This window comes from Capra hircus, chromosome 15 (assembly GCF_001704415.2).
Source record: "Capra hircus breed San Clemente chromosome 15, ASM170441v1, whole genome shotgun sequence".
Lineage (NCBI taxonomy): Eukaryota > Metazoa > Chordata > Mammalia > Artiodactyla > Bovidae > Capra > Capra hircus.
Genome location: NC_030822.1, coordinates 76630768 through 76702856, shown reverse-complemented (window position 1 = coordinate 76702856; position 72089 = coordinate 76630768). Strand labels below are relative to the sequence as shown.

Here is a 72089-nt window from a genome sequence, read left to right as displayed (position 1 = left end):
AGCTGGAATCAAGATTGCTGGGAGAAATATCAACAACCTCAGATATGCAGATGACACCACCCTTATGGCAGAAAGTGAAGAGGAACTAAAGAGCCTCTTGATGAAGGTGAAAGAGGAGAGTGAAAAGGCTGGCTTAAAACTCAACATTCAAAAAATGAAGATCATGCGATCCAGTTCCATCCCTTCATGGGAAATAGATGGGGAAACAATGGAAACAGTGACAGACTTTTTTTTCTTGTGCTCCAAAATCACTGCAGATGCTGACTGCAGCCATGAAATTAAAAGATGCTTGTCCCTTGGAAGAAAAGCTATGGCAAACCTAGACAGCATATTAAAAAGCAGAGACAAAATTTTGCCAACAAAGGTCCATTTAGTCAAAGCTATGGTTTTTCCAGTAGTCATGTATGGATGTGAAAGTTGGACCATAAAGAAGACTGAGCACTGAAGAATTGATGCTTTTGAACTGTGATGCTGGAGAAGACTCTTGAGAGTCCCTTGGACTGCGAGGAGGTCCAACCAGTCCATCCCAAAGGAAGTCAGTCCTGAATATTCATTGGAAGGACTGATGCTGAAGTTGAAGCTCCAATACTTTGGCCACCTGATGCAAATAACTCACTCATTGGAAAGGACCCTGATGATGGAAAAGATTGAGGGCAGGAGAAGAAGGAGATGACAGAGGATGAGATGGTTGGATGGCATCACTGAGTTGATGGACATGAGTTTGAGCAAGCTCTGGGAGTTGATGATGGACAGAAAAGCCTGGTGTGCTGCAGTCTATGGAGTCCCAAAGATTTGGATATGACTGAGTGACTAAACTAACTGATGGACTTTAGATAAGGGAAAAAACAAGAGGAAATATTTTCCTGAGGCAAGCTAGTAAAACAAGTGGTCCAGAGACTTTTGGCACTGTTAATGAGGCCTAGTCCAGTAATAGTAGCGTATTGAGTGGTCTATCAGAGAAATCTTTGTGATATCTAGGAATGAACCTTCCTAGCACCGTGGGATGAAATGGTCATGAAATGCCCCCAAGCCACGGTCAAATTTATTACCCTGAAGGGGCCCTGCCAACTAAAAATTGACACTTGCCATCTGCCTCTGCAAGGATTAAGTCAATGGCCACCTTGTTGAAGGTCAAGGGCTGACCTTCAACACCCCTGAAAGAATTCAGGGTGGAGATCAAGAATGAGACACCCTATGCTCTGAGAAAAACTGGCCAGATAGGCATATAGATAGATATCTTCAGAAGATTTTATGAACCCAAATTTACGCATTTTCCCATATCTAGAAAAGCAGTAAAACCATTAACAGTGACACTGGCTTTAACATAGAGGAGGAAAATGCACTGGATGGTCGAAATGGACTAAGTATGGTAGAACCAGGTGACCACTGTGGATGTGATTTCAGACACATTTACTCCTGTACTGTTACCAGCTTGAATGTTCTGAGTTATGGCAGATCTACAAGGATTAATTCCCCTACTCCCTTCCATGAGTGTTTAGCTAAAGTTTTGAGAGTGCTGAACCTGAATCAAGGTTAAATAGAGGCCTTTCTAACCAAAATGCAAAAAGCATTGGAAGTGACAACCCTTCTTAAGGACATTATTAAGAAACTCTTGTCAAGCTATGCTGGAAAACTCATCTAAAATGGGACAAGGTTTTGCAAATTGCTCTCTGTATACTGGCGACCATTAGAAACAGGCTAGGATTGAGCCCTTATGAAATTATATACAAGAGGTCACTCTTAGCTCCTTCAACTGACTAGACTGTTAACTGTTAACAACTAGCTGACTGTTAACTGCTGTTCTAAGGTCTCCGCCTAGCCTGGAAGCTCCCTCACATCCCTTCACAGCAGGAGACTGGGAGCTGATGAAAGTGTGAAAAAGAATGTCCTGAGCAGCAGCTTAAAGAAAAATGGAAGGGATTCTATGCTCCTCAAGACTGAGGAACATCAAAGGGGGCATTGATGCTGAGCAGGACCCTGTGGGGCTCCTGGGCACAGAGGCTTTTTGTCCCCCATTCCAGCCTCCATGACCTTCTCTGAGTTCCAAAGAGCAGAATAGTTGTTAATCAAAGAAGCAGCAATGAAACCACCTGAGGCAGAGGCTCACCAAGATTAGGAGATGGGCCACCAAGGACCGTGCACACTTGTCAGCAGCCCCACACTTTGGAAACTGCAGAAGAAAGAGTACAAGACTGTTATTGCCCTGATCCTATGAGACACTCCTGTCTGACTATATAATGTTTCCCTACTCACCAGCAAGTTGGGCCACAGTTCTTGAGGCACTAGCCTGCTATGTTCACCCTTTGCTGGAAAAATAATAAAGCCACTCTTTCTTTCTCCTCCATAATTGTCTCTGTGTTTCTGTTTGGCATTGGTGTACAGAGAGCCAAGATTTTGGCAACATAAAGTTTAATACCTCTCTTCAAGATCTCTCAGGGACCCTCTGAAAATTCCAGTGTTAATCAAAGCTCAAAAGGACTTCATTAACTTGATCGGGGAAGTTTACTGAAGATATCAAAATGGCTTTAAAGATTTGATCAAATAGGATCATAGGTCACTGTGAAACAATACTTATTTATTTAACCAAAATCACAATAAAAGATTTCAAAGGCAAATATAGAAAGTCACAACAGACTATTTAAAAGGCAAAGAAACTTGTAATCTGTTATCAAAAGTAGATCAATATTTCCAGAAAACTTTGTCCTCTTAACAGAAAGAAAATCAAATTCTAGTTCTGCATAATTTACATTTGATATTAAAATTAAATTAAAATTAATTTATTAATTTAAATTTAATTAATTTATTAATTTAAATTTATTAAATTAAAATTTATTCACTCAATTAAATTAATTCCAAGTGTAGCCTGTCTTAACTACACACAAAAGTCTTTTCTCAGGGCTCCTTTTCCACAAACTTTCTATAACATCCTTTTTTTAATATTCAGATTTTTGTCCTATGTTCTCTCTTTCTATCTCAACTTCCTTAGGACAAAATTGCTTTCTTTCCCCTTAACAAAATGCATTTCTATTCTTTATACCTTTGTCAACTACAAGTTGACACTTACCAAGCGTATTTGCCAGAGACTAAACAACAGCATGTATGGATGTGAGAGTTGGACTGTGAAGAAAGCTGAGCACCAAAGAACTGATGCTTTTGAACTGTGATGTTGGAGAAGACTCTTGAGAGTCCCTTGGACTGCGAGGAGGTCCAACCAGTCCATCCTAAAGGAGATCGGTCCTGGGTGTTCATTGGAAGGACTGATGCTGAAGCTGAAACTCCAATACTTTGGTCACCTCATGTGAAGAGTTGACTTACTGGAAAAGACCCTGATGCTGAGAGGGATTGGGGGCAGGAGGAGAAGGGGACGATAGAGGATGAGATGGCTGGATGGCGTCACCGACTCGATGGACATGAGTCTGTAAACTCTGGGAGTTGGTGATGGACAGGGAGGCCTGGCGTGCTGCGATTCATGGGGTCACCAAGAGTCAGACAAGACTGAGTGACTGAACTGACTGACTGAAGCAACAGCAACATCAGCCTGTGCTTCTGCAGCTGCTTACCTTTGACACTCCCTAAAGGCAACTCAGGGTGGAGACTGAGTGTGCTCCAGGGAAACTGGTGGAACAGGTCTTTAGCTAGACATTTTTAGGAACTGATATCATGATCCACATCCTTTCATCTTCCTCATATACCTAGAAATGCACTAATCCTTTCATGATGACCTCAGCTGCAGAAAACCTTTGTAAAACCTTTGTAAAATGAGTACTCGATTGCTTTGAATTCCCCCTTCACCAGAGTCTCATGTGTTGGCCTTCCCCCACTGCCTCTTTGAAGCAGTCTTTCAGAGTTACCTGAGGTGTCTCCTGGGCTACAGTCCACATGAGCACATGCTCAGTCGTTTCAATTGCGCCCTCCTCTTTGCAATCCTATGGACTGTTGACCACAAGGCTCCTCTGTCCATGGGATTTTCCAGGCAAGAATACTGGAGTGGGTTGCCATGACCTCCTCCAGGGGATCTTCCGAACCTAGGGATGGGACCTGTATCCCCTGAATTACAGGCAGATTCTTTTCTACTGAGTCCCCATTTTGCCCCTAATAACTCACATCTCTCACATTGTGCATCTTTTTAATCAACACTTTAAAAACATTTCCTTGTATATGAAATGTTTTCCTCATTAATTTTAGTAGTTTTAATTACATTAATTAGAATTCTTAACCCTTAGAAACCTTAATTTTCAGTGAAAGCAAAGACAATTGTAAACTGTTTGCTCTACCAGTATATTTTATTAGCAAATTTAGGATTATATTTCATAATTTCTAGGAACATACAGTTCCTCAGTACAAAAATGTGGTTTAAAACATATTTACTATAAGACCTAAACATCTTCAGATTTTCTGTAATAAGACAAAAATAGATAAATAAACTTTGTTTAGCAATTAATGTTCCATTTGCAAATGATCTAGCCATTCAATGAATTCCCATCATTTAACTTACCTTACTCAGCAAAACTCTAAAGTCCTATTCCATTGAGGCCTGCATAAATCCTTTGTCCCCAACAAGTATGTTTAGATCACTCATGAAACTTTCATGAGATATTAGACAAAGCCAGTCACCATCCCAAGCTATTTATCTTGCTGACAAATTTTGTAACAGAGATAATATGAGCTTATTTAATTTTAGGTAAAATAAAAATTTGAAATTTAATCTTTATAAATTTAAAGACCTGCTTATTTTAATTAAACCAAGTGTTTATTTATTAAAGATTAATCCTAGATCATGTGAACTTGCAAATTTTGGGGATTAGTTTACATTTTTGAGAATTTTATTTTATCTTGGTTGTTTTAGCCAGTTAAAGTTTTTTTAAAAAGTTAATTTTGGCATTGCCATTCAGAGGCATAAAATTATCATATCTATAACAGATGCACACATTCAGACAGAAACAGGCTTTTAGCTCTTACTTAAAAACTTCTCCCAAACATGAATGTACACCAGTGGTGGATTCATGTCAATGTATGGCAAAACCAATACAGTATTGTAAAGTAAAATAAAGTAAAAATAAAAATTAAAAAACAATTTTTTTAAATTGTCTAGTGAAAAAAAAAAAAAGCAAACTTCTCCCATGAATCAGGTGCAATACAAAAATTACTAGTGTGAGTAATAATTGGAATAAATTAAGTTTATTCACTCAGATTGCTTAAGTCTTATTATTTATAGAGAATACCTTTAAGGTTTATATTTCTCCTTGACAAACAATCTTAAGGAAACTTTGATTTAGAATTTGGACAAGAGAATATTTTCAGCATTTGTATTTTAAAAGCCCCTTTTTCCTCTTTATTAGTGTTTTCTTTTTCCTTTTGGGAGAGATGTTGAGGTTCTGTTGATCAAACTAACCAAACTCAGTCTCAGGCAGTGTTTACATTTCTGATTTTGTAGAGCTCTGCAAGGTAAAGATGGTTGCTTGTATTTAACATTAGCTTCTGGCTTCCACCTCACACTGTGGGCTCAAGCAACACTGATAGTTTCCTTTAGCATGTTCAATTAATACTGCCCAAGAGGAAGATTACATGCCCTGCTTTACAATATCAGGCCAGGGAAAGTTCCCCGGTGAGACACAGTATCCATCCCCACCATACAATCAGGCAAAAGAGATGTAAGCTCTTTCTATAATGCCCATTCAAATTCACCAATTTTCCTACAGTCATGATCAATTCCATCAACTCTTATATGTTTAACCATAGCCTCTAATAGGGCCCTATCAGCAAATCCCAGTCTTGCAGTTCTGAGTAGAAGTGCTCCCAGCTAGACATAATATTCATTCCCACAAGACAATCAGGCAACACTGACTTACCTCTTCCCATAAAATCTGCTCACACATTTCTGCCTTTATAATTCTATAAACCTTGCATTTTTACTTTTTCTTAATTGTAGTTTAAGTCAGAGTTCCACCAATGGATTTTGGTACCACAACTTGCAAGGTTCCTACATCAAAGAGTTCTTAAAACTTCTCCACCATCTAAGTCACCAGGGAAGCACCTATGTAAAAAGCCTTTGGCCCCAGTGAAGAGGTCAAGTCAAGGGACCCAGACCCTTTTGTCAATCTTTCAGTTCAGTTCAGGCTTTCAGTCATGTCCGACTCTTTGCGACCCCATGGACTGCAGCACGCCAGGCTTCCCTGTCCATCACCAGCTCCTGGAGCTTGCTCAAACTCATGTGCTTCAACTCACTGATTCCATGCAACCATCTCATCCTTTGTTGTCCCCTTCTCCTGCCTTCAATCTTTCCCAGCATCAGGACTCTCTCTTTTCCAACAAGTCAGTTCTTCCCATCAGGTGGCCAAAGTATTGGAGTTTCAGTTTCAACATCAGTCCTTCCAATGAATATTCAGGACTGACTTCCTTTAGGATAGACTGGTTTGATCTCTTTGCAGTCCAAGGGACTCTCAAGAGTCTTCTCCAACACCACAGTTCAAAAGCATCAATTCTTCAGTGCTCAGCCTTCTTTATGGTCCAGCTCTCATATCCATACATGACTACTGGAAAAACCATAGCTTTGACCTTTGTAGGCAAAGTAACATCTCTGCTTTTTAATATGCTATCTAGATTGGTCATAACTTTTCTTCCAAGGAGCAAGCATCATTTAATTTCATGGCTGCAGTCACCATCTGCAGTGATTTTGGAGACCAAGAAAATAAAGTCTCTTTCTGTTTCCACTGTTTCTCTATTTGCCATGAAGTGATGGAATCTGATGCCAAGATCTTAGTTTTTTGAATGTTGAATTTTAAGCCAGCTTTTTCACTCTCTTCTTTCACTTTCATCAAGAGGCTCTTCAGTTCCTCTTCACTTTCTGCCATGAGGGTGGTGTCATCTGCATATCTAAGGTTATTGATATTTCTCCTGGCAATCTTGATTCCAGCTTGTGCTTCTTCCAGCCAGTGTTTCTCATGATGTACTCTGCACATAAGTTAAATAAGAAGGGTGACAATATACAGCCTTGATGTACTCTTCCCAATTTGGAACTCATCTATTCCATGTCTGGTTCTAACTGTTGCCTCTTGACCTGCATACAGATTTCTCAGGAGGCAGGTAAGGTGGTCTGGTATTCCCATCTCTTGAAGAATTTTCTGCAGTTTGTTGTGATCTACATAGTCAAAGGCTTTGGCATAGTCAAAGCAGAAGCAGATGTTTTTCTGGAACTCTCTTGCTTTTTCTATGATCCAACGAATGTTGGCAATTTGATCTCTGGTTCTGCCTTTTCTAAATCCAGCTTGAACATCTGGAAGTTCATGGTTGACATACTGTTTAAACCTGGCTTGGAGAATTTTGAGCATTACTTTGATAGTGTGTGAGATGAGTGCAATTGTGTGGTAGATTGAACATTCTTTGGCATTGCCTTTCTTTGGCATTAAAAGGAAAACTGACCTTTTGCCAGTCCTATGGCCACTGCTGAGTTTTCCAAGTTTGCTGGCATATTGAGTGCAGCACTTTAATAGCACCACCTTCTAGGACTTGAAATAGCTCAGCTGGAATTTCATAACCTCCACTAGTTTTTTCATAGTGATGCTTCCTAAGCTCCTCTTGACTTCACATTCCAGGATGTCTGGTTCAAAGTGAGTGATCACATCATTGTGGTTATCTGGGTCATGAAGATCCTTTTAGTATAGTTCTTCTGTGTATTCTTGCCACCTCTTCTTAATATCTTCTACTTCTGTTAAATCCATACAATTTCTGTCCTTTATTGTGCCCATCTTTGCATGAAATATTTCTTGATATCTCTAATTTTCTTGAGAGATCTCTAGTCTTTCCCATTCTATTGTTTTCCTCTATATCTTTGCATTGATCACTGAGGAAGGCTTTCTTATCTCTCTCTGCTATTCTTTGGAACTCTGCATTCAGATGGATATACCTTTCCTTTTCTCCTTTGCCTTTAGCCTCTCTTCTTTTCTCAGCTATCTGTAAAGCCTCCTCAGACAAACATTTTGTCTTTTGGCATTTCTTTTTCTTGGAGATGGTCTTGATCACTGCCTCCTGCACAATGTCATGAACCTCTGCCATAATTCAATCTTTAACTTGGTTAATTGGTTAACTGGCCTAAGCATTGCCTCCAAGCAATTGCAATTGTAATTTCATTGTAATTTTTGACTTTCAGCTTCTAAAATTTCTCCAAATTGGGGTAGGAAAAAAGTGAACTTGTTTGGGGCCCTTTAATGTTTCAGTGACAAATAAGGGATCATTTTGACCTACCTAACCTTGGGGAGTGCTATATTAAAACCTTTATTTTAAACCCATCAATGTCTATTATATTCATCCCATTTCTTAATAACCATTTAAAGACTGCCAGCCTTCTGGGAAGTGCCCCATGACCCTTTCCTCTCTGATTCTTTTTGTGCCAGCTCTGAATACTGAAAGAGTATTTGCTTTATTCACTTTATTTCTTAATAACCTTTAAAACTTTCCACTTTGTTGGGAAGAATCCCTTGATTTCCCATCAGCTTTGTCCCATTATCTTCTTAATTAACTTAATGTATTCATTAGTACCTTTAAGGCCCATGAGTGGAAGCTAAGACCAAAAATTCAATTAGACTTTTAAGGAATTTCTCAAGATTAGCCATTATATTTTTTTGTATCCACCTTTTTAATTTGATCTTTCCATAGGTACCAATAAGATAGTTGTTTATGATGAGAACTGCCTAAAAAATTACCAATTTTGAAGTTTTTCCAATTCAGAGAATCTATCATCTGGTTATCAAAGAGCAGGATCTTAATATCAATTTAAACCAATCAGGCTTTTTATGGATTATCTGAAGCAGGAGATTGGTGGGCTCCAGTTTACACTCCAAGATAGAAACAAAACAGGAACAGGGTAAACAGTGGACAGACTTTACCTCCTGTGGACACTTTAAGATAATAGTCATGGCAGAGACAAAAGGGGCTACACTCTGAGTGAAGGATCAAGAGGTCACACATACGCTGTCCTTGGGGCAAGGGAGACACTGCACATGCACAGAAAGGCTCCTCTGGGATCAAAAGGCAGTGGCTGCTAGACCATGTCTTGCCGTCACTTCCCACCAGACGCCCTTGTGCTGAAACCTATCTCGGCTGAGGGGAGCATGAGCTCCTAGGGAAGGTCCTGAGACAAATTGTCCATGGGGGCAAAGCAGGATGATTGGCCAGAGGGAAGATAAAGACCTGGGAGACTGCCCCCTTATAAGTGATTTAAACTTCCCAAAGGTGCAACTCGTGCTGAGTTTGCCCATTTGTCTTTCTGCATTTACTCTGCTTTTCTAATAAATGCTTTACTTTCCTCTACACTTCCTGCCCATTTTTCTTTTCAAGACAGACAAGGATTGGCAGTTAGACTCTAGCTGTTGGCTCCCCGCAGTCTAGTGGTTCGGATTTCTGGTTTTCACCCGGGTGACCAGGGTTTGATTCCCAGTCAGGGAACTGACATCTCAATTCTAGCTGCTGCTCACTGCAAGCTATCACTCACTACTGCATGAGTTCAAAATCATAACTACAAACCTAAGAGGCATCCCATAAGATCCAGAAAGCTTATTCCCCAAAATACTTTAAGAAAGCAAAGACCTTCGCTGCATAGTGCCAGCACTAGTTAAGCAAGAAGGCTGAGAGGACAAAGACCCCTTGTGGACCAGGACCCTTGTGACAAACTCCCCTGACAGCTGGCATGGTCGAACAAAGAATGCTCAGGTGTCAGTCACACATCCAGTTATTACCTGTACTCTTGGCCAGTTGCCTGTTCTTGGTTCCATGCGCTTGCCCGGTGACTCAGTGGTAAATAATCTGCCTACAATGTGGGAGTTGCTGGAGACATCGGTCAGAAAGATCCCGCGGAGGAGGTCACAGCAACCCAATCCAGTATTCTTGCCTGGAGAATTCCATGGACACAGAAGCCTGACAGGCTACAGTCCACGGGGTCAAGTCCAAGGGGTCATAAAGAGTTGGACATGACTGAGCATGCACATACACCTATAGACTGATTGTCTAGTAATACCATCTCTTTGTGCTCTTTGCAGTCTCAATGAGAACCCATAATGATAGCTAAAACATAAAATTTAAACACTTTGTGGAAAAGTGAGACAAACCTTTCAGAAAATTATATATAAAAAATAACAGCAATAGCAGCAATATAGCACACCCTCTATGTAGAAAGGACCATGTTAGGTAGCCTGTATGCACCTTGTATGAATCTTAGTGCAGCTGTATCAGATGTAACACATATCCTTGGAGGGCTGCTGTGAAGTGCAGCCCAGGTCTTCAAGGCACCTAGAACCTATAGATTCTCCATCACTTCCAGTTTAGGAAAAACCCCTTCTCAAATCATAGCCACTTTAGTGATTTAGGCTCTAGGAAAGATGTCAGAATGTGAATAATTACTCAGGATTATGAATGTTGAGGCTGAAACAGTTGGCTAGTGACTTGAGTGGTGCTTTAAGGGAAGCAGATAAATAAAGGAAAAAACAATTTAGTGATTAAAAAATTCTGTTGCCTCACTCTTGAAAAGAGCTGTGTATATCCTCTCTGATTTTTTCTCATCTTTCTAGCCATTGGTCTGTTTTCTCTGTGAGTTGATCTAACCCATAAATGCATTGGGTCAATCGTTTGTGAGAACATCACTACTTTTCACTGACACCAAGTTCAGCAGGCTTACCTTTATAGTCTAACGAGTTCTGTTTCCTAAAGAGTGCCTCTGAAATCTAGATCTCTTGGCTTTATGGATATCTTCCAGGAGATGGTATTTCTTGTCAACCATATGGTGAGATGCCAAGTCGTACCAGGCAGAATGTCATGAGTCATTTGTTGACCCAGCTAAGTAGAATATACACCACCAGAGGACGTATATGCTCAGTGGGGTGATATCAATCCCGAGTGGGTGGAAATTGGTCACTGGGGACAAAAAAAATCTTGGTTTTTAATGTATAAAATATACATATGTATATGGTCAGTTCAGTTCAGTTCAGTTGCTCAGTCGTGTCCAACTCTTAGCGACCCCATGAATCGCAGCACGCCAGGTCTCCCTGTCCATCACCAACTCCCAGAGTTCACTCAGACTCACGTCCATTGAGTCCATGATGCCATCCAGCCATCTCATCCTCTGTCGTCCCCTTCTCTTCCTGCCCCTAATCCCTCCATGAGAGTCTTTTCCAATGAGTCAACTCTTCGCATGAGGTGGCCAAAGTACTGGAGTTTCAGCTTTAGCATCGTTCCTTCCAAAGAAATCCCAGGGTTGATCTCCTTCAGAAGGGACTGGTTGGATCTCCTTGCAGTCCAAGGGACTCTCAAGAGTCTTCTCCAACTCCACAGTTCAAAAGCATCAATTCTTTGGTGCTCAGCCTTCTTCACAGTCCAACTCTCACATCCATACCTGACCACAGAAAAAACCATAGCCTTGACTAGACGGACATTAGTCAGCAAAGCAATGTCTCTGCTTTTGAATATACTACTAAGTTGGTTATAACTTTTCTTCCAATGAGGAAGCGTCTTTTAATCTCATGGCTGCAGTCACCATCTGCAGTGATTTTGGAGCCCAAAAAAATAAAGTGTGACACTGTTTCCTCATCTATTTCCCATGAAGTGATGGGACCGGATGCCATGATCTTCGTTTTCTGAATGTTGAGCTTTAGGCCAACTTTTTCACGCTCTTCTTTCACTTTCATCAAGAAGCTTTTTAGCTCCTCTTCACTTTCTGCCATAAGGGTGATGTCATCTGCATATATGAGGTTATTGATATTTCTCCCAGCAATCTTGATTCCAGCTTGTGTTTCTTCCAGCCGAGCGTTTCTCATGATGTACTCTGCATAGAAGTTAAATAAGCAGGGTGACAATATACAGCCTTGATGTACTCCTTTTCCTATTTGGAACCAGTCTGTTGTTCCATGTCCAGTTCTAACTGTTGCTTCCTAACCTGCATACAGATTTTCTCAAGACGCAGGACAGGTGGTCTGGTATTCCCATCTCTCTCAGAATTGTCCACAGTTTATTGTGATCCACACAGTCAAAGGCTTTGGCATAGTCAATAAAGCAGAAATAGATGTTTCTCTGAACTCTCTCATTTTTTCCATGATCCAGAGGATGTTGGCAATTTGATCTCTGGTTCCTCTGCCTTTTCTAAAACCAGTTTGAACGTCAGGGAGTTCATGGTTCACGTATTGCTGAAGACTGGCTTGGAGAATTTTGAGCATTACTTTACTAGCATGTGAGACGAGTGCAACTGTGTGGTAGTTTGAGCATTCTTTTGCATTGCCTTTCTTTGGGATTGGAATGAAGACTGACCTTTTCCAGTCCTGTGGCCACTGCTGAGTTTTCCAAATTTGGTGGCATATAGAGTGCAGCACTTTCACAGCATCATCTTTCAGGATTTGAAACAGCTCAATTGGAATTCCATCGCCTCCACTAGCTTTGTTCGTAGTGATGCTTTCTAAGGCCAACTTGACTTCACATTCCAAGATGTCTGGCTCTAGATTAGTGGTCACATCATCGTGACTATCTGGGTCGTGAAGATCTTTTTTGTACAGTTCTTCCGTGTATTCTTGCCACCTCTTCTTAACATCTTCTGCTTCTGTTAAGTCCATACCATTTCTGTCCTTTATCAAGCCCATCTTTGCATGAAATATTCTCTTGGTATCTCTAATTTTCTTGAAGAGATCTCTAGTCTTTCCCAATCTGTTGTTTTCCTCTATTTCTTGGGATTGATCGCTGAAGAAGGCTTTTTTATCTCTTCTTGCTCTTCTTTGGAACTCTGCATTCAGATGCCTATATATTTCCTTTTCTCCTTTGCTTTTTGCCTCTCTTCCCTTCACAGCTATTTGTAAGGCCTCCCCAGACAGCCATTTTGCTTTTTTGCATTTCTTTTCCATGGGGATGGTCTTGATCCCTGTCTCCTGCACAATGTCACGAACCTCATTCCATAGGTCATCAGGCACTCTATCTATCAGATCTAGGCCATTAAATCTATTTCTCACTTCCACTGTATAATCATATGGTACATAAACAGATATATATAATATCTCAGATATTGAAATTTCATGGACGCAGTCAAATATGCTTCTTTTTTGGATGGCAATAATAAAAGAAATGTTGAGAAACAGTGCTCTAGATGTCACCAGAAAAAAGAGAACCAGGCACAATGCTGAGTAGTTTCATGCAACATCTGATTTAAACTCTAATTGGTCACTTACAGATAAGGACACTGAACTTTGTCCAAAGCCACACAGCTTATAGATAATATAGATAACATAGCTGAAGTCTGAGGACAAGCCAGTTTCCAAAGACTTGTTCTTTCCATTAAATCTAACTTCAAAGTCAAAACAGCACAGAGCTATCTCTGTGAATATCAGCCATTTTGCTTTTTTGCATTTCTTTTCCATGGGGATGGTCTTGATCCCTGTCTCCTGTACAATGTCATGAACCTCATTCCATAGGTCATCAGGCACTCTATCTATCAGATCTAGGCCCTTAAATCTATTTCTCACTTCCACTGTATAATCATAAGGGATTTGATTTAGGTCATACCTGAACGGTCTGGCGGTTTTCCCTACTTTCTTCAATTTAAGTCTGAATTTGGTAATAAGGAGTTCATGATCTGAGCCACAGTCAGCTCCTGGTCTTGTTTTCATTGACTGTGTAGAGCTTTTCCCTCTTTGGCTGCAAAGAATATAATCAATCTGATTTCGGTGTTGACCATCTGGTGATGTCCATGCGTAGAGTCTTCTCTTTTGTTGTTGGAAGAGGGTGTTTGGTATGACCAGTGCATTTTCTTGGCAAAACTCTATTAGTCTTTGCCCTGCTTCATTCTGCATTCCTAGGCCAAATTTGCCTGTTACTCCAGGTGTTTCTTGACTTCCTACTTTTGCATTCCAGTCCCCTATAATGAAAAGGACATCTTTTTTGTGTGTTAGTTCTAAAAGGTCTTGTAGATCTTCATAAAACCGTTCAACTTCAGCTTCTTCAGCGTTACTGGTTGGGGCATAGACTTGGATAACTTGGACTGCAAAGTCCATCCTAAGGAAATCATTGCTGAATATTCATTGGAAGGACTGATGGTGAAGCTGAAACTCCAATACTTTGGCCACATGATGTGAAGAGCTGACTCATTGGAAATGCCCCTGATGCTGGGAAAGATTGAAGGTGGGAGGAGAAGAGGATGACAGAGGATGAGATGGTTGGATGGTATCACTGACTCAATGGGCATGAGTTTGAGTAAACTCCAGGAGTTGGTAATGGAAAAGGAGGTTCATGTGCTGTGGTTCATGGAGTTGCAGAGTCAGACACGACTGAGAGACTGAACTGAACTGAGCTGATTTTATGTTGGAAAGCACAGAAAATAAACTATGTATCATACATACATATGTGTCCATCACCACATATCTACCTCGGGATGGACACATAGGACCTCTGCTTCCTGCTGCACTTTTGTCTTAGATTATAGCTATTTGCTGAAGGAAGGAGAGGGACAGGGAAAGAAACCACTGTCCTCTTTACCTGCCCTATTTCTTTCCTCTACTTCTCTGGGTGTATCCAGGGCAATCGGCGTCACCCCCTACACATACCATGTTCTTCATCAGTGTTCTGTCCTTTCCTCCTGGGGAGGAATGTCGTGGGCTCAGGAACCCACTGACACAGTTTGGGGCTGAGAACTAGTTTGAAAGGCAGTGGGTTTTCTAACCAGTTACTCTGACACTCTCTGCCTTATGAACAGTCAAGTCACAGTTCCACGTGAGGTTGAGTTCCAACTGATTCTGGAAATTGAGAGAAGACTCTGTGAGCCATCTACACCATCAATATGAGCTCTTCACCGCCTTGTTTACGTTTCCTTGCTGGATGTAGATGCACTTGTAATTGAACACTATTATTTAGATTCACTTTTCTAAAAAGTGGAAAAAGTTAGCTGGTCTACCCAAACATGGCATGACAAACAAAGAGAGAGTGGTAAAAGAAGGCAAGGAATGAGGATTTATGGAGGTCTTTTCATGGAAAAGTGGGTGTTTAACAGAGTATGTCATTTATTCTTTATAAAACATCAATACTATTCCCATTTTACATATAAAGAAAATGAAGCAAGGAAAAGTGAACTTGTCTAAGTCCATACAACTGAGTAGGGTGACTCTAAACATTATGCTTTTGAGAGATGCTCTGGGCCAATTCCTGGGAGTCTTGGCAGCAAAGGCAGCTTAGCAACAGAACAATGCCAGGCCCAGGCAGGAAGAAGTGTGCAGAAAGGAGTCTCCAGAGAGCAAAGCAGAGATTCCACTGCCCTGGGATCAAGGTTCACCTGCAACATGCCCAGGACTGTCTGCGGGCTTCTCGCCCCTCCGACGGCAAAAGGGACAACCTGACTTTAACTGAAAAAACTGAAGGCGTATAGGGGATTGCCCTGGTGGTCCAGTGGCCAAAACTCTGTGTTCCCAATTCAGGGGGCCCAAGTTTGATCTCTGGTCAGGGAACTAGGTCCTACATGTCCCAGTGAAGATCAAAGGTCCTGAGTGCTGCAACTGAGCCACGGCATAGTCAAATATATATATTTAAATTGAGGTCTTATTATTTCATTGTTATAGTGTTGGCAGTAGCAAGTTACCCATAAGGAGATTTCTTGTATATTTGTTGAGATTTCTTGCATATTTTGGGAGCATTTCTCTGCCTTGGTCCCTTGCTGATGACCATGCTTTTATTTGCCTCTGTATCCTCAGAGATGACAGCTAGCTGAAGGTGTTTGAATCAGGAATGTACCTTGAAATGTCCTGGAGTATGTCAAGAAGGAAACAGTGTAAGAAAGCTCTGGATACTTTTGGAAGTTTTGTGCAGCTCTTAGTGCAAATCATCCCTTGTGAGGACCTCTGACCTTGGCCACTTTCTGCGTTTTCATGGATATGTGCTTTTTCACATGAAGCATTGCCAAAGACTCCTTGATCGTCTCTCATTCAGTGTGTCCTTTGGAAGCCATGTCTCTGTTGGTTCTCTCTGCTTTCAGCCTGTGCGTCGATCATAATCTTATGTGTGTATGTGCTGTGTCCAGCTCTCTGTACTCCACGGTCTGCTTGTCTGTGGAATTTTCCAGCAAGAATACTGGAGTGGATCGCCATTTCCTCCTCCAGGGGATCTTCCAGACCCAGGGATCAAATTTGAGTCTTGCATCTCCTGCATTGGCAGACAGATTCTTTACCACTGTGCCACCAGGGAAGCTCAATCTTACTGTAGCTCCTTCTAAATACCGCAGAAGATTAGTCAGGGTATGTAGCTGATCTCCCTTTCATTACCAGTCTCTTTTAAATGTCTTACATAAGAGTACAGTAAAACAAGGAAGGCGTCAAATTACTGAGTCTTCTGTATCTGGCATTAAGCTAAAAAATTTCCCCTATAATTTGAAGTAATTCTTACAACAACTCTTGAGATAGATAATATTATTGTTCCAATTTTATAGAAGAAGAAGTTAAATCTTAAAGAGACAGAAGTGGTTGCACAAGGTCATAAAATGATGGAGCCAAGATTCTAAAGCAGATCAACTTGACCTCAGACTCTCAGTTAATGACACAGGCAGCAACATTCTCTGGCTGTCCAAGGGGTACAGATTACCCGTCTGTGACATTTGATGAGCAAAGATCCAGAGACCATTAAAATTGGGGTGCGAGTTTCTGTTTTTAGCAACCTTTTAGTGAGGACATTCTTTCAGTTCCTTTGTGCCTTGGGTAATTTTAACCATACATCTTACCTCCTACATTTCTTGACTTCTCAAAAGTCTTCCAAGAACGGGATTACTTCTTGCTGTGGTTGAGACCAGTTTGTGCTTTCAGAGAAGTTTAGGAGCATATCCTTTATGTAATGATTGCTCCCATGAAGGAAATTTACTACTCAAATCTTCAGACACGCTTCTCCAGCTCGATTCCCTCACACATGTTTATTGAGCACCTACTAACTTCCAGGTCAGTTTGGGCACCAGGAAGACAATCGTGGACACACTGTCCCTGCCCATGCTGGGCAATGTTCTGCTGGTGGAGAAATAAATGCTCCCATATTTTCTAAAAATCCCATTGTTCTTGATTTATAGCCAAACAGCCAGGTTCCTCTTATAATCCTCTAGTTAAATTCAATATCAGAAAAGATTACCTTACAATTCTTCTGTGTTAGCTTCCTCTTCATGAATCCTAGAGCCACGTCTGGCTGCAAACTTACAATGAATGATGTCCTTTGAGGCCAAGGGGAAAACAATGAATATTAATGAGTGCCTGTAATATGCATTGTATTTATTAAACATCGTCTCATTTAATCATCACAAAAGCATAAGGAAGCACAAGTTATCATCCTCACTTTCTTTTTTTTTAATTTTACTTTACAATACTGTATTGGTTTTGCCATATATCAACATGTACCCACCATGGGTGTACATGAGTTCCCAATCTTGAACCCCCCTCCCTCCTCCCTCCCCATACCATCTCTCTGGGTCATGCTCACTTTCAAATGAAATGCCTGAGGGAATTCCCTGGTGGCATAATGGTTAGAAATCTTCCCTTATACTGCTGGGTGCTGGGTTTGATCCCTAACTGGGAAATTAGGATTCCCCGAGTCACAAGGCATGACCAAAAAACAAACAAACAAAAAAACAAAACAAAACAGGAAGTCCCAGAGGTTAGATCACAGAGCTTGAGAAAGTCAGAGTTTGAAAGTAGATACAAGATACAGTGTAGAGGACCCCCTTTGCTTCCCATTTAAGCAGGAAATCATTCACCTGGAGCCACAGGCTCAGGGAATTCTTAGGGAGCAGCCAGCATCTCCCTAGGCCTTGAAGGTGGATCAGAGCGGTGACTGAATCATAGCACACAATTTTGTGCTGCCAACTTAAAAAGTAGTCACAACCTAAGAGTTGGGAGTTACGTTTCATTTGGCGGGAATTTTTAGGAGTTCAAGCCTGGGAGACGGCATCTCAGGTGATCCTGAGAGAACTGGCCCAAGGAGGTAAGGGAAGGAGCCAGATTACATAGAAGATTTGCAGCAAAGGACAGGTAGTCTGAGCATCAGAAGATCATTGCTAATTAAAGAAAACCAGATGCACCAAGCTTTGGAGCTCAGTGCTTGTCTGTGTGCGGAAAGATGGAGGAGTCTGCGTTCACTAACATCATTCCTCTCACAGGTGTCTCATCTATCTGAGCCAGGGTCCTGTGTTTTTCACATCCTGAGCCCCTTGGGGCTCACTGTAGGGAATGGCTGCAGTCTGATGGCTGCTAGATCACAGCTATTCTTCCTCTTCCTGAGTGACCTTAGAGCTCACCAGCTCACAAAGTAGGGCTGCAATCACTGATGACTGTGACACCCTTGTCTACTGATAAGGCAGGGAATATGCCATTCCTCAGTGCACTCTCCACTCCCCCCAGACTCTTCATATAGAATCAGGAGGCGACCCTATTACTTGCACTTCTACCTTTGGGATTTATTCCTTGAGTCATAAATGCTTCCAGTCTTCAAACATTTCCTATTGACTGAGAGGCAGATTCTGTGTTAACGGGACAATTAAGTCATGGAAGGAGGAGGCTGAGTTGATGGGGAGATAGAGAGATTCCAGAGGCAAACTTTTCCTACCTCCCAAAGTTGAAGTGTTGATCTTCATGCTAGCAACATGAAGGATGTGAGGAAATTTGCCCCTGGCCTCTCTCTCCTCAGTTATGGAGCTGGGATTAGGAGCCTGAAGATCTCAAGTTATAGAAGCAGGGTCTAAATCTGTACGATACAGAGAACAAACATCAAAACATCATGATGTTATAAACTTTTCCTTTCTAAATGTGGAATCTCTATACCAGGTCTCTAGGGAGCTAGATTCAGCTTACAGAGTATTCTATTCTAGCAAAAGAATTTTATTTATCTAACTTCTTAAATTTAGTTTTTTTAAAAAAGATTATTTCACCTCTAAAGAATATGAGGAAAGTATTATAGTGAAAGTTCAGAACTCCCTAAAAATGCATTTTTAAGTTATTTTAATATTTTAGATGCTTATTATTTCTCATATAATGGCTTATTTTATAAGCTGGATGGAAGTTGGAGCTTATTTATTTTGAAGAAATGTACTCTGAATTGTCTGAGTGAGGGATGACTCTGATGTCACTCCACCCATGGATGGGTTAGATATTAATTGACCCATTGTTGGTCCTAGAATAAGGTCATATTTATTTTTGAGGTAAATCAAAGGATGATATCAACTGTGAGTCACACAAAGAATTTCGTATTCACAGAGCATGGCTTAAGGGCTATATAAAGAGACACATTTAAGGAACTTGTACTGGAAAGGAACAGAGTAAATCAGGTTAAGCTGTTCAGAAGAAGTATACAATGAAGTTTCTTTTGTTGATACTAGCTCTGCAGGTCACTGCTTCTGGAACTGCTCCACTGACTAACTATCCAAGCCTTGAAGAAAATGACGTGGCATTTGCTCAAGTAAGAACTGGCACTATAGAATTTATCTAGCCTGATTTTTGTCTTTAAGATTTATTTCACTGACCTGTTTTATTCTGAAAGTACTAGTTGAAAACTGTTTTAGGGAGCTATTGGACTTTAGCATTGTTTTGTTGTTTTATTTTTATTTATTTACTGCTGAAGAGGAAGAAAAAAGTGTCTGGGAAGAAAAAACTTTCCTCTACTTTTCTAGATTCTTCTGGCTGGTCTAAAAATTAAATTGATATGAGACAAATTAGCAAGAGAAAATCAAACAAAAGTTTCATAACATCCATATTGTGAGAGATTCAGGAAAACTGAGTAACTCTCCAAAATGGCCAAAACCCTCGCCTTTAAAAGGCATCAGTGTGCAGCTGAGTTATAAATATAGAGCTCCAACAGAAACCTTTCCACATAAAATGATGTATCAATAAATGGATTTTTTTCCCAGAGATATTTGGCAAACTTTTATGGCCTCGAGATGGAAACAACTCCAATGACAAAAATGAAAGTCAACAGGAACACCATGGAGAATAAAATTCAGGAAATGCAGAAGTTCTTTGGGCTAAAAGTGACTGGGCAACTGGACACATCTACTCTGGACATGATGCACAGACCTCGATGTGGAGTGCCGGATGTTGAAAATTATCAGCTATTTCCAGGGCGGCCGGTCTGGAAGAAACGTCTTATCACCTACAGGTAACATTATAGCCAAGTATTTTTCTACTTTCCCCTAGCTCTGTGTTCTAGAAACTTGAGCCACTTAGATACAGCTCTAAGTCTAGAAGTAGATAGGAAGCATCCCTCAATTATTAACACTATTCCTGTGTTGAAATAGTGTTTCTAAAAGGCAAAACCATTCCCTCAATGAAATTGTTGGGCTTACAAGTCCAGAACAGAGTAGGAAAGCCATAAATAAAAGAAGAATGAAGCTGGATCTAAAAAGAAGCAAGAGAAAGTTTTATAGACTATTTAGATGGATAAATGAAAAAGTCTGGGAGCAGGGGTAAAAGGCATAAGCCTCTACAAATGTAAATCTTTCATAATGGTGGCCTGTAAATCATAAATGAGTAGAAATCAAGTTAGATTCTGTTTAAGGAGTAAGGTGCCAAGGATAAATATTTCTGTAGATGAAGTGGGTTTTTCTCATCTGGACTACTGATTTATGTAATGATTCATTCCTGAATGATGCTAGCAGAAATGAAGTATTGTAATAAAACAAAATTAACACATGGTTTCTATGTATTTTTCTCTTTTGTTCTGCTGGTAAAGAATCAACAATTACACCCCAGACTTGAAGCCTGAGGATGTTGATGATGCCTTCCAGAAAGCTTTTCAAGTATGGAGTGATGTGACCCCCCTGAAATTCAGACAGATTCATGAAAACGAGGCTGACATCATGATACAATTTGCACTTCGAGGTAGAGAAATTGGACTTACATCATCTGTCTCATTTGGCATGACCCAGGTGGCACAGTAGTAAAGAATATTCTTGCCAATGCAGGAGATGTGAGAAATGCAAGTCAAGTTCAATCCCTGGGTCAGGAAGATCCCCTGGAGTAGGAAATGGCAGCCCTCTCCAGTATTCTTGCCTGGAAAATTCCATAGACAGAGGAGCCTGGCAGGCTACAGTCCATGGGGCCACAAAGAGTCAGACATGACTGAGCATACACTCACACACACACACAACATGTGTAGATAGACTAATTTTCTTTTTCTTTTTTTTTTAAAACAAGAACATAGAGACGCCTATCCTTTTGATGGCCCGTGGGGAATCCTAGCCCATGCTTTTGCTCCTGGAGCTGGTCTTGGAGGAGATGCACATTTTGATGAGGCTGAAACCTGGACTAAAGGACGCAAAGGTAGGCTCCGCAAACCCCCAAAGAGTTAGAAAATCCTAACAAATTCTAAGTTATATCCTGGTTTTCAAAGGCCACATTCTGAGAAAGGATTATAAGGACAGGAAAACTTTTTCTGATTAAAATTTTGACACTGAATAAAATTGTAACACTGTTTCCACTTCACTTCTATAAATGGAGTATATTGAACTAGATTATTTTAAAGTTCATTTCCAAGAATCTACGAAGATAAACTAGTTTATTAGTATACACTTAGGAACCTTAAGAACCATAGTATGGAAAGAAAAAAGCCATTATTTAGGGGATCAGTTTTTGGCAGTGCAATCCATAAACTCGGAAAAATACAGATACTAATGCTGTGTATCCCAACAATCTTAGAACAGGGTGATCACGTGCATGATTCATTATATGCTGACAATTTCCTAAATTCGTAGTGGCATAGAAAGATGAAATTATGTTATAGAGGATTTAGAGATCTCTATAAAGAAACACAAGGTTATGTGGTCAGGTAGTCTCCTGTGGTTCTGGGTTAAAAATTCCAAAATGCCCCATTGATCATTTAATACCTTGTGTGTACTTACAGAGGGGATAAAACTCATCGTCCATCCCAGACAGTGGCGGGGGAGGGTAACGAGCATCCCCTGTTATTTGGAGAAGTCACTATCCACCGGGAAATCTCAAGGCGTCACATCAGAAGCCTTCCTAATATTCCTATTGGAGATACTAGACTCTATGACTGACTATATGTGGAAAGGAAGGAAAGAGACTATATGTGGAAAGGAAGGAAAGAGAAATTCATCAAGAGTATGCTCTACTCAGCACCATCATCTCCACCCCCAGCTGATATTGCTTGCACTGATGGCAATGCTTTTATAGACCAGAAAGGCTATTGGTTTTAGCTTACACATGGCCTAAGGCTTATGAAACCTTTGATTGAGAAGACAACTTTTTTTTAATTGTCAAAAGACAAATGATTAGGTTCTGGCTGAGCCTCAGATCCTCAGTAGACATGTTAAATTTGTGCAAATTTTATCCAAAGGTATTTGGGGTTTGTAATCTTTTCATCTGACAGGAGAAACATGCTGATTAGCCTGGAGAATTTTTAAAATTCTAAAGAAACTTAAGAAAGTAAATTAAATGAACAATTCCCACAGTCTTTACTGAGTTTCTATTAGGGTGTTAGGTGATGGGGGTGCTTAGATTCAGAAATCAAAAGGGCACAGTCTTGCCATTGAGAAATACACAATCTAAAAGGAAATAGAACACAAACAAAAATCCATTATTTTGAGATGAGAACCAATAGTGATCTTTTGTACAAAGTAGTACAGGAATTGAGAATAAAATAAATTCAGGTTTAGACCAAATTGTAAAAGGTTTTGTTTACTCTTCCCAGTCTTATGCAGAGTGGAGAGAATTAGTCTTTGTGTCTTCTTTTTCATTGTTTGGTAGAAGTGAAAGCATCTCTGCATTAGTTACTGGACCCATGTGTTACAGGGAGTGCTTGGAGGATCCGTATTCCTTGAGATCCCTCAGAGAGGTGTGAACTCTTTGCTCATCTTGGGTTCTAGAGAGTATTTCAAGATCAGGCTCTGTAGCTAAATGGTGTGTGACTCTGGAAAGTCAGTTCTGAGCTTCCTTTTGCCATAGAGAAAGAAAGAACAAAATGAAGGCATTAGACTATAACGAAGATTAAAAAAAAATCAGGAATTTTCAAATCTTCTGAGAATTAGGAAATCTGAGAGAAAGGGCACACCCTTGTCTCTTACTTACAAAGGTACAGCCTCTGGGACATACAGGAAAAAAAAAAAACAGTTATAACTATAATGTAGTAGTGTAAATATGTCTGTAGTGTAAATATGTCTATAGTGTAAATATAGTCTCTTTGATTTCATTGGGAATCATGTTTAGGAAAAGGGTGATCCAAGAAATTTTTAGAGCCAAGAACTTTGGATGTGAATCTTGGCTCAGGCACTTAATTTGTCATTTAATCTTGCTGATACTGTATCCTCATCTGAAAATAGAGAACAAAATGATTTCCTTTTGGTTGTATAAGGGTTAGACATAACGTGGTGCTTTTCTCAGTGACTCACAATACCGTACCTAAATATGGATTTAAGATTTGAGTTTCGTAAAGGAAGGTTACCAAAGACTTTTCTATATCCAGTGAAGCCTGATTAGGGGAAAGGCAGAACAAGGTCATGTGAGTTGAGAATTATTTAGGAGCGATGAACACAGCTGTGAGATATTCCAGAAGTTTTGACAATGGAACATATTTCATTTTTCTGAGAGTGCAGTGGTCCTTAACCAGAGGCAAACACTACCACGTGTAAAGTACATAGTGAGTGGGAACCTGCTGTATGGAACAGGCAGCCCAGTTTGGTGCTCTATGGTGACCGAGACGGCTGTGATGAGGGGGTGGGAAGGAGGTCCCAGAGGGAGGGGACGTATGTATGCATATAGCTGGTTCACTTCGTTGTACTGTGGAAACTAACACAATATTTTATTTTATTTTTTTTTAATTTTTTAAATTTTTTTTTATTTTTTAAATTTTAAAATCTTTAATTCTTACATGCATTCCCAAACATGAACCCCCCTCCCACCTCCCTCCCCACAACATCTCTCTGGGTCATCCCCATGCACCAGCCCCAAGCATGCTGCACCCTACGTCAGACATGGACTGGCGATTCAATTCTTACATGACAGTATACATGTTAGAATTCCCATTCTCCCAAATCATCCCACCCTCTCCCTCTCCCTCTGAGTCCAAAAGTCCATTATACACATCTGTGTCTCTTTCCCTGTCTTGCATACAGGGTCGTCATTGACATCTTCCTAAATTCCATATATATGTGTTAGTATACTGTATTGGTGTTTTTCTTTCTGGCTTACCTCACTCTGTATAATTGGCTCCAGTTTCATCCATCTCATCAGAACTGATTCAAATGAATTCTTTTTAACGGCTGAGTAATATTCCATTGTGTATATGTACCACAGCTTTCTTATCCATTCATCTGCTGATGGACATCTAGGTTGTTTCCATGTCCTGGCTATTATAAACAGTGCTGCAATGAACATTGGGGTACACGTGTCTCTTTCAATTCTGGTTTCCTCGGTGTGTATGCCCAGCAGTGGGATTGCTGGGTCATAAGGTAGTTCTATTTGCAATTTTTTAAGGAATCTCCACACTGTTCTCCATAGTGGCTGTACTAATTTGCATTCCCACCAACAGTGTAGGAGGGTTCCCTTTTCTCCACACCCTCTCCACAATGAGGTACCACTTCACACCAGTCAGAATGGCTGCGATCCAAAAATCTGCAAGCAATAACACAATATTTTAAAGCAACTATTTCCCTGGTGGCTCAGACGGTAAAGAGTCTGCCTGCAGTGCGGGAGACCTGGGTTCAATCCCTGGGTGGGGAAGATCCCCTGGAGGAGGAAATGGCAACCCTCTCCAGTACTCTGGCCTGGAGAATCCCATGGATGGAGGAGCCTGGCAGGCTGCAGTCCATGGGGTCACAAAGAGTCAGACATGACTGAGCAATTTCACTTTCACTTTATATCCCAATAAAAAGAAAAGAAAAAAAAAATGTGGAAACATTTTTTTGGTTGTCAGAACTAGAGGGGAGTGGTGCTACTTGAATTGAATGGTAAAATGAGAGCCTTATAAAGATCTGTAATGCACAGGACAGCCTTGCCAGCAAAGAGAGCTCTGTCTTGTAATGTCGACAGCGCCAAGGCAGAAAAAGCTTGCTCATGAAGGAGGAGGTATTTCTAAGTTTCCCTTTTCACAGTGTCAGGTGTGTCATTGTTCTATAGATGCCAATAGATTTCACTGGTTCTCTCTTAGGCCCAAACTTGTTCCTAGTTGCTGTTCATGAGATTGGCCATTCCTTGGGTCTTGGCCATTCCAGCGATACGAGTGCCATAATGTTTCCCAGCTACAGACATATTGACTACAAGATATTTCACCTCTCTGCTGATGACATACACGGCATTCAGTCTCTCTATGGTGAGTTGAATTTCTTCACCATTTTGCCAAATAAAGATACTCATGAATAATTTCATACTATCTGCATTTGTATAAACATTAAGATTTATCTGCTCTTTGAACCCCATGAAAATTCTGTGAGGTATAGGCAACAGAGATATTATCTTCATTTAATGGATGAGTACCAGGGGGCCTAGTGTGTTAATGCCTGAGCCAGAGGCAAAACCTGAGTCTTCTGGTCTGAAATCTGTTCTTCCTATCCAGCATACCATTGTCTTTTGAAGAAGGCACATGGAGAAATAATCTAACCAGAACAGGAGAACAGAGTGATCAGATTTTTATTCTCCACAATGTTGCAACCACATGGAAGGGGAAAAATATTTGTTGTAGGAAATATATGTTATAGAAAATATAAATTGCTTTTTAAGTATTTTTCATCAAGAACATTGAATGTTTTAAAGAGTGTTTCTTCATCTTAAAAACTAAAAGACATATTTTTTTTTTTCTAATGCTTCTTGAAATGTACTTTCAGGACGTCCAGAAAAACACCAAGTTCCATCAAATCCTAGCAGTACAAACCCAGCTGCTTGTGACCCCAATATGAGTTTTGATGCTGTTACTACAGTGGGAGATAAAATTTTTTTCTTTAAAGACAGGTAAGATCATTTTCATATCTAACAAATATTAAAGGCTGATCCCTTAGATATTTGTGTGTGTGAGAGAGAATGGTGAAAAATGATTTTAAAAATGAAGCAGATAAAATCTGTGAGTTGGAACTTGGACTTGATTCTGAAGGCAATGGAGAGATCTTGAGGATCTTGAAGCAGTAGAGCAGTGTGATTATATTTGTTTTAACTAGAAACCTGAGCTGTAAAAAGAAATGGATCTGTGGCAAGAATCTGGGTTGGGGACAGATAAGCAAGGATGTCAGACTATTTTAATCATACTGATAGATTTAAATTAAGATGGGCAAATCTGAACTTAAAGCTGTGACAGAGTACCAGACTCAATTTTTTATTATAAAAAAGAGAATTCCAGGATGACGTATGGTTTTTGTCTTAGAACATATATTCCACCAGGTATCGGATGGGTGGGGCAGTGGAGAAAATTAGTATTTGACAGATAGAACAAATATTCCCCATTATTGAGATTATGGAACTGAGATGCTTGAGGTTGAGTTGACTTCCTTTAGGTTACAGAACTGGCACCTGGGTTGTGAGCTCAGACTAGAACCTAGATACCTTGGTTCCAAGCTCCATGTATTTCCATATGCCAGTCTGCCTGCTAAGATCATTGCTAGTATTGGAGGTTATTAAAATCCTCTGCATGTGATTCTCCTACACAAATGCCCATAGAGTAGAATGTGAAGCTACTGGAAAGAAACCCGAAGCTCTCTCACAGGTCTTTGCCTCTTCATGGTTCTTCCGTCTACAGAGATTTTTTAATGTGCTAAATGTTCCTTGTCAGGTTCTTCTGGTGGAAGCTTGCTGAGAGTCCAAAAAGCAGCATTACTTCAATTTCTTCTTTAGGTCCAAACCTACCATCCCACATTCAAGCTGCTTATGAAATTGCAGACAGAAGTCACGTTTTTCTTTTTAAAGGTAATTCCAATGTTTTGCTATTGAGTCTACTTCTAAGGAAGAGAACAAATTAAGGAAATAGTACTACATTTAAAGAACTTTGTAAAAGGCACTACAGATTTTTATTAATGGGGGCACTGAAATATAGCCCCAAATAGGGTAAAGCTTATTGCAAAATTTTATAAAATATAAGATGATAATACTTTGGAAAAAAAAATACAGAGCTATAGAAGGTAAACCATGTTTAAGAATAGGAGTAATATATTTTGAATCTATGAAATAAGAATGATGTTACTTGTGCTGAGTCAGTATTTCTATTACTCTTTCTGTATGAGTCCAATGTACCCATTCTCTTTGTCTTTACAGATGACAAGTACTGGTTAATGAACAATTTGAAACCACAGTTAAACTATCCCAAGAGCATACATTCTTTGGGCTTCCCCTCCTCAGTGAAAAAAATTGATGCAGCTGTTTTTAACCCACTTTTCTATAAGACCTACTTCTTTGTAGGTAACAAGTTTTGGAGGTGAGCTTTAATGGTTGATGATTTGACCCCTAAGATTTGTGAAACAGTCAATGAATGGGATTTTTCAGAAGACACCTTTTCTATCTAAATCTTGAAAAGCCCTTGATTTTCCTGGAAGAGGGATCAAGATAATATAGCACTGAAACAGTTGTTTTCAACCTAATTCTTTTCTCTGTACTGTTGGTTTATGATAGGAGATGAAAATACCTGTTTTAAAAGGAGCACTTTAAATAAAATGTCATGTTACTAATCACAGTGGAAATGAAAAAGAGTGGTGTAGATGTATGAGACCTAGTATTTGCAGTTAGTTTGTAGGGCGTATGCATTTTCAGATTCCTTTCTGGAACTGTTGGACCCCAAGGAGACAGAATGAGGGAACCATGCAGTGAGTGACAGCAGGTTGCTCAGGTCTTCACTAACTGGAAGTTAGAGAGTCAGGCTCTAGCATGGGTGGAAGCATTCTGGCAGAGTGGGGAGAGTGCTTGATTGGAAGTCAAGAAGCCTAGGGTTTGAGTCCTAATCTGTGAAGGATTTAGGCCCTTGGTTTTCCTATGGGTACAGTTTAAACTCTTTCAGAAGAGAATAAGGCAGGTTTTGTGATTCATAACCATGAAATATCAAGCTTAATGTCATGAAATCCATATGTTCATGTAGTTTCTGCTGGTTATTTCTTTGCTCAGATATGACGAGAGGAGACAATTCATGGACCCTGGTTATCCCAAGTTGATTACTACCTACTTCCCAGGAATTGGCCCGAAAATTGATGCAGTCTTCTATTACAACAGTAAGCGGATTGGGAAACCATGAAAAGAGTGGAAATCCCTTATTAAAATACTGGATTATAGCGTCTTCAAGATCAGAGAAAAGGGCTCCAAACTGGAAGAGAAAGAACTCTGCAGTTCTCCAAAGGGCCACAGAGAGAAAATCTGCCATTTTTTTGGCTAAGAATAGGTGGGCCAGAAGAAAGAGTGAGGTGGCATCAATGATAGCTTTATACTAGGGTGGTCTGTCGGACAGGGAGCAGATAATTCTTGCCACTTTTATATGTCTGAGTCTCTGGGATTTCCATCACGTCAAGCTGCACGGTATATGTAAGCGAGTAGATAGCAGTCAAGGCAAGCAGGAATCTTTTATACATTTTTATGTCTTGAGTTCTTTAACTTCCTTTCAGTCCCTTCCACCCTTCATGGGTTCTCATGGACTGAGTCCCAGGGTGGGATGAAAGAAGCTTGAATTTATTTGAATTTGTGTTTATGAATGTCTTCCAGCAAGGTCAGACTAAGCAAGATATCTTTGGGTCAAGATATTTTGGGTTGTATTTCTATCCCCATGTTTTATTTACTTTCCCCATCAACACTTCTATGTACCCTACCTGAGTTCACTCTCCTCTCTTCCACTCTGAATTCTCCACCTGGAGTGTGAATTTTCAAAAACACTTGCATTTTTAAGAGTCAGTCTTAAAGACTAAACAACCTTCTCATTAAAGATAATGAAGATATTTATGGTGAAAAGACTAGTAATAGGTAGATATCTGGGGGCAGGATATCTAACTAAGAAATCCAACTTTATAATCTTGAATCTGACCTTATTTAATCTAGGTTACCTTTTTTTTATTAAAGAATGCAATCAGAATATTAAAATATTTCTTTTTTTTTTTTTCATTTTTAGGACACTACTATTTCTTCCAAGGATCTAAACTACGTAAATATCATGTCCTAGCCCAACGTGTCATTGAAAGTCTGAAAAGCAGTACTGTGCTAGGTTGTTAGTAGTGATATAATTACTGGTGTTTGCCAGTTCACTTCAGTTTAAAAAGTATTTATTACATACTTGCTATGTGCCCAGTACCATGATATGGAGATATGTTATCATAAGGTAAAATCTATGGACCATAGATAAATGACTATAAGTAAGTGATTATATAATATATATAAGATTCTTTGATTTTGAAAATGCTCATTGTCAGAGATGCCTTCAAAGGCCAAAAGAATATCTTGGTTCCTAATATCCTTGAACTGACCAATTTTAATTATTTCTTTGGCTTAACTAAGTCAAGAAATGATTAGTCTCTGTAACCACTGTATGTTTCAGCAAGGGTATTATTTTAATTATTTGGGGCTAAAGGCAGAAGGAGAAGAGGGCAACAGAGGATGAGATAGTTGGATGGCCTCAGTGATTCAATAGACATGTATTGGGCAAACTCTGGGAGATGGTGAATGACAGGGAAGCCTGGTATGCTGCAGTCCATGGTGTTGCAAAGAGTTGGATACAACTTGGTGACTGAACGGCAACCACAAAAGCAGACTATACTTAGAATTTTTTAAATGACAATTAATGAAAGTAATATATAAATAAATCATATAATTATGGTGATAATATAATTTTGTTCCATTGTCTGTGTTGATTTTTCTGTTATCTTTTATAATATATGTATTACTCAAATAAAAACTTGAAAGAAAGTATTTGGTTTTTAAGAATTTTTTTCTTGAAAAACAGGATATGTGTTTTGAAAATAATTTTGGACCTACTATTAAATAATAGTTGGACTTCCCTAGTGGCTCAGACAGTAAAGCATCTGCCTACAATGTGGGAGACCTGGGTTCGATCCCTGGATTGGGAAGATCCCCTGGAGAAGGAAATGGCAACCCACTCCAGTACTCTTGCCTGAAGAATCCCATGGACAGAGGAGCTGGTGGGCTACAGTCCACAGGGTGGCAAAGAGTCGGACATGACTGAGCAATTTCACTTTCACTTTCTTTCTTTTCACTTTCACTATTGAATAAAAAAGGCAACCGGAAACAGGAAAAAGTTATATTCGTTTTGGTCACTTGCCTAAAGCCACCTGAACCCTTGGTCTCAAACCTAGACAGCATTCTCCAGACTACAAACAATGCCAAGGAGCACCTGCAGTGCATGACTGCAAGCCTGGAGAGAAAAAGGAATGAAATGGGAACTTCCCACTTCAGTAAACTTTTCATAACCGTCATGTTGGGTTTCTCTTAACACACATTCTCTCTCTCTCTCTCTCTCTCTCTGGATTGCATATTTATTAAAATTCTCACTAACAACTTTTGGGTTTGTGGAATGCTCGTAGTTTTCTATGTATTTTCACACCATTGCTCATTGATATACTCAAGATCTAAGAAATGATCAAGCCTATTACAACTCAGGAGGTCTTACAAATAGCTGAGAAAAGAAGAGAAGCTAAAGGCAAAGGAGAAAAGGAGAGATATACCTATTTGAAAGCAGAGTTCCAAAGAATAGCAAGGAGAGATAAGAAAGCCTTCTTTCAATGCAAAGAAATAGAGGAAAACAATAGAATGGGAAAGACTAGAGATTTCTTCAAGAAAATTAGAGATACTAAGGGAACATTTCATGCAAAGATGGGCTCAATAAAGGACAGAAATGGTATGGATCTAACAGAAGCAGAAGATATTAAGAAGAGGTGGCAAGAATACACAGAACTATACAAAAAGGATTATCATAACCCAGAGAACCACGATGGTGTGATCACTCATCTAGAGCCAGATACCTTGGAGTGTGAAGTCTGGTGGGCCTTAGGAAGCATCATTATGAACAAAGCTAGAGGAGGTAATGGAATTCCAGCTGAGCTATTTCAAATCCTAAAAATATGATGCTGTTAAAGTGCTGCACTCAATATGCCAGCCCATTTGGAAAAGTCAGCAGTGGCCATAGGACTGGAAAGGATCTTTTTTCATTCCAATCCCAAAGAAGGGAAAGGCCAAAGAATGTTCAAACCACTGCAAAATGGTACTCATTTCACACCCTAGCAAAGTAATGCCGCAAATTCTCCAAGCTAGGCTTCAACAGAATGTGAATCGTGAACTTCCAAATATTCAAGCTGGATTTAGAAAAGGCAGAGGAATCAGAGATCAAATTGCCAACATCCACTGGATCATCAAAAAACAAGAGAGTTCCAGGAAAACATCTACTTCTGCTTTATTGAGTATGCCAAAGCCTTTGACTGTGTGGATCACAACAAACTGTGGAAAATTCTTAAGGAGATGGGAATACCAGACCACCAGACCTGCCTCCTGAGAAATCTGTATTTAGGTCAAGAAGCAACAGGTAGAACTGGAGATGGAACAACAGACTGATTACAAGTTGGGAAAGAAAGGACAAGGCTGTATATTGTCACCCTGATTATTTAATTCTATGCAGAATACATCATGCAAAATTCCCGGCTGGATGAAGCACAAGTTGGAATCAGGATTGCCAGGAGAAATATCAGTAACCTCAGATATGCAGATTACACCACCCTTATGGAAGAAAGAGAACTAAAGAGCCTCTTGATGAAAGTGAAAAAGGAGAGTGGAAAAGTTGGCTTAAAACTTAACATTCAGAAAACTAAGATCATGGCATCTGGTCCCATTATTTCATGGGAAATAGATGGGGAAACAGTGGAAACAGTGAAAGACTTTTATTTGGGGGGGAGGGGGCTCCAAAATCACTGCAGATGGTGACTGCAGCCATGCAGTTAAAAGACGCTTGCTCCTTGGAAGGAAAGTTATAACCAACCTAGCCAGCACATTAAAAAGCAAAGACATTACTTTGCCAACAAAGGTCCACCTGGTTAAAGCTATGGTTTTTTTCAGTAGTCATGTATGAATGTGAGAGTTGGGCTATAAAGAAAGCTGATTCTTTTGAACTGTGGTGTTGGAGAAGACTCTTGAGAGTCCCTTGGACTGCAAGGAGATCTAACCAGTCTATCCTAAAGGAGATCAGTCCTGAGTGTTCATTGGAAGGACTGATGCTAAAGCTGAAACTTCAATTCTTTGGCCACCTGATGAGAAGAACTGACTCATTGGGAGATACCCTGATGCTGGGAAAATTTGAAGGCAGGAAGAGAAGGGGACAACAGAGGATGAGATGGTTGGATGGCATCACTGACTTGATGGACATGAGTTTGAGTAAACTCCAGGAGCTGGTGAAGGACAGGGTAGCCTGGCATGTTATTGTCCATGGGGTTGGAAAGAGTTGGACACAACTGAGCAACTGAACTGAACTGAATCTTTATACCCACATTACAAGCTATGTATCAGTACCTTGATCTCATAGATGACAAAATGAAGTCAAGAAAAGTTAAAACGTTTGTTCAAATTCACATTAGGTAGCAGAAATGTTGCAACTGTGTTCAATCAAACCTATAAAACAAATAGAGACAAGAGTTTGTCATGCCTTCAAATTAAATTCAATCTCTGCATTTCATTTGTTTTTAACATCATCTTAGCCTGGACTTAACCCTTTCCAAAATTTTTCTTTCTCAAATGTTCATATTCTTGAAAACTGAAACCTGGATATGTCTCTTGTCCCAGCATATGTCTGGTGGTCTTCAATCCGGAGGTGCCTTTCATGAATTTCTGACCTTCTGACTGCCCTCTCCTCTTTCTAAGTCCAGGCTTTCCTGTCAATTATCTTCCACTTCTGCTGTTCACTTAGGACAAATGTCTGCAAGCAGTGAATATATTTTGCTGAGATTCCAAGATCCTAAGTCTTCTTACTCACCAAAGGTGGTCAATATTCCAATTCCAGAAAATTACCATTGAAAATCTTGCTAGCCATGAATTCGTAAGTGCTCATCAAAAAAACCATCTCTAAAGTTCTGACTATAAACACACAATTCAGTACCTTTGTGGCTCAAAACATATTTCACAATCTTTCCTTTCTTTGAAAATAATACTTTATGCATTTATAAAATGGGAACATTTTGTTCCAGGTCATGAATTTAGAGAAAAAGTGGAAAAACTTCTCAAACCTCAAACTTCATTTATATTCACATCTCCCTCAAGATATTTTCTTGTCAACTTGACTGCTCCAAAAAATAACAGAACCTGGGAGTAAGATTCTTGTTGCTATTAATAATTTCTTAACTATTTTATCTTGCCCCTAATTATTGAGCCAACTAGTATCAGATCATGCTCCTTCTTAGTTGAAAGATTATCAGTCAATAGAATCAAAGTGGCAAAGCAGAAAGAGCTAAAGTTTGGGTGAAACAATTCTCAGAATTGCAATATGCACTTACTGGCTCTGTGACACCAACTTGTTTACTTTCTCTCTGCCCTTTTTTCTTCATTCTTAAAATAGAAATAAAAATGTCTATTCTACCCCTCCCTACCAGTGAGCTGACACCAGCCCAGAGGGCCCGCAGACCCAGCCTGTGCAGCTAGCCCCAAAGAGACATGACCCCACCTTCCAGCAGGCCCACACTCACTGCACGAGACAAGACCTAGCAGGCATCTGTGCCAGCCCTGCCTTCCAGTGTGCCCACAGTAGCTGGCCCAACCACAAGAGAAAGGGCCACTTCTATAGCTCGTAGCTTCGGTATCCAGAGCAGAGCATGTTGTTGAGCCTCATGATGCCACTTTTCCAAGATCTGGAAATGCAACTGACATACCTAATACAAATACAACACAAAAAATTAGGCAAAATGAGAGGGCAGAGGAAAATCTTCCAATCAAAGGAACAAGACCATATCTTTTTTTTAAAGTGAAGACTGTATTACACACTCCAAGAATAGTAATAGGCTTTAATTACCTAAAAGCATATAAAATAATGAAAGTTCAGAATCTTTATTTCTTTCTTCTAATGGTATGATTTTAATGGAGAGTAAGCTGGTACCCTAGCACTAGCTCTGTAGGTTTATGTGAGTTAGCCATGCTTTGGTACATAGCCAACTCTACTTTAGCTATTACCACAATACAGTTTCGTTCTGTCCTTCTTACATAATGTGACCTATCCAAAAATGTGTCAACATTTACAAATCATGACTCATAAGACGATGAGTTGTCTTAACCATGGCAAAGCATTGCCCAGGATCATTACATGGCTTTGTCAGGGCAATGAGTATTACTGGTTACAGATAGCTGACTTAAGCCCTGGAATATAACACTTATAAATTCCAGAATTTAAGTAAATAATATATGGATAACTAAAGAAGTAATTCAGCCGAGTGTAAATATTCCAAACCTTCTTCTTTTACAGAGGTGCCTACGGCACAGAGCAGAGACAACTTTTTCAGTGGGAGACTGAACAGACAGACAATGATTAATCTGTACATGAAAACAGAACTTTGACCCATTATCTGTAGCAGTCTGCCCAGGAAACCAATCCCTTTATGTGCAATAAACAACCCAGGAAAGCAGCTTGTAAGTGCAGGAAGCTAGATTGATATCTCCAGTGACAATCTAGGAGGCTAAAAGGTAGCTTTTGTGACAATCCAGAATGTCCAACATTTGCTGAGAAACTGACAGACTTTCTCATTTTTGTCTTGCTTCCAACTTGGATCAATCAGAAAAATTCAAATACGTACCTCCTAACCAATAGCACAGCATGCCCACTTCTAGTTAGCCCAGCTACAGTGTCCCCATACCAACAGTTTCCAATCAGGATACATGTGAAAACGTCCTTTCTCCCACCATAATGTTTTCCATGTGTCTGTCTGCTTTGAGTTTGTCTGCCAAAACATGAATTTCAGTGGCTGACTTTGGTCTCATCAAATCCTTGCTTTTTTCCATACTAGGCACAGACCTGTCAAGTCACAAAGAAAGGAACTATGAATCAATCTTAACTGTGAAAAGTGAAAGTGATAGTCATTCAATTCTGTCCGACTCTTTGCAACCCCATGGACTGTAGCCTGCCAGACTCCTCCATCCATGGAATTCTCCAAGCAAGAGTACTGGAGTGAGTTGCCATTTTCCTTTCCAGGGGAATCTCCTCAATCCAGGGATCAAACCTGAGTCTCCCGCATTGCAGGCAGATTCTTTAGCATCTGAACCACCAGGGAAGCCCTTAACTATAGATTAGTTAGTGTCAGTTCTTCCCATTTTACAAGATTAATGGCATGCCATACCTTCTTCAATAATGGAACATTCTTCAAGAGATGGGGATACTGGACCACCTTACCTGCCTCCTGAGAATTCTATATGCAGGTCAAGAAACAACAGTTAGAATTGGACATGGAACAATGGACTGGTTCCAAATTGGGAAAGAAAGGAATACGTCAAGGCTGTATATTGTCACCCTGCTTATTTAATTTATAGGCAGAGTACATTATGCAAAATGCTGGGCTGGATGAAGCACAAGCTGGAATCAAGATTGCCAGGAGAAATATCAATGATCTCAGATACGCAGATGACACCACCCTTATGGCAGAAAGTGAAGAAGAACTAAAGAGCCTCTTAATGAAAGTGAAAAAGGAGAGTGAAAAAGTTGGCTTAAAACTCAACATTCAAAAAACAAAGATCGTGACATATGGTCCCATCGCTTCATGGCAAATAGATGGGGAAACAATAGAAACAGTGAGAGATTTTATTTTCTTGGGCTCCAAAATCACTGCAGATGGTGACTGCAGCCTTGAAATTAAAAGACACTTGCTCCTTGGAAGAAAAGTTATGACCAACCTTGACAGTATATTCAAAAGCAGAGACATTACTTTGCCAACAAAGGTCCATCTAGTCAAAGCTATGGTTCTTCCAGTGGTCATGTATGGATGTGAGAGTTGGACTATAAAGAAAGCTGAGCACCAAAGAATTGATGCTTTTGAACTGTGGTGTTGGAGAAGACTCTTGAGTGTCCTTTGGACTGCAAGGAGATCCAACCAGTCCATCCTAAAGGAAATCAGTCCTGAATGTTCATTGGAAGGACTGATTCTGAAACTGAAACTCCAATATTTTGGCCACCTGATGTGAAGAACTGACTCATTTGAAAAGACCCTGATGCTGGGAAAGATTGAAGGTGGGAGGAGAAAGGGACGACAGAGGATGAGATGGTTGGATGGCATCAACGACTTGATGGACATGAGTTTGGGTAAACTCCGGGAATTGGTGATGGACAGGGAGGCCTGGCGTGCTGCAGTCCATGGGGTCGCAAAGAGTCGAGCACGACAAAGTGACTGAATGGAACTGATGCCTTCTTCTTCTTATTATTTTTATCCTTCCTGTCCCTTTTCTATCTGTATCATCTCTTTCCTTATATGGGACTTATATCTGCAGTCCTCTGGTTCTCCTTACGGCTCACTTAGATTGTAATAGCCCCTATAAGCCAGTCAGCTTTACCTTCTTCTGCTAGTCCAGCTCGTCACTACTACCAGATAAATCTCCTAGAAGCAGTGTTCTCACTTATCTGGCAGAAATATTACATGGGAAAATTTTCAGTCTAAGAAGACAACTGGCCTCAGTCAAAATACCAGCAAGTTGCTTTGTGGATCTCAACAAACTAAGAGCTTCCTTGATAGCTCAGTTGGTAAAGAATCTGCCTGCAATGCAGGAGACCCATATTCGATCCCTGGATGGGAAGATCCCCTGGAGAAGGGAAAGGCTACCCACTCCAGTATTCTGGCCTGGAGAATTCCATGGATGGAGGAGCCTGGCAGGGGACTCTCAAAGATTTAGACATGACTCAGCAACTATCACTTCACTTCACTTCATAATTGCTTTACAATGTTGTGTTACTTTCTGCTGTACAGTGAAGTGAATCAACTACATATTTACATATATTCCCTCCCTCTGAGACCTCCCGACTACCACCCTATCACATCACAGAGTACTGGGCTGAGCTTCCTGTGTTTTACAGCAGGTTCCCACTAGCTGTCTATTTCATGCATGGTAGTGTAAATATGTCAATCCTAATCTCCCAGTTTGCCCCATACTCCCCAGGCCCCCACTCCCACACGCCCATTTTCTATGTCTATGTCTCTATTCCTGCCCTGGACATAGGTTCATCTGAGCCATCTTTCTAGACTTCATATATATACATTAATATGTAATATTTACTTTTCTCTTTCTGACTTACATTACTCTGTATGACAGACTAGGTCCATCAATATCTCTACAAATGACTCAACTTCATTCCTCTTTAAGGCTAAGTAATATTCCATTGTATGTGCGTGCGACATCGTTATCTGTTCATCTGTCATTGGACAATTAGATTGTTTCCATGTCATGGCTACTGTGAATAGTGCTGCAATGAGCATGTACTATGTATGGCACATAAAATGAAAGGGGAAAAGTTATAACATTGAAAACAAAATTGCTTTAAAACATACTTTTCCACTATTTATAGGGTCAGAGAAGCTATATTAGAAAAAACGATTTGGAGGCTTATCTAGGCTTATCTTATAAAACTTCAGGAACTTGCAGTCATTTTAAAGAACTGGAAAGATATTTCTTCTCCTCAAATGTCTGATCAGGGACCAGAACATTTATTTTTCAATGGACTAGGAAACACTGAAACCACATCTCTATTGGAGGCATGTTGATTTTGGATGAGACAAGAAATTGTGACCTTAGATTTTCATACCCATCCAAGATACCTCCCATAGGACAAGTTACCAAAAGAGATGCTCAAACTTGCTGGAATTATTAAATTTCTCCTGAACCACCTTGGAAAATTACATAAAGACATACAATTGCCAATTGACCCCAAACGGACAATCTCAGAATGCATAGGTCCAGCTTTAAAACGTTTAACAGAGTTCTTGTTTCTCAGCTTGTTTTCAGTTTTCTAGCTGACAGGTGACTTGTCAGGTAGATTTGGCAGCATGCGGTTATGCTTGGGCCATGCACCTTTACACACCTATCTCCCTTCTGCTTCTACTCTAATCATCGTAGGAGAAAAAGTGCTTCACAGGCAATATTTTGTATCCTATAATCAGATTAAATACACGTCCTATTGGAGTACCCCCCCAAATTGTGTGTGTGTGTGTGTACACAGTCAAATTGTTACACCAAGCATATTACAAAATGCTGTCCTTCCTTCTCTAAAATCAAGTTGCCTGGAGCCACATAAAAGTCATTGTCATTGCCAAGGAATTTGAATCATGGATTTCAACACATTTACTACTCTTGTTGAGTGATCTGAGTCATTAGGCTTTTATAAATGAAAAAGATAGTCACCCCACTTGCAGATATTATCTGTTCCCAACTTCCTTTTTTCCTCTAGTTCACCTTTCAACCAATATGTTTGAATGATTCTATGGAAATTAGACATGAAAAATAATATATATGATCTGATTTCAACTATGGAAAATGTACATTTAAAAAAACCTGAAAGCAGCATGTTTTATTTTTACACGGTGAAGAAGAAATGCTTCGCCTTACTAGTACTTCCTTCTGGCTGATGACATTCAAATTCATAGAAAAAATAGATAAAATTTTATAAATTGTCCATGAATGAGCATGCTATAAAATGGAATACACAATTATCAAAAATCAGAAGAAAGTACTGCAAAGTGCTAATCGTATTTTTTCTCCTAGTAGCTTGACCATAAATAATTTAATTTCCTCTACATTTTTATGAATTTTAAGTTTTCTATAGTAAAAATACAAAATTTTATTGAAATATAAAAAATTTAATTGAAAATATTTTGTAGAACATGGATTTCCATCAATAACAAAATCAAGTAAACATCTGAAATAAACTAAATAAAACAAACATCTTAGTCACTAATGGCATTCCACAAAAAAGCTCCAACCTATCTTCCCACAACTTCATTTTTCATTTTTCACTACTCATGTTCATACACTTTTTACTTCAATAAAAAGTCAAACCTTTGCCATTTTTTCATAGAGACACTAAACTTTCTTGAGTTTGTATGGTTGTTTATCCTGTTCCTGGATTTTCCTCTACATCCAAACTATTTCAGTCTTCACTTATTTGTGACTTTATCCTAGGCTTTCTCTCAAGAAAATATCTTTCCTTCTTCACAATTCCCGTACAATTTCTTTACTTCTTATAAAATTAGTTGTGCAGCAATCATCTCCTCTAGTAAATTATACTCTTTATTTCCTTCTTTCATCCTTCCCAGCTACTTTGGTCACTTTTTTCTATATTTCTCCTTTAAATGTTATCTTCAAATTTGCAATCTTAATTTGTTTATTCTGAAACATTTAAAACTGGGGCACTTGAGAAACAAGTGAATAGCTAGAAGAATGACTATATAGGTTGGAGGTAGCAAGGATCATGTGCTATCCTGTCTAATTAGTCATGGAGAAGCATGATAAATAGGAAGGCAAAAGTGGAAAGTTATCAGATAGAGTCCTACCCGGACTAACTGCCTGCTTTTAAATCAATTTTGCATCAGATTTAGGTATTTCAGATCAAAAGCTCAAAAAGTGAATTTCCCTTTCAATTTTATTCTAGAGTATATTTCTTCTGTTTTTACAGAACTTAACAGTATAGACTGTGGCTATATATATTCAGCTTCACATTCACTTATCTCTTATCACATTTGATTTTAAATACATTTTTCTTAAAACTGCATTTAAAAGTTCTACAGAATTCTGACTTTTTACCAGGCCAACTTACTTCTTCTCTCAATCCCACAAATGTAAACTGTCTAGTAAATTCCAGTCATTTTTTCCAGAATTTAAAAAAAAAAATGCCCCAGTTTTCTTCTTACCAAGACAGGAAGCATTTCCTGGAGATTAATCACTCTTTTGACTTGCAAAATTGGAAACGTTGGGAGAAATTAGTAAAGTAGGTTGTATCATCCTACTTTGGATTCAGAATTTTTGGAAATGGTCCTGTTGCCATTTGAAAGAAAGCAATCATGAGTCAAGCTGCGTGTGATCTAAACAAACACTGTCACCTTATAAAAATCGGACTGTAGACCGTGGACATAGTAGAAGATAGACAGAGAGCAAGCCATTAAGACCACATCAAGCTGAGAAAAGTCAGTGGAAATGAGAAGCCTTCCAATTCTGCTGTCGTTATGTGTGGCAGTGTGCTCAGCCTATCCACTGGACAGGGCTGCAAGGGACAAGGAAGACAGCATGGAGCTTGTTCAGGTAATCAAGGGGGCGGTCCTCACATCCCTGATGGCCCGGTGGGGAAACTAGCTCTGCTTTCTGTTTATAAAGCTTGCACAGAATTGTTGGAACTGACAATGTATGAAGTGGAAACGCAGAGTTATACAGTGTTGCACATGGAAAGGGTCTCAGTATCACTTATCTGGGCTTCTCCTTTTATACTGGAAGGAACAAAAGCCAGAAATATTAGGTACTAAGATCAAAACCACCTTAGTAGCAGCAGTGTTTAAGATACGTGAATAACAAGCAGAGCGTGTATGAAATGTGTCTTATCTTGAAACTTTTGTAGGTATTTTAATCCAATATAATGTTAGCTGGATATTTTTATTGCTGCTGTCATGTTTAGACACAGAGATTTTTCTAAGTTTTTTTCTTAAGCCAACTCCTTATGAGCAGTATAAAGTGGAAAATTGAATAAATGTAGCTGAAATAGACAAATACACACAAGGAAGTTTGATTGTTTAGTTTATCTCCTGTAAGTTCCCTAGGTACTTACCTTGATTTTCCAGTTCATGGCGATTTTCATTGCTCTGGTAGTAAAATAAGCTGCAGAGATTATTCTGTTACAAAGATAAAGCAAAAGTGAAGAAGAGTCTGTAACTGAAGAATTAAACATGACATTGACTTTCATTTCAGTAGGCTAGAAGACTATTTCAAATAGATTAAGTGAGCAACTGCACAAATTTACTGTAAACCACTAACCATCATAAGATGACCTAAAACTATACTTATTTTCCATTAGCAATATCTAGAAAACTACTACAACCTTGCAAAGGATACGAAACAGTTTGTTAGGAGAAAGGACAGTAGTCCAGTAGTCAAAAAGATTCAAGAAATGCAGAAGTTTCTGGGGTTGGAGGTGACAGGAAAGCTGGACTCTGGCACTCTGGAGGTGATACGCAAGCCCCGATGTGGGATTCCTGATGTCGGTTCCTTCAGCACCTTTCCTGGTATGCCCAAGTGGAGGAAAACTCACCTTACCTACAGGTAATGGGTCCAAAGAGATTTTGACATGCTATTGAGATTTTATAAATTACTATCACAGGAGAAAATAGCACCTTTATTATTACTTTTTTTCATACAGAATTGTGAATTACACAAAGGATTTACCCAGAGATGCTGTTGATTCTGCCATTGAAAAAGCTCTGACGGTCTGGGAGAAGGTGACTCCACTTACATTCTCCAGGATCTATGAAGGAGAAGCTGACATAATGATCATATTTGCAGTTAGAGGTAAAAACAAACAAACAAAAACAGAACAAGGGTGGGGGGAAACCCACACAAAATTTTATATAATGTTGTTTCATTAGAAAAGATTCCAAAGAGATCTTAATTATTGATCATCCAATATTTTCTTTTTTCCCTCTCTTAGAACATGGGGACTTTTTGCCTTTTGATGGACCTGGAAAAGTTTTGGCTCACGCCTATCCACCTGGATCAGGGTTTTATGGAGATGCTCACTTTGATGATGATGAACAATGGACAAAGGATACATCAGGTCAGTGACACATCCCTCAGAATGATTTTGGTGTTGATTTTTATTTTAACTTGGAGAAGTCTAAATAACTAAGAATATTGGAGAAATGGAGTGTAACAGATTTCCCAATGGGACAAGAATCAGCAGAGGCAGACTGGAGATGGGAATAATTGGATATGGCTGGATACTTTGTCTCAAAGACTGATTTCAAGAATGAGCCTTGAAAAACACTTGACTTTCCATTAAGTGTAATCAGTCAGTTGATCAATTAACAAAAAAAAAAAAAAAAAGGTGGAGAGGGGGCAAGAAAGGTACTGCCTGCTTCCAGGAAATAAGCGACTATAATAGCTGATCAAATGAACATAATGCACAGCTGACCTGTATAATGTACATGTATTTAAGGAAAAAGTAACCGTTATCTATGATTTCTTAAATAGGAATCAATTTATTCCTTGTTGCTGCCCATGAATTTGGCCATTCCCTGGGTCTCCAACACTCAACCGAACGTGAAGCTTTGATGTACCCAGTCTACGACCCTCTCACAGACCTCGCTCGGTTCCGCCTTTCTCAGGATGATATCAACGGCATTCAGTTCCTGTACGGTGAGTGATGCTGGAAAAATTAGACGTGGGAGCTTTGCAATGATGGTCTTCAGGAAAGCTTCCAAATGCCGCATTTATAATTTTACTCGAGGCACTTTGAGAACGTGTGGGAAGCATATACAGTGACAGAAGCATCATTTCCTGCTGATGTTTGCATCCTCACCTCTGCCCCCTTTAGGGTCTCCCCTAGTTTCCCCTAATGACCCCGTGGTGCCCACGGAATCTGTGCCTCCCGAACCCGGGACCCCAGCTGCGTGTGATCCTGCCTTGTCCTTCGATGCAATCAGCACACTGAGGGGAGAAATCCTGTTCTTTAAAGGCAGGTCAGTCCAGAAAACTTTATATTCCTATCTATTCTTTTGATGTATCAATACAATGCTTAGAGAGGAAAACAAATAGAAACTTGATAGAGATTTTTAAGTATTTAAAACAAAACAGTTTTGCTCTGAGACTTGAAATTATTCTGACGCTCCACTTTCCATATTTTCCTAAAACTGTCAAGTTCATTTTCAAAGACTTAAGATGATTTTATTTTTATCCTGTAACTATCACTCCCAAATATTATTGAGTCATGGTTACTTTTGAAAAGTCACAAGTAAAACTTTAGAATCTGAATTTTATCTTTACTTCCTTTAAAAATGATACCAGGAGACTATTACATTTAATCAATTAATTTACTCACTGCTGGATAAATATGCACATGATAAAACCACACAAGTGGAAAGATAGTTAAAAGAAGTCATCATCACATCACTGATTCAGTTTCTCAGTTCTCCCTATCTCCATCCATAGTGATGAATGCTTAAATATCCTTCCAGAATTATTCCGTGACTGTATAAAAATATACTTACATGTACATATACACATCTGCCTTTCTTTTTGAAAGTATAAATGATGGTGTAATATATATACTGTTTTGCATGAATTGTGGGTGTTTAAAACTTACAGTCAGTTGATTAATTTGCATTATAGGATAACTTCCCTTTCACAGAGACATTATTCTGGAATCCTATGCCAACAGGTCCAGTGCAGTCTTCTGGGGGGGAAAAAGGAAAGATTTTTCCTTAATGGCAACATACGTGATTTCTGTCTGTCATTGATCCTGGAGGATGTGGGAATGGAGGAAAATGGGTGAGGAAGGAGAGGGAGGAAAATATGCTAAAAGGTGGAAGACTTTTTTCAATTTTCATTTCTTTTTGCATGTATTTCAGACATTTTTGGCGGAAATCTTTCAGGACACTCGAACCTGAATTTCATTTGATCTCTTCATTCTGGCCATCTCTTCCTTCAGGCATAGATGCCGCGTATGAAGTTACTAGCAAAGACACGGTTTTCATTTTTAAAGGTAATTATTATGTAATAATTTCTTTAATTTGTTGAAATAAAGCCTCTCACCAAAAAATTGATTAAGACTTTAATATTTTTCTACAACAAATTTTGTCTGGTTTATTGCTTAAAGGTAACAAAGCTATAATGGAGACTGGCATTATTTTATTTATATTTTATTTATATTTTATAGATGATGAACACAAGAATAGAAATAGCCCAGTTGTAAATTCCCTTATTTGGAATTTACAGCTGTGTTCATTCCATCTGTGTTCATTCCGTCTGTGTTCATTCATTCAACCTACAAGTTTTTGTTTAATGTCCATTTGGGGCTGCTAAATCTAAAATTCTGGCTTCTTTTTCTACTATGAAAATCAAAGGTGCTAAGAAGTATTTCCAAAACCAAAGACTCAATTGTTTTAGATACAGTGTGATTGTGTTTTTTTTTTTCTCATAAATACAGGAAATCAGTTCTGGGCCATCAGAGGCAATGAGATGCAAGCAGGTTACCCAAGAGGCATCCATACCCTGGGCCTTCCTTCAACAGTCAGGAAAATAGATGCAGCCTTTTCTGACAAGGAAAAGAAGAAAACGTACTTCTTTGCAGAGGACAAATACTGGAGGTAATATTTGTTTGTAATAACTTTATATGATCTTAGTTAGGGAAATTATCTTCTTTCTCTAAGGAAGTTGCCTATCTTCCTCTTAGAACTTCGTCCCCCACAGGAAGAACGGTGGGGCTCTATACAGCTGTGGGGGAGTCCCTATGTCTGTGCTCAGTCCCCCAGCCATGCTCAACCCTTTGCGACCCCATGGACTGTAACCCGCCAGGCCCCTCTGTCCATGATTTCCCAGGCAGGAATACTGGAGTGGGTTGCCATTTCCTCCTCCAAGGGATCTTCCTGACCCAGGGATCGAATATGTGTCTCGTATGTTGGCAGGAGGATTATTCACTGCTGAGCCATCTGGGAAGCCCCAGTGACAACATATATGAACCAAATATGATAGAAAACTTGAAATCTGTATTTGAAATGAATGATTGGATTCACTCTGTGTTCATATCTTTGTGATCGAAGGATGATTAAGATTCTTTCTCTCCAGACCTAAGAAATATGGTAGCAAACAGCATCTGCTAGATCAAGATGTTGCCTCTCTTTCTGGTAGAGATACAATTTTTAGAGCCTAGTTTGCAGTACCATTAAAATCACACATTTCTGTAGCATTAAACATGCCTGACATTTATTTGCAAATCTTGGAAAACTGATTAGAATTCCACATTTTTTGCCGATTTTGATAACACAGCCTCTGTGCAATGCTGAGCTTTGTTTCTCTTACTTGGTGCAGATTTGATGAGAAGAGACAATCCATGGAGCCAGGTTTTCCCAAGCAAATAGTGGAAGATTTTCCAGGGGTTGAACCAGAGGTGGATGCTGTTTTTGAAGTATTTGGTAAGAGGATACTCCTTTTGTTGCCAGTGGGGCACTTGAAACATTCTACAGTACCAGAAGAAAGAGGAAAGCTGAAGAATTTGATAACGGTTTTCTTTAACCAGGTTCCTCCTCCCAACCCTAAATTTCAGCTTACAAATTTCATATCAATTGTATGACTACTTCATATAATAAGCTGTATAAAAAACCCCTCAAGTGGTGTGGCCAAGTTCAACACTGGCCAGCTGTCTTCTCCATCCCACCGCTAATTCCCACGGAGATTTTCTCTGTCTTTCCTGAGTAGTCAGTCAGCTGCCAATATTTAACTTTCCATGAGCCCAAAGTTAAAAAAAAAAAGGATTTTCTCCCCCACTTAGTTATAGGTGGGTGGAGGAATAGATGATCTTTATTGAAAGGTAACCTGAGCACCAGGATGGCAGAGTCGGAAAGGACCATCTGGTTCTGAAAGAGTCTCTGAGATTCTCTGAGGCCAGAGAATCAGGCTTTTTTTGTCAGCAACGGGGAGGAGGAGTATGCAGAAGGAAAAGTGTAAAGATACACAGTTTCTGAAGATGCAGAGAATTTTATCTGATTTCAAGCGGAATAACCTAATAACCCAGAGCCTGGTTCTGCTGTCAGACAGAGCTGGAGTGGGGTGCTGTTCACATCTTTTCCTTGTTAAGCGACCTTGGGCAGGCATTTAAATTTGTCTGAATCTCAACTTCCTCATCTGTAAAATGGAGTTAGATATATGTGCCTCATAGGACTTTTACAGAAAGAAATGAAAATAAAAGTCATGCAAAATGCTTACCATAGTTCCTGGCACATAGTAAATCTCTACAAACACTTTCTACTTTTAAGTATTTGTTATTCTGAGTTCTGTGTGTTGCCAAATTTATTTACTTGAAGAAAAATATCTCATTATTTCCCCTGTCTGCATTTGCAGGGTTTTACTATTTCTTCAATGGATCTTCGCAGTTTGAATTTGACCCAAATGCAAAGAAAGTGACACATGTGTTGAAGAGTAACAGCTGGTTGAATTGTTAGGAGAGATGTTTAGAAGGCATAACATGGGCATTTTAAGTTAAGCTGATAACTCTTCATCTAAGCCTCCATGAACTGAAATGGTTCGTGTTCTCCTGGGTGTGCAGTGACGGAGACCGAGAGTGTGATCTGTGTGTCTTGCCCACTAGCCTTACGTATCACAGGGCATTCAAATGGGCTGTGCATTTGTACTCTGGTCACGTGCATTAGCCTCCCATGGGAACAGGGTTAGCACTCGTGCAACAAGCAAGTGACTGTATATAGACTATTTACTTATTATTTAATAAAGAGAATCTGTCAGTTACTTTATCGTGTTGTTTGTTTCAATGAATGCACTTTCCTCACAATCTTGGGTGTGTTGTGGACTGATCAGTCAACAATGGAGATACAGGATCAGGGTCTCCATGGCTGGGACCTCAAAATGGGCTCAATCAGAACTGGAAACAATCTGCTATTTCCCCTCCCCAGGTGCCCTACCAAAGGGATGCTATTTCTGCCAACCAGGCATCATATGTGTTCCTGACACACCTAAGGAGAAAGATCAAGGGAGTTGTCACCATACAGGGCAGGCTCTGAAAAAAGTTGTGAAGCAGAATCCTATAATTAAAACAAATCACCTAGTTCACACACCTCATTTTTTTCTGGTGGGAAAATAAACCTGTTCTTTATCTTCTCCTTTTACTTATATATTCCATCAATGGAGTTCCTTTCCCTGCCCAAGTAAATAATTGTGCTCAGATCGCCTCTATTCACAGATGAAAATGCCCTCCTTTACTCATTTTGTATCTGTCCATGCCCATGTAAGCCCCCATGGGCAAATGCTTGTCCTAAAACAGGTTTGCCACTCCTGAGTAATACGTGTAGCACAGTATTGGCTACACAGTAAGAGCTCATTCATGCTATAACTTATTAATTCATTTGAGAATAATTTATTAGTAGTATTCCATGTTTCAGGTATTGTGCTAGGTAGTGCGGAGAAGGCAATGGCACCTCACTCCAGTACTTTTGCTTGGCAAATCCCATGGACGGAGGAGCCTGGTGGGCTGCAGTCCATGGGGTCGTTACGAGTTGGACACGACTGAGCGACTTCACTTTCATTTTTCCTTTCATGCATTGGGGAAGGAAATGGCAACCCACTCCAGTGTTCTTGCCTGGAGAATCCCAGGGACAGGGGAGCCTGGCGGGCTGCCGTCTATGGGGTCGCACAGAGTCGGACAAGACTGACGCGACTTAGCAGCAGCAGCAGCAGCAGCAGCAGCAGCTAGGTTGTGGGCATGGGAGCCTGAGGAAATGGACACTGTTCCTGCCTCACTGATATTATAATCCAGCAAGAAAGACTATATGCAAAGAGTGACAAACACGGATACACAACTGTAGTTTTAGTAAGAGTTATACATGAAAAATTAGGCTTCTTTGACAGACTAACAGGAGGAACTCCTTTGAGCTTGGTGGTTTTAGAAGTTTTGGAAGAATGGCATTGGAGAAGGTTTTGAAGGAAGACAATGAAAGCTAGCTGAGAAGATGGTTTGGACTAAAGTGGTCACAGGGGCAAATCAGATGGGCACATATATATGATTGGCAACAGAACTCTATGATGGCTTAGATATGGAGTTTATTTAACAGACATAAGTGGCCAGAATAACTCCTGGATAGCTTCTTTGAGCTTACTGGAAAGAACCAGTTTTGTGAGGAAAGGGCAATAGGAAGAATTGATCAGTTTTGCTAATTTTTGAAATGTCTGAGAGATTCACAAGTGATAACATGAAATAAATCAGCTTAGAACTCAAAAAAGAAGATACAGTGATTATGTTTGGTGATAAATGTTAACTAAACTTACTGTGGTAAACATTTTGCATTGTAGTCACATACCAAATCATTATGTTGTACACCTAAAACTAATACAATGCTGTATGTCAATTATACCTAAATTTTCTTTTTAAAAAAGAGAAGATATAAATATGTGGGATTTTTCAGCATTTGACTAGTCTTATAGTGCAAGAGATATCAAATGAACGATTTTTATGATGTAATCTTAATAAATGACAATATTTTGCCAAGGATTGAACATGTCTTTATTTTAAAAATTAGCTAAATTTATTTGGTTTATTTTTTGATAGATATTATGCATCCACAGCATGAATTTGAAAGGTAAAAAACATGTAATGAAAAATTAATTTTCCTCGCACATTTATTATCACTATCTAGTTCCTTTTCTCAGAAGTAACAAACTAGAATTTTAGGAATCCTTTCAGAACTATTTTATACATATACAAGCAATAATATTATCTTTATAAGTTAAAGTGTGTGTGTGTGTTAGCCGCCCAGTTGTATCCAACTCTGCTAACACATGGACGATAGTCTGCTAGGCTCCTCTGCCCATGGGCTTCTCCAGGCAAGAATACTGTATTGGGGAACAATTCCCTTCTCCAGGGGATCATCCCAACCTAGGTCTCCTGTATTGCAGGCAGATTCTTTACCATTTGAGCCACCAGAGAAACCCGAAGTTAAAATGGTAACATATAAACTCACACTGCTCTGCCATTTGCTGTTTTCACTTACTATAGCCTGGCAACCATTCCACATCAGTATATGCAGAATTTGCTTCACTTTTTCATAACTACATTCTGTGAGAGAAATATGTGATTTATTTATTCAGCTTCCTATTGGTCATTAAATTAGTGATTAAATAAATGTATGCATCAAAGAAATAAAATTTAAATATAAAATAATAAAAAATAAAAATATATTTTAAGTAAATAAAACCATTACATTAGATGACAATTCAGTAATGTGTAATTTGTGGTTGTCATGAGTATCCAAATGGCTCACGTGGTGGAGAACCTAAACAATAGTTTCCCTACCCCTCCATCTCTGCTCAGACTTTGAAGGTTAAGCTTTTCATCAGACATGCAAGTGTATTCAAGGATATTCATTGTAGCATTGGGAAAAAATAGTAAATAAATCAAATAAAATTGTAGGCATCAATATACTGTTTTCAGTATTCAGTGTATCAGTAGGTGATTTTAAATATTTTACTATTATTCCTATTATTTGATTGGCATGCAAAAAAAAAAAAGCTGCTCTCAGACATTAACTAGTCCAACTGAAAGTCTGACATATATTATTTGTCCTGTTTTAATGCAGAAACAAATACTTTACATACATCACCTCACTTAACTCTTATTTGGGAGGTAGAGATTGTTACATCAGTTTTACAAATCTAAAGATTGCTGCTCAAAGATGATAGGCCATATCCTCAAGGTCATGCTGATAATGAATGGCTGAACTAGAGATGTAATCCATCTTGTCTGACACCAAACTTATGTATGATCCACTCTGCTGCTTCCTACTCTTTGTATTGACATGAACTGACTATGCTTCTGCTGCTGCTAAGTCGCGTCAGTCGTGTCCCACTCTGTGCGACCCCATAGACAGCAGCCCACCAGATTCCCCCATCCCTGGGATTCTCCAGGCAAGAACACTGGAGTGGGTTGCCATTTCCTTCTCCAATGCATGAAAGTGAAAAGTCAAAGTGAAGTCGCTCAGTCGTGTCCGACTCTTAGCGACCCCATGGACTGTAGCCTACCAGGCTCCTCCATCCATGGGGTTCTCCAGGCAAGAGTACTGGAGTGGGGTGCCATTGCCTACATGTGATGAAAACAAAAGAGATGAAGCAAAGGAAAGACTGACAGAGGTAATAAGTCAAGAGCTGGAAAAGAGATAAAGAAAGGAACTGGCTCTTTATAGCTAGCTGAATCAAAAGGGGAGGTTGGAGTGACCTAGGCATGGATGTGTAATACAGACTTTCAAAAGTCAAAGGTTTGTAACTCAAGTAATTTCTACAAGTGCTGCTTCATATACTTTTCCATTTAAAATATGGAGTATTAACTCAGGTAATAGAATATTTTACATGCATCTAAGTGTACAGGAATACCGCTTTTTAAAATAAATAGTTCATTCATAATTCAAGAATATTTAATGCCTTGTCAATTAGGATTTTGCTGGATAGTAAAAAGGGACAATGGGAAACTCACTCATTCATACACACACGTCACTAATTAGATGATGAGGCATTTGGCTACCTCAAGAGAGTCATAGATTAATCTTAGTTATAGATTAGTGGTTTTAAAAAATCGCTGCAAAATCTGATACTAAAGGAAAGGACATGGGTGATTCATAAAAGAGCATTGTAGAGGACTCTCACACTCCTGGGACAAGCCGTGTGACACATGAGACCACAGATATATTTTCAAAGGCATGAAAATATTTTATATAGATCTGTTACAGAACATCAAATTAATTTCCCTGACACATTCTGAAAATGACAATTTAATTTTTAAATGTTTCTGCACATTAATTATTAACATAATTGCTTTGAATTTCATTTTCCGTGAAGTCCTAACATGTTACCATTTGACTCTGTAGCAAATGAAAATGTCTTTTTCTCAATGTTTTCAGTCCATGTCAGTTTTGTGATTAATCAGATTCAAATTACATCCTCATGAGCAAGTAAAAACTTGGAAGGAGAGTCACAACCGCAAGACTACAGTTGGCAGAAATCTAGGTCAAAATTCTGCTAAGAAAGGAGAGAAGTGCTTCCAACATTTTCTGAGGTCACAATTTGGGGATGATACTGCTGATATGGAAATAAACATAAAGGGCAGACAGGATAGGAGACATTCATTTCTTCCTTTTCTTATTCATTCCCTCTTTGGGCAAAAGTTACTAAATGCTCACCATATACTAAGCGCAGTGTTAAAAGCTTGGATACATTTGAATAAATCAGTGAACAAAACAGATGAAGATTTTGTCTTCTTAAAACTTACATTCATGAGAGAGGTGGACAAGAAACTACAATTAAGAACTATAAATACACTACATCATATGTTGGAAGGAGATACAGGCCCGAGTCCCCCATGCTCAGTGTTCAAGGAACAGCAAGGGGGCTGCTGACGGCACTGAAGTCGGAGGGGGTGTGAGTCCTAGAAGAGAAAGGCAGAGAGATGCGGGCTGAGGCAGGAGCAAGTCCTGTGGGGTCAGACGGGTCGGTTTAAAACTTTGGTTTTGGGGTGAAATGGAAGAACCATAGGAGAGAATGGGTCAGAAGAGTCTCTGGATACTCTGTTAGATTATTAATAGATCAAACGGGAAAATAGGTAGACGCATAGAGACCTGTTAGGAGGCAATTGTACTATTTCAATCAAGCGAGGATGGTGATTCCAACCAGGTGGGAACCGTAGTAGTGGGTAGAAGTTATTTGAGATGTATTTGCAAATAGAATCAACAGGATTTAGGGTGTGAAAATGTGAGGCTGTAAAGTGTAGGAAAAAGAGAAGAGTTTGGAGGACCTTGAGTCTTTTAGGACAAAGCTGTTGAGCGGCCCTCAGTTGAGGCGTGAGCAGGCTGTGGTGGAAAGACCATAAGTTTAGTTTAGGGCTTGTTGTGTATTTGAGATGTTTATCTTACACTCATACAGTGATGCTGAATTTATGAGTCTGGAGTTTAAGGAAAAGCTATGGATTGGAAATGCAAATTTGGGAGTCATCAGCACATAGATGGTTTCACTTTTTTTATTAAAATTTCTCTGTTTTACTTATTTTTAAATTAAAGTTTTTAATTAAAAAAATCAATGCTTTTGCAGTGCTGGGTCTTTGGTGCTGCACATGGGCTTTCTCTAGTTGAGGCGGGTGAGGGCTATTCCCCAGTTGTGGTGTGTGGCCTTCTCCTTGTGGAGGCGCCTCTTGTGATGGTGCGCGGACTCTCAAGTGCGTGGGCTTCAGTGGTTGTAGCACAGGGGCTTAGTTGCCCTGCAGCTCATGGAATCTTCCCAGGCCAGTGATTGAGCTTGTATCTTTGCACTGGCAGGCGGATTCTTAACCACTGGACCACCAGGGAAGTCCCACATAGATGGTTTTAAAGTCCTGTAATTGGTTGAGCTTAACAGTGGAGTAAGAATATAGAAGAGACATGGCCTCAAAAAAAAAAAAAAAAAGAAAGAAAGAAAGAAAGAAAAAAAATCCCTGGGGCATCCCAATATTGAGTTAAAGAACACATGAACAATAAATTTATATTCCACCACTCTTCGATGGTACTGACTTGAAGCATCAGAGTCATTTATGAAACAAAGCAGGGTAGCAAGTTTATCATAATCTACCATTACATATTGCCTCTCTTTTGCTACTTGTGAGAGTCCAGGTGTGAATTGTTATTTTTATATAAGCTTGTCTGACAGAGAGAGGAGGGTAGGATATGCTGTTGGCATGGACAGTTTGGGGCAAGAATGTGTGAATCCTCCTGGGTGATCCAAGGATGAGCAGATGATGAGCGAGGAGGAGTGTTTCAGCAGGTCAAGGGAGGAAATCAGGGAGGAGCGAGTGGAGAGGGCAAAGGATTAAGGTGATGAAATATGGAATCACACAAGGAAAGGAATATAGATTGGTCACGTAGGAAGTGGATAGCAAACAAGGAGGCATCTGGAGAGAATTTTCATCCAGAGCCCCAGGGCTGAGCCCAGAGAACCTGTAGGAGAGCCTTCATTCTTCCTAGTCTAGGGACCAAGGAAGGGCCAGTTAGTCTACCTGAGAAGCAAAACCAAGCTTCCCCTTCAAGCAGGAAACGGGTGCTGCTGTGGTCTGACTTATCTCTATCCCATTCATGCCCTGATGAATTCATTCCTTAAACAGACTGCGTGTCTGAGATTGCCAGGCCCTGTGCCAGGAATGAAGATACACTGAGATAAGATTCCTGTTCATATTCTAGTGGAAGAGACAGAATGGGCAACCAGGAAACAGATTGGAATATAAGCACTGCTCAGGCCAAGCCCAAAGAGCTGGGGACACACACAGCAACTAACCCAGTTTGGGGACATCAGGGAAGAATTTCAGAGGAGACACATTTAAGCTGAAAGCCACAGGGCAAACACTTAGTGAATGAAGGGAAGGAAGGAGGATATCCCCACTAGACAGAAGGCATAACATGTGTCAAGATCTGAAGGGGAGGGATCTTGGCTCTTTATCTCCTTCAACCCCTTAGCATGGTATCAAAGTACTTCATAATTTCAGCCCTGTTTGCGTCTTTATGACAGCTCCCATTATGGCCCACCTTAATGCTACACTCCAGCCACTGAACTACTTGAAGTTTCCTCTCCATGCCAAGCTCTCTGTCCCCTCCCGTCTTTAACTTCAGCTCTTATGTTTGCTTTACCCACTGTCTGTGGATATCTTCCCAGTTCATTTCCTTTCTCTGGACATATCCTCCTAAGGTCCCAGTAGGTGTGGTTGGGCTAAACAGCCATGCTTGTACCTGCAGTCCCACAGTCATGCAAAAATCTGATTGGATTACAGAAGGAATAAGATAGAGCCAATGAGGTGCTCTCTCCCAGAGTTAGAAACGACCCATAATACACAGTCAGATCATACTGTGGACAGAATCTATAAGATCACCTAGGGTTGGAACCCAAATCAGGACCATGGTGTGTCAAAGTCCTGCACAGAATTTTCTCATGGGGGAGCATCCTCCTTGAAGCAAAACTGATCTACAGAAAGAGAAAAGAACAGCGAACCTGCAGGCTAAAGCTGAGAACACGAGGGAGAGGGAGACTGAGAGAGGGAGATGGAGACAGAGCCTGTAACTGTCCCATTTCTCAGGAAGGCTGTCCTGAGATTGGATTCCATGAGATTCTTCCATTTCCTTATTATAAATTGACTGTAATCATCCTCCAATGAAATGATTCCTGACTTAGACATAAGTTGGGAGTGGATTGGCGAGCCACAGGCTTTCAAAGCATATGTGAGATTTGCTGTGGGGTCCCAGCAGGGCAGAGGAAAATGCCATGTCGAGGCACAACCAGCAGTTTATGAAAAGTAAAGAAAGGGCAGCCGGTTCATCTGCTATCTGTGTTGAATTGTCTCCTGAAAACTCAAGCCAGGACCTCCCTGACAGCAAAGTTTTAGGGGCTTGGGTTGAAAAGTAAGGTGTCTGAAGCTGTCGGTTACTCCTTGTCATCTAAATTCTACAAGGAGAGGGATATATTACAGTCTAGGTTTCCTTACTGAAAATAAAATTTTAAAAAAAGTAAATAGCTGTTGCCAGAAGCCCTTATAGTCTGAATTCATATTCAGATTATGAAAATGTGTCTGGAAATTAATCATCCACTTGGCTGAACTGTATCCATTCCTTGCTCTGCCCTACTGAGTGCTAACAGTAATGGCAGGATTCTGAGTGATGGGAAGTGGGATAGAGACTGTTGAGAAATCTGGTGGAGGAGCTGGAGGGATGCAATTCCCTGCCCAACACATCCCTTCAAACCACTTCTTGCTATTGGCTTCTATATGATTCTTTTGAGTCTTTAAACTTCACGTCATTTGAATTCAGTTTCTTTCTTTCTTTCTTTTTGAAAACTGGGATAAACATATTTGAATTTAGACCTAAAAAATAACAATACAAGAAGGAATAACATGCCCAGCACTGTGAAACCTCCATCTGTACTCCAGACCCATCTGACTTGCCTTAGGAGTCAAACTGGGATTGTGTGTATGTGTGTTTTAAGAAGAACCAAGGTTAAGACATACTAAGAATGTTTTACACAAAGTTTACATTGAATGGTTCTGACTAAATTCACTCTTTCACTCAGCAACCATGTTCACAAGTATCCATCCCAATAGGTGGAAGCTTGGGGTATTCCAAAACAGTGTTTGATCCAAAATCTAATCATATTTAATTCTGGAGAACACTATGTGAAAAACATTTTTCAAATTACATTTTTCAGACTATCTAGACAAAGAATGAGTCTCTTAGATGTAGTTTACATCACATTAGAAATGTCATGAGTAATGATAAACAGAGGATTGAGGGTTTTTAAACCCTACATTTCACAACAATAAAAATATATCTACTTAAAGAAACTAAAGACCTATATATAGAAAACTATAAAACACCGGTGAAAGAAATCAAAAGAGGACACTAATAGATGGAGAAATATACCATGTTCATGGGTTGGAAGAATCAATATAGTGAAAATGAGTATACTACCCAAAGCAATCTACAGATTCAATGCAATCCCTATCAAGCTACCAGTGGTATTTTTCACAGAGCTAGAACAAATAATTTCACAATTTGTATGGAAATACAAAAAACCTCGAATAGCCAAAGCAACCTTGAGAAAGAAGAATGGAACTGGAGGAATCAACCTGCCTGACTTCAGGCTCTACTACAAAGCCACAGTCAAGACAGTATGGTACTGGTACAAAGACAGAAATATAGATCAATGGAACAAAATAGAAAGCCTAGAGATAAATCCACACACCTAATGACACCTTATCTTCAACAAAGGAGGCAAGAATATACAATGGATTAAAGACAATCTCTTTAACAAGTGGTGCTGGGAAAACTGGTCAACCACTTGTAAAACAATGAAACTAGAACACTTTCTAACACCATACACAAAAATAAACTTAAAATGGATTAAAGATCTAAATGTAAGACCAGAAACTATAAAACTCATAGAGGATAACATAGGCAAAATACTCTCCCACATAAATCACAGCAGGATCCTCTATGATCCACCTCCCAGAATACTGGAAATAAAAGCAAAAATAAACAAATTGGATCTAATTAAAATTAAAAGCTTCTGCACAACAAAGGAAACTATAAGCAAGGTGAAAAGACAGCCTTCAGAATGAGGAAATAATAGCAAATGAAGCAACTGACAAACAACTAATCTCAAAAATACACAAGCAACTTATGCAGCTCAATTCCAGAAAAATAAATGACCCAATCAAAAAATGGGCCAAAGAACTAAATAGACATTTCTGCAAAGAAGACATATGGATAGCTAACAAACACATGAAAAGATGCTCAACATCTCTCATTATCAGAGAAATGCAAATCAAGACAACAATGAGGTACCATTTCACACCAGTCAGAATGGCTGCCATTCAAAATTCTACAAGCAATAAATGCTGGAGAGGATGTGGAGAAAAGGGAACCCTCTTACACTGTTGGTGGGAATGCAAACTAGTACAGCCACTATGGAGAACAGTGTGGAGATTCTTTTTTTTTTTTTTTTTTTAATAGAAGTCCTATTTTTTTATTTATTTATTTATTTTTTTTTTTTAAATTTTAAAATCTTAAATTCTTACATGCGTTCCCAAACATGAACCCCCCTCCCACCTCCCTCCCCACAACATCTCTCTGGGTCATCCCCATGCACCTGCCCCAAGCAAGCTGCACCCTACGTCAGACATGGACTGGCGATTCAATTCTTACATGACAGTATACATGTTAGAATTCCCATTCTCCCAAATCGTCCCACCCTCTCCCTCTCCCTCTGAGTCCAAAAGTCCGTTATACACATCTGTGTCTTTTTTCCTGTCTTGCATACAGGGTCGTCATTGCCATCTTCCTAAATTCCATATATATGTGTTAGTATACTGTATTGGTGTTTTTCTTTCTGGCTTACTTCTTTAAAAAACTGGAAATAGAACTGCCTTATGACCCAGCCATCCCACTGCTGGGCATACACACCGAGGAAACCAGAATTGAAAGAGACACGTGTACCCCAATGTTCATCGCAGCACTGTTTATAATAGCCAGGACATGGAAGCAACCTAGATGTCCATCAGTTTCTTTTTTTAAATATAAATTTATTTATTTTAATTGGAGGTTAATTACTTTACAATATTGTATTGGTTTTGCCATACACCAACATGTATCTGCCACAGGTATGATTCCCGAGGAAAACACACATAACCTTCTCTCAGCTGACTTGCTCTTGAAAAGCAATTCTTACTTCTGGATGTGAAGAGCCAGCAGGAGCCTGTCAGGTCAAGTGTGAAGAGGAAGGGATCTGGATCAGAACCATGTGGAAGGGTGATGATATGAGGGGACATGTCATAGCTGGGGACTAAAGAGAAGAATTTTTTTTTTCTGAACTAAATTATAGAGAGATGAGTATTAAGTACTCAACAGCTGAGCCACCAGGGAAGCCCAATTATATAATTAAGAACATTAAATTAAAAAAAAATCCACTACATGTTATTTAATAAATGTGACAACCAAGGAAGTGCTCTCCAAAGTATATGAATTAACTCAGTCAGTGAATAATTCAGCAATAAATCTATTTCAGAAATAGTCAGCATGGTGGATTCATGTCAATGTATGGCAAAACCAATACAGTATTGTAAAGTAAAATAAAGTAAAAATAAAAATTAAAAAAAAGAAATAGGCTATAAACAATAAATTAAACTACTAATTTACTCAGCTAATGAGCATTACTTCTTGCACACAAAGAAAATTTCTTAAGCATATCTGAATTTGATTAAAAGTTCTTCAGAAAAAAAGCAAAGAATGTTGTTACTATTTAGTTTCTAAATCATGTCTGACTCTTTGCAACCCCATGGACTGTAGCATGCTTGGCCCCTCTCTCCTCCACTGTTTCCTGGAGTTTGCTTAAATTCATGTCCATTGAGTCAGTGATGCTATTCAACCATGCCATCCTCGCTTCCCTCTTTTCCTTTTACCCTCAATCCTTTCCAGTATCAAGGTCTCTTCCAGTGAGTTGTCTCTTCTTATCAGGTGGCCAAAGTATTCCAACTGTGGTGCTGGAGAAGACTCTTGAGAGTCCCTTGGACTGCAAGAAGATCAAACCAGTCAATTCTAAAGGAAATCAGTCCTGAATATTCATGAAAGGACTGAAGCTGAAGCTCCAATATTTTGGCCACCTGATGCAAAGAAGCAAAGAATATAGAGAAATTAAAAATACAAACAAACCTGGCCTTCCCAGCTTTTACTGAAAGAGAAGTACTTGAAGATTCACTTAAGTCATTTAATCCTTGAAAGTGTTAGTTGCTTAGTTGTGTCCGACTCTTTGTGACCCCATGGACTGTAGCCTGCTAGGCTCCTCAGCCCATGGACTTCTCCAGACAAGAATACTGGGGTGGGTTGCCATGCCCTTCTCCAGGGGATCTTCCCAACCCAGGGATCAAACCTGGCTCACCCGTATTGCAGGCAGATTCTTTACTGTCTGAGCCACCAAGGAGGCCCTTAATCCGATGGTCATTAGCAAAAAAAGGATGGTTTTGGGGAAAATTCCACTCTGGGGTTTGGTCCTGGTAAGGTCAGGCCACAGAGTAACAGCTGATTCTTAGTATAACCACCTCTATCAGCAAGAGCTCCTCAGCACGATTAAGAGGAAGCTGTTTCACTTTCCTAAGACAAAACTAAAGATGAGTATTTATGATACCTGACTTCCTGGCCATGATTTAAACCACTAAGAAATTTTCCACCTTGACATTTACTCTTCGAATCACAATTAGCTTATGGCACTGAAGGTGATGATGATGATGTGATCCCTTATAACACGGCTGCTTCCTGAGCAAGTTTCCAAAAATAATAAAAGAGTTAACTCACTGTGCTGGCTTACATGGTGCATTTAACCAAAAGTTAAATTCCCTCATTGCATAATAAGACTTTCTTCAATACTTGTATTTAATTTATGTTATAGGTAATTATCTACTATCAATATTTATCTATAGATACATTGTCAGGACTCGTAGTTCTAATAGTTCTGATAGCTTTGCTTCCAATGAATTAAAGCAAATGAAATTTGGGGGCATGATTTCATCATCTCAATGTAACAGGGTTAAGGTAAGTGATTTAGAGTGTCTTTCTAGTCTAAGAGGAATTAATACTTATTGAGCAGCTATTATGACAGCATGGTACATCCTGCCTTTGAGGACTTCACTATCCTACACATTGCTGTGGCATATCTTAATATCACTATTTTCATTTTATATGTGAGAAAATGAAATGCCATAGAGGTTAACATCCCTAAGCTTAGTGGTCTAAATTGTTGCGAAACTCTAATTGAGTTTTTAATCCAAATCTTCCTTACACAAAAGTCTGAACGCTGTTTTGGTTCGATATTGTTTCTGGGTACATCTAGTAACTCTACATTTGCAATCAAGCTTTCTAGAGTATCAAGCAGCAAAAGTACATCAAATTTTTATGTACATAGATAATTTTGGTTAATATTCTAGGGACAAGTTTACCTTCTTATTTCAAGAAAATACTTATCCAGAAAATGAATCTGGATTTATTTCTGAATCCAGAAAATGAGTTTCATGTATATGAGCCCCTAGTATTTATCTTGTATTATTACGTAATACCCAATCACAGGGACAGTCTTCAAGGGCAGGAAGTGAAAATTTTAATATGTAATCCTTCAATTTAAAAGGTACTTATCAGTTCAATTATACGGTAAACAAATGGGCTAGGCATTATTATTTCCTTTTTGCAGTTGACAACATCAAAGATTGCTCAGCTGTGATTCAAACCTATGTCATTTGATTCAAAATTCTGAGCTTTTCCTGCCACACCCTTTGCAAGATACTTGAAAGAAAATTTCCTCCCCATATGTAAGGTAACTATCCTCACTCACTACAATTAGAAAACCACTGTCTTGTGCATAAATCTCAAATATTTCTAAAAGAATATGCATTGGCTTCTAGACAGCTCTGGGCTTAAATCTCCACTCTGCCACCTCCTGGTGCCTTGGAGAAGATAATGACTGAGTTTCAATTTTTGCTCCCCTACACCATGGAAGTCTCCAGCTCTAAAGGATCCAGACTCAGGAGGTCCACCTCCTGGCCACCCCAGCAGCTTCCAAGGAGTGGGAAATGGATTGTGGATCTTTATTCCTGATGGGAACTGCCCAAATGTCCCATTTTCCAGTTTAAAGAAATTGCTCCTTTCTCTTATGCTTCCCTCAAACCTTTTCCCTCTCCCTCTTAGTTGAAGACAACTGACATAGCCTTCTCAAATGATCTTCGGTTTTCCCAAGTTTAGAAAGAGGTACTGCCTTCAATCAAGTAGTGTTTGATTGTAGTCCTGAAGGCACATCTAAGGTCAGGGAACACAGAATCCTTGGCAAGATCAGGGGAAACTATAGAACAGAAAATGCAATTTTACATCTGAATATACTATCTCATGACATATACTGTCTATAGAAATATATGTTCATATTCTTTTGTAGGGACTGTGTTAAGTATATTTGTTATGTATGTATTGGACTATAGGAGCTTCCCAGGTGGTGCTAGTGGTAAAGATCCCGCCTGCCAATGCAGGTGATGTCACAGATGAGGGTTCAATCCCTGGGTCAGGAAGATCCTCTGGAAGAGGAAATGGCAACCCGCTCTAGTGGGTTGTGCCAGGCCCAGGCCTCCCAGAGAATCTGATTGGAATTGACAGGCTATGGCTGTGCCTATCTCTGTACTTTACACATGTACCCCAATGTCCATTGCAGCACTATTTACAATAGCTGGGACATGGAAGCAACCTAGATGTCCATCAACAGATGAATGGATAAGGAAGTTATGGAACATATACACAATGCAATATTACTCAGCTAGAGAAAGAGATGCATTTGAATCAGTTCCAAAAAGGTGGATGAAACTGGAGCCTATTATACAAGTAAGTCAGAAAAAGGAACACAAATACTTTATGTTGAATTTAATTGGTAAAGACAAATAATAATATAGACAATAAAGCTAACTCTTCCTTAGCCCTTTCTGTGCCAGAAAATATTCTAATTGTATATGATTTATTTAGTAGATGAAGGAAGAGAGAAAAAAAAAGCAGGAAGAAAGAAGGAGAGAAAGAAAGAAAAAGAATAATAACTAATACATATGTGAATTTTGGTGTATAAATGGTTTGAGAGCCCTTCACTTCCATCAGCTCCCAGGGCCCAGCAGAAGACCCTCCAAGAAGGGCTTATTGAAAGATACTCCAGCCGACTATCCAACCACACAGCTCCCTTATTTCCCTCTCCACTTCCTTTCCAACAAGGCCAACGGAAGTTCCTAATGCCAACACGACCACATCTGTTGCCAGTACTAAAAAGTACTGAAGCTAAAAGAGGCACACTTATATGAGAAGCAAAAGGAGACTTTGATATAATTTGTTTCAGCCATTAATAGATTTCTGGATAAATGGACTGGAAAGTACACACTTGTATTTTGATTCTTATTTTTTCTATCTTCCATAAAAAATTTTGAAGACATGTGTCTACATCAATGTTCATTGGTATATTGTAAATTACACCTAAGATTTTAACAGCTTCTTGAAAAAAATAGTAATGTATACAATATCACATTGTATCTAATTCATGAGAGAATTAACCCCCAGAGCAAAATTGATGTCTGACTGTTTTTTGCAATTCCAAGCATGTAGCCCAATGCCTTGTGTCAGGTCAGTTCAGTCACCCCAGCCATATCCGACTTTTTGTGACCCCATGAACTGCAGCACACCAGTCTTTCCTGTCCATCACCAACTCTGGAGCTTCAAAAGTCATGTACATTGAGCCGGTGATGCCATCCAACCATCGCATCCTCTCTTGTCCCCTTCTCTTCCTCCCTTCAATCTTTCCCAGCATCAGGGTCTTTTCCAATGAGTCAGTTCTTTGCATCACATGCCCAGAGTATTGGAGTTTCAGTTTTAGCATCAGTCCTTCCAAGGAATATTCAGGACTGATTACCTTTAGGAATAACTGGTTTGATCTCCTTGCAGTCCAAGGGACTCTCAAGCATCTTCTCCAACACCACAATTCAAAAGCATCAATTCTTTGGTGCTCAGCTTTCTTTATGGTCCAACTCTCACATCCATACATATCTACTAGAAAAACAATAGCTTTGACTAGATGGACCTTTGTTGGCAAAGTTAATGTCTCTGCTGTTTAATATGCTGTCTAGGTTGGTCATAGCTTTTATTCCAAGGAGTAAGAGTCTTCTAATTTCATGGCTGCAGTCACCATCTGCAGTGATTTTGGAGCCCCAAAAATAGACTCTGTCACTATTTCCATTGTTTCCCCATCTACTTGCCATGAAGTGATGGGACTGGATGCCATGATTTTAGCTTTTTTTCTATGATGACCTCCAAGATCTTCTAGAACTAACACCCTCCAAAAGATGTCCTTTTCATCACAGGGGACTGAAATGCAAAAATAAGAAGTCAAGAGATACCTGGGGTAACAGGAAAATTTGGCCTTGGAGTACAAAACGAAGCAGGGCAAAGGCTAACAGAGTTTTGCCAAGAGAATACACTGTTCATAGCAAATACCCTCTACCAACAACACAAGAGATGACTCTACACATGGACATCACCAAAGGGTCAATACCAAAATCAGGTTGATTATATTCTTTGTAGCTGAAGATGGAGAAGCTCTACAGGGTTAGCAAAAACAAGACCGGGAGCTGACTGTGGCTCAGATCATGAACTCCTTATTGCCAAATTCATACTTATATTGAAAAGTAGGGGAAACCACTAGACCATTCGGATATGACCTAAATCAAATCCCTATGATTATACAGTGGAGGTACAACAGATTCAAGGGATTAGATCTGATAGACAGAGTTCCTAAAGAACTATGGATGAAGGTTTATGACATTGTAGAGGAGACAGTGGTCAAGACCAACCCAAGAAAAAGAAATGCAACAAGGCAAAATGGTTGCCTGAGGGGGTGTTACAAATAGCTGAGAAAAGAAGAGAAGCTGAAGGAAAAGGAGAAAAAGAAAGATATACCCATTTGAATGCAGAGTTCCAAAGAACAGCAAGGAGAGATAAGAAAGTCTTCCTCAGTGATTAATACAAAGAAATAGAGGAAAACAATAGAATGGGAGAGACTAGAGACCTCTTCAGGAAAATTAGAGATACCAAGGGAATATTTCATGCAAAAATGGGCTCAATAAAAGACAGAAATGGTATGGACCTAACAGAAGCAGAAGATATTAAGAAAAGGAGGCAAGAATACACAGAAGAGCTATACAAAAAAGATCTTAATGACCCAGATAACCATGATGGTGAGATTACTCACCTAGACATTACTCCAGACATCCTGGAGTGCAAAGTCAAGAGGGCCTTAGCTAAGCGGGCATCACTACGAACAAAGCTACTGGAGGTGATGGAATTCCAGTTGAACTATTTCAAATCCTAAAAGATGATGCTGCTAAATTGCTGCACTCAATATCCCAGCAAATTTGGAAAACTCAGCAGTGGCCACAGGACTGGAAAAGGTCAGTTTTCATTCCAATCCCAAAGAAAGGCAATGCCAAAGAATGCTCAAACTACCGCAAAATTGCACTCATCTCACATGCTAGCAAAGTAATGCTCAAAATTCTCCAAGTGAGGCCTCAACAGTACATGAACCAAAGACTTCCAGATGTTCAAGCTGGATTTAGGAAAGGCAGAGGAACCAGAGATCAAATTGCCAATATTCATTGGATCATCGAAAAAGCAAGAGAGTTCCAGAAAAACATCTACTTCTGCTTTACTGACTATGCCAAAGCCTTTGACTGTGTGAATCACAACAAACTGTGGGAAATTCTTAAAGAGATGGGAATACCAGACCACCTTACCTACCTTCTGAGAAATCTGTATGCAAGTCTAGAAGTAACAGAATCAGACATGGAACAACAGACTGGTTCCAGCTGGGAAAGGAGTATGTCAAGGCTGTATAGTATCACCCTGCTTATTTAACTTATAAACGGAGTATATCATGCAAAATTCCAGGCTGGATGAAGCACAGGCTGGAATCAGGATTGCTGGGAGAAATAGCAATAACTTCAGATATGCAGATGACACCACCCTTACTGCAGAAAGCAAAGAGGAACTGAAGAGCCTCTTGAAGAAAGCAAAAGAGGAGAATGAAAAATCCAGGTTAAAACTCATAATCCAAAAAACTAAAATCATGCCTTGTATATCATACCTATTAAGTAAATGGAGTATGTTTTCCATATGCATTCAATTTTTTATACAAAGTTCAGGGAAATAGTTAACTAATGTGTATTTGTCCACATATACAACAGCGACATGATAATTATATTGATAATTTTGGGGAGTTCACTATGATTCCTTGGATTTAAGTAATTTAATTCTTAGTGACTCTGATTCCTTTTAGGATCGCCAATTGAAAGAATTCCTTCTGAAAGAAGAAACACTTTAAAAAGTGTTAACATGCAACATTTTCTAATCTTAAGAATTTTAAGAAAATCTTAAGATTTTCTATATCAAGCAAATTTGTACAAATCCAGTATTCCTGGAAAACAATCAAGGACATAAACACAGGTAAAACACCAGCCCTTCACCAGAGTGAAGTCAAAGTGAGGCAAACGTGAAAAGTGATTTAAGCAAGTGTAATGTTTTATGGAACTTCAGAGTAGACCTATCTCACAGAGGAAGGAAAGAGAAAACTTTGTGAATAAAATAACATTTAGACTGGACTTTGAAGAATAGATAGAATATTAAGTAGAAATAGAGGGGAATAAAAAGTATGACAAGGTAGGGGAACAAAGTGCAAGGTACATTTGGGAGATAATGTAATTTGTTTGGAAGAGTGGGAAGTGAAGCTTGGAAGTCATTTTTAAACCTGGGAGGTCTTCAGTACTACAGTTGGTTTGTATTTGCTTTGGTAGATTATGTCAGTCACTGAAGGCTTTTATTCATAAAATTAATTATACACCGTTTGCATGCTATGTTCCAGTTATTTTACCATAACAATCTAGTATTTGTACCTAAGTTTTGTAACCAAAGACCTAATATCAAGATTCCATCTCCAGAACGGCCAAGGAAATCCTGAGGAAAAAGAGCAAAGCTGGAGACATACCTCCCAGACTTCTGACAATTTTTACAAAGCTATAGTAATCAAAACAGCATGGTACTGACACAAAAACAGACATATGGATCAATGGAACAGAATAGAGAGCCTAGGAATAAACCCACATACCTATGGTCAATTCATCTTGAACAAAGGAACCAAAAATGGAGAGAAGAGAGTCTCTTCGGCAAGTGGTGTTAGGAAAGTTGGACAGCCACATGTAAATCAATGAAGCTAAAATGCTCCTTCACATAATACACAAAAATAAACTCAAAATAATGCTAATCTTTAAGACAAGACACGATAAAATTCCTAGAAGAGAACATAGGTGAAACATTCACTGACAAAAATCATAGCAATGTTTTATGTGAGTCTCCCAAGACAGTAGAAAAATTGATAATAGCAAAAGTAAACAAGTGAGACTTGCAAGCTTTTGCACAGCAAAAGGAAGCATAAAACGAAATGAAAAGACAACTGATGGACTGGGAGTAATATTTGAAAATGACGCAGTTGACAAGGACTTCATTTCTAAATTATACAAACAGCTCATACAACACAATAACAAAAAAACCAAACAACTCAATAAAAAAATGTGCAGCTCTAAATAGACATTTCTCAAAGAAGACATATAAATGGCCAATAGACACATGAAAAGATGTTCAATGTGCTGATTATTAGAGAAATGCAAATTAAAACTACAATGAGGTATCACCTCACACTGGTCCGAATAGCCATCATTAAAACATCTACAATATGCACTATGTTAAACACTGGAGAGGGTATGGAGAAAAGGGAACTTTCTTACACTGTTGGTGGGAGTGTAAACTAGCGCAGCCTCTGTGGAAAACAGTATGGAGGTTCCTTAAAAAACTAGAAATAGAATTGCCAGATGATCTAGCAATCCTGCTGCTGGGCATAAATTCAAAGACACTAAATTCAAAAGACACATGCACCTAAATGTTCATAGCAACATTATTTACAACAGTCAGGACATGGAAGCAACTTAAATGTTCATCAGCAGATGAATGCATTAAGACATGGCAAATACACACAATGGAGCATTACTCAGCTATAAAAAGAACAAAATAATGCTCTTTGCAACACGGATGGACCTAGAGATGATCATACTGAGTGAAGTACATCTGAAGCAGAAAGACAAATACCATGTGATATCATTTATATGTGGAATTTAAAATATGATACAAATGAAACATTTTTAAAAAACAGAAACAAACCCACGGGCATAGAGAACAAACTTATGGTTATGAGAGGGGAAAGAGTCAGGGAGGATAAATCAGGAGCTTGGAATTAGCAGATACAAACTATTATATATAAATAGATAAACAACAAGGACCAACAGTATAGCACAGGGAACTATATTCAATACATTATAATAGCTTAGACAAGACTGTGAAAAAGAATTCACGTATATATATGTATGACTGAATCACTTTGTTGTATGCCAGAAACTAACACATTGTAAATTAGCTATACTTAAAAAAAAAAGACACAAAGATTCTGACTCTACCACTTGCTAATGGGACAACCTGAGCTAGAGACTTAGTCATGAAATTTGCCATAGTTTCTTAATCTATGTAGTAGAAATAATATCTGTCCTAATTATTCCACAGGATTATTGTAAAGATAAAATAGCCGTGTATGTTAAAGCTACTGAGGGCTCACTGAACATTAAATGCTGTTTCTCTTGCTCAATGCTTATAAGTGTTGACTGACTCTGAAAACCAGCTGTCATTGCAATGAATTATAGTGGGGGCCTGAGTAGTTGAGAGAAATGAAAAAGAGCTGCATAAAAGCTAGTGGGTTTAGTGAACACTGTACTTCAAAAAAAAAAAGGAGAAAAGTTCTGAAGGCAGCAGAATACATTCCTCAGAGACTCCCAAACAAGCAAGCAAGTCACAGTCTGGGCATTGCCTCTTCATCAAAATCTCCTAGGGGTGTCCTGACCTCCCTCACATTTCCCACATATCACAGACCAGAGGGCTGGGCGAGAATGGTGCCAACGCGTCTGGGCTGAGCCATGGTACAAGCAGCATGTATTCCCTGCAGGGCCCTTGATTTGAACTTCCTTAGAGGAGAACTACAGCTGCAAAAATCTGTAGGCCACTCTCAAGGATACGCTCATGATAGGCATTTTCCAGAGTTCCTAACAAAATATTTAGATGGAGAACTATTACTGGCAAACAAACTAAAATGCTCAAAATAATCAGTGAATAAATTATTATAGCATGACATTCAAGTCACCAAAACTTAATGTACAGTGGTTTATTCAAAATCTCCACTCAATGGATATGTCCAGATTTGCCTATGATGCCTTAAATAATTTTAATCTTAGAAGAGTGAAATAAATAAAAATCTAACCATGGATATGAGACTTTTAGCAGACAACTGAGCCACAAACCACCTAACACAGAACAAGCCCTTTTATTTGTGTCATTTAGTATTTATTTGGGCTTCCCCAGTGGCACAGTGGTAAAGAATCCACGTAACAATCATGGAGATTCAAGAGACCTGGGTCAGATCCGGGGTCAGAAAGATCCTCTGGAGAAGGAAATAGCAACCCACTTGAGTATTCTTGCCTGGAAAATCCCAGGGACAGAGGAGCCTGACGCGGCTACAATCCATGAGGTGATAGAGTCAGACACAGCTGAGCAACTGAACACACACACAGTATTCATTCATTCTTTTATTCATTTACTAGGTCATTTGATAATCATTTTTAAACACCAACTGAGTTGAGGTACGAACTACGAACAAATTAAGAACTATGTAGTATCAATACAAACAAAGCTAGTGGAGGTGACAGAATTCCAGATGAATATTTCAAATATTAAAAGATGATGCTGTGAAAGTGCTGCACTCAATATGCCAGCAAATTTGGAAAACTCAGCAGTGGCCACAGGACTGGACAAGGTCAGTTTTCATTCCAATCCCAAAGAAAGGCAATGCCAAAGAATGCTCAAACTATCACACAATTACACTCATCTCACACACTAGTAAAGTAATGCTCAAAATTCTCCAGGCCAGGCTTCAACAGTATGTAAACCATGAACTTCCAGATGTTCAAGCTGAGTTTAGAAAAGGCAGAGGAACCAGAGATCAAGTTGCCGACATCTGTTGGATCATCGAAAAAGCAAGAGAAATCCAGAAAAACATCTACTTTTGCTTTATTGACTATGCCAAAGCCTTTGACTCTGTGGATCACAATAAACTGTGGGAAATTCTTAAAGAGATGGGAATACCAGACCACCTGATCTGCCTCCTGAGAAATCTGTATGTAGGTCAGGAAGCAACAGTTAAAACTGGGCATGGAACAATAGACTGGTTTCAAATAGGAAAAGGAATACATCAAGGCTGTATATTGTCACCCTGCTTATTTAACTTATATGCAGAGTACATTATGAGAAATGTTGGGCTGGAGGAAGTACAAGCTGGAATCAAGATTGCTGGGAGAAATATCAATAACCTCAGATATTCAGATGACACCACCCTTATGGCAGTAAGTGAAGAACTAAACAGCCTCTTGATGAAAGTGAAGGAGGACAGTGAAAAAGTTGGCTTAAAACTCAACATTCAGAAAACAAAGATCATGGTATCTGGTCCCATCACTTCATGGCAAATAGATGGGGAAACACTGGAAATAGTGACAGACTTTATTTTGGGGGACTCCAAAATCACTGCAGGTAGTGACTGCAGCCATGAAATTAAAAGACACTTGCCCCTTGGAAGAAAAGTTATGACCAACCTAGACAGCATATTAAAAAGCAGAGACATTACTTTGCCAACAAAGGTCCGTCTAGTCAGAGCTATGGTTTTTCCAGTAGTCATGTATGGATGTGAGAGTTGGACTATAAAGAAAGCTGACTGCTGAAGAATTAATGCTTTTGAATTGTGGTGTTGGTGAAGACTCTTGAGAGCCCCTTGGACTGCAAGGATATCCAACCAGTCCATCCTAAAAGAAATCAGTCCTGAATATTCAGTGGAAGGACTGATGTTGAAGCTGAAACTCCAATACCTTGGGCACCTGATGCAAAGAACTGACTCATTTGAAAAGACCCTGATGCTGGGAAAGATTGAAGGCAGGCAGAGAAGGGGACGACAGAGGATGAGATGGTTAGATGTCATCACTGACTCAATGGATATGAGTTTGGGTGAACTCCAGGAGTTGGTGATGGACAGGGAGGCCTGGCGTGCTGCAGTGCATGGGGTTGCAAAGAGTCGGACATAACTGAGTGACTGAACTAAACTGAACTGAGTTGAGGTAGTAATTATAAGCTGCAATTTTATTAATTTTGTTAAAGGAAATAAGGGTTTTTGAGTGGCAGCTTTAAGGGGAATATTGTTTCAGCCCTGAGGGACAATGGTGGCATGGAGACATTATTGTAGACATGACATTACATTAGACAGCCCAGCATCTCAGAATATTATCTCTCTTTAGGGAGGCAAAGTTTCTCCATCCAGAGGGTGTGTATCATGTAGGTTGACAAGAGCACCATGTAGACTGCTAGGAAGTGGACTGGAGTTCCACAGACACAGGTCAGTAAGTGGCTTAGGGCTGTTGTGTCAATTATTTCTACCTGGAGGGTAACCACGAGGCCTGAAGGACCAGAGATGCAAGCGTCTGAGTGTCTGGCACACAGCGGTTATCCATAAAGCCACTACAAGCGCGTGAAGGGAGAATATATAGCGTAGGAGAAATCTTTCCCTCATGTTACTCCCAAAACCAAACAGCATTACATATTTAAGGTTTCAGGCTAAAGGCCATTTCAAGACTTGCAGGACCAAAAAAAGAAAAGAAAAAAACAACTGACACTCAATTTGAATTATAAAATTAAAAAGGCTGAATTTTCCAAGCGTAAGTAATGTGAAGCACAATTGAAATTCCAAGACTGACTTTACTATGGAAAAATACAAACACATTTGAGTCTTTCCACAGAGCAGCCAGAGTGGACATAATTGGCCTGTTTTGAAACTGGAGTCATTTGACACAGCCACACCTCTGCAAGCCCTCTTGTGGCTGTCATTCTCCCTGGGGAAAAAGGATAGCAGGATAATTTTCACAAATTTTTACACCCAAAAAGGGATTATGGGGGAAGAAGAAGCTCCCAGAGGAAAAAAAAAATACTTGGATGTGAAGAGCAATACAATTTTAACACGTTTTGAGTTTCTTAGAAACTATGCTGAGTTTCTCAGAAACATTGCTAGGGTTTTGGTAGGATTTAATCACCAGATCTTTGTTCTAGATTTTTGTGTTCTATTTTTCACTCACAGATAACTCACTAGCATGAGCCCGGAAGTTACGTGTTCTGGTACAAATACCTAACGGGCAATTTCAAAATTCAAGACCATGTGAATCTTGGAGGTTTGTTGCTTAAGCAAAACTTACTTACATAAAATTCTTTGCTAATCTAACAAGAAACATAACAAAAAGCTGTTTTAGGTATCCAGTTTTCAATCCACTTCAACATGCCTGAAATTAAAACACTTAGAGCTTTTAAGTCATGACTCTGGACTCAGACCAAGAGAAAAAGGTGTAAGCGCAGGACCTGTCTTTTCTTTCCCCTTACCTGTGTCCTCCTGCAGAGGTGTGACCTCAGGCCTGTAGGCAACTACTCAGCCCTTTAGTTTGCAATTGAAAAATCAGAGTCCTGGACTAGACGGATGGTTTTTGAGCTCCACTGCACTGGATACTCATTGTTTCCTAGAAACTGGGGGCTTTGCTAAAGAAAGGCGGTATGGGGGCAAAGTGGAAGTGATGTAGGTGGAACTTCCAGCCCATTTTGCTTTTCATTAAAGCACTTCTGTTAACATCCAGTTCACAAATTAGTCTTCCCAAAAATATTTCGTTTGGGGCTTCTCTGGAGGTCCAGTGGTTAAGAATGTGCCTTGCAACTCAAGGGACGCTGATTCGATTCCTTTCAGGGATCTAAGATCTCAGATGCCACAGGCAACTAAACCCACACACCACAGCTAGATAGAAACCCACATGCCTCAATGAAGACCCGACACAGCCAAATGAATATATTTTAAAAAGAAATAGATTTTGTTTAAGTGAAGTGAAAGTCACTCAGTCATGTCCGACTCTGTGACCCCATAGACTGTATAGTCCATAGGATTCTCCAGGCCAGAATACTGAAGTGGGCAGCCTTTCCCTTCTTCCAGGGGATCTTCCCAACCCAGGGATTGAACCAGGTCTCCCGCATTGCAGGCTGAGTCTTTACCAGCTGAGCGGTCAGGGAAGCCTGATTTGGTTTAAAGCGATTTACAAAGTTTGACAACTTCTAGATCATAGGATGGAGACTGTTGCCGGATTGAACAGCTTATGAGACTCTTCCAGTGTGATGCTTCTGTAATTCCTTGCCCGTCCCAGATGGTTACTACGCTGCTCTCTTGAGTCAACCTAGTGACCCCCGTTCCCCAGGCCCTGGCAGAGTCGGGGACAACGTCACACTGACCAGACTCCCTAACGGCCAAGGTGTGTGCCTGCTGCCCGCTGCCTGGACACGCAGCCTGTGCCCAGCCTCTCAGAGGAAGGGCCCCTTCCAGCACGTCTTTGCCTGCGCCGGGGCGCCTCTGTTGAAGCTGTCCTCACTCTCTGTATCGTGCTGTGAAGAGGAGAGGAGTTCATCTCCTTGAGGGTGCTTTCCAATCCCTCTCACAGCTGCTCACTCACATGTTCGTTCACTTGGCTGAGGGACTTGTGGTTGAATGATTAGAGAGGAAACAAGCTCTTTCAAATCAATTCAACAAATACTGCAGCAAGATTTACGCATGAGATGTGTTTCTTAGCGTGACAAGGAAAGCAAATTGGTACAGTGAGAAAAGTCCTGAGAAAGCAAACCTGACGTGGTGGGAAGGCAGGCGACCCCATCAAGCGCTCACACGGAACACACGCCAGTGTTTCTCAACTTTACACTGTACTTCTTTCAAGGAAGAGGGGTGGGGCTCTGAGGAAAGGAAGCTGCAGATTCAGGCCAGCTTGCCTCACCAAGGGTGTAACGGATAGTATTATGGCCCCAAGACACTTCTGTGGAACATGAATAATGAATATACGTTTTTCATTATCTAGCCAGTTATTTATTTTAATTTGCACACAGAAATAACAACCCATTAAGCTATGATTTTATGGATATGACAGACTACACTGAGGCAAAACTTTTAGAGGAAATTTAAAGAAAAGTACAAAAATAATATAAGAGGTGTCACTCATATTTGGCAAAACTCATGATGGAGGTGGAAGGATTAATGGAAATCAGAAAACTTAGGGCTAGACCAGGTACAGATACTCTCCTATCCCAGTATTTCTGGTAAAGCTAATCTGTGAAACTGTGTACAGACTTC

General features: G+C 39.6%; 2 protein-coding genes across 2 annotated transcripts; both read left to right on the top strand.

The window, feature by feature from the left end:
• On the top strand, nt 19301-29576 carry MMP12 (matrix metallopeptidase 12). Its single transcript, XM_005689360.3, has 10 exons — nt 19301-19431; nt 19880-20127; nt 20701-20849; nt 21165-21290; nt 25135-25296; nt 25808-25931; nt 26743-26876; nt 27222-27381; nt 28062-28165; nt 29050-29576. The coding sequence occupies exons 1-10, from the start codon at nt 19327-19329 to the stop codon at nt 29148-29150; spliced, it is 1413 nt and encodes a 470-aa protein (XP_005689417.1). The 5' UTR covers nt 19301-19326; the 3' UTR covers nt 29151-29576.
• MMP3 (matrix metallopeptidase 3) lies at nt 39965-46392 on the top strand. Its single transcript, XM_018059896.1, has 10 exons — nt 39965-40187; nt 40951-41195; nt 41293-41441; nt 41581-41706; nt 42123-42287; nt 42466-42610; nt 43499-43632; nt 44077-44236; nt 44958-45061; nt 45987-46392. The coding sequence occupies exons 1-10, from the start codon at nt 40083-40085 to the stop codon at nt 46085-46087; spliced, it is 1434 nt and encodes a 477-aa protein (XP_017915385.1). The 5' UTR covers nt 39965-40082; the 3' UTR covers nt 46088-46392.

Coding starts and splice junctions, on each gene's coding strand:
- MMP12 (XM_005689360.3), top strand. CDS start 19,327: ATGAAGTTTCTTTTGTTGATACTAGCTCTGCAGGTCACTGCTTCTGGA. Junction 25,297..25,807: donor CGGCATTCAGTCTCTCTATG/GTGAGTTGAATT, acceptor ATGTACTTTCAG/GACGTCCAGAAAAACACCAA. Junction 26,877..27,221: donor TCACGTTTTTCTTTTTAAAG/GTAATTCCAATG, acceptor TTGTCTTTACAG/ATGACAAGTACTGGTTAATG.
- MMP3 (XM_018059896.1), top strand. CDS start 40,083: ATGAGAAGCCTTCCAATTCTGCTGTCGTTATGTGTGGCAGTGTGCTCA. Junction 41,196..41,292: donor AAAACTCACCTTACCTACAG/GTAATGGGTCCA, acceptor TTTTTCATACAG/AATTGTGAATTACACAAAGG. Junction 41,442..41,580: donor GATCATATTTGCAGTTAGAG/GTAAAAACAAAC, acceptor TCCCTCTCTTAG/AACATGGGGACTTTTTGCCT.